This window comes from Cucumis melo, chromosome 11, assembly GCF_025177605.1.
Source record: "Cucumis melo cultivar AY chromosome 11, USDA_Cmelo_AY_1.0, whole genome shotgun sequence".
NCBI classification, from domain to species: domain Eukaryota; kingdom Viridiplantae; phylum Streptophyta; class Magnoliopsida; order Cucurbitales; family Cucurbitaceae; genus Cucumis; species Cucumis melo.
The window spans coordinates 22,498,380-22,570,468 of record NC_066867.1 but is presented as its reverse complement, the minus strand read 5'-3'; the positions used below and the strand labels follow the sequence as shown (position 1 = coordinate 22,570,468).

The 72,089-nt window shown below is 31.2% G+C and overlaps 5 protein-coding genes across 7 annotated transcripts; 4 read left to right on the top strand and 1 right to left on the bottom strand.

Annotated features, from left to right (window-relative positions):
• Window positions 1-1,194: 1,194 nt before the first annotated feature.
• On the top strand, window positions 1,195-1,554 carry LOC107991482 (uncharacterized mitochondrial protein AtMg00860-like). Its single transcript, XM_017046452.1, has one exon. The coding sequence runs from the start codon at window positions 1,195-1,197 to the stop codon at window positions 1,552-1,554; it is 360 nt and encodes a 119-aa protein (XP_016901941.1).
• An 11,670-nt stretch (window positions 1,555-13,224) lies between these two features.
• Window positions 13,225-17,508, top strand: LOC103496371 (uncharacterized). The gene is made up of 8 exons (XM_008458206.3): window positions 13,225-13,799; window positions 13,900-14,012; window positions 15,093-15,142; window positions 15,265-15,495; window positions 15,620-15,772; window positions 16,924-17,019; window positions 17,141-17,161; window positions 17,243-17,508. The coding sequence occupies exons 1-8, from the start codon at window positions 13,534-13,536 to the stop codon at window positions 17,408-17,410; spliced, it is 1,098 nt and encodes a 365-aa protein (XP_008456428.1). The 5' UTR covers window positions 13,225-13,533; the 3' UTR covers window positions 17,411-17,508.
• Window positions 17,509-27,215: 9,707 nt separating this feature from the next.
• Window positions 27,216-31,682, top strand: LOC103496372 (uncharacterized protein At1g03900). 2 transcript variants are annotated; one of them, XM_008458207.3, is made up of 9 exons: window positions 27,459-27,561; window positions 28,110-28,141; window positions 28,923-29,377; window positions 29,820-29,920; window positions 30,055-30,127; window positions 30,366-30,397; window positions 30,742-30,832; window positions 30,993-31,107; window positions 31,187-31,682. In XM_008458207.3, exons 3-9 carry the CDS (start codon window positions 29,142-29,144, stop codon window positions 31,490-31,492), a joined length of 954 nt encoding a protein of 317 aa, XP_008456429.1. In that variant the 5' UTR covers window positions 27,459-27,561; window positions 28,110-28,141; window positions 28,923-29,141; the 3' UTR covers window positions 31,493-31,682. The 2 variants fall into 2 exon arrangements, with proteins under 2 accessions (XP_008456431.1, XP_008456429.1); XM_008458209.3 differs by lacking the exon at window positions 28,923-29,377 and having other exon boundaries at window positions 27,216-27,561.
• A 6,228-nt stretch (window positions 31,683-37,910) lies between these two features.
• On the top strand, window positions 37,911-42,465 carry LOC103496373 (uncharacterized). Of its 2 annotated transcripts, none has more exons than XM_051091547.1 (5): window positions 37,911-38,096; window positions 39,843-40,036; window positions 40,211-40,934; window positions 41,741-41,904; window positions 42,012-42,465. In XM_051091547.1, exons 2-5 carry the CDS (start codon window positions 39,950-39,952, stop codon window positions 42,174-42,176), a joined length of 1,140 nt encoding a protein of 379 aa, XP_050947504.1. In that variant the 5' UTR covers window positions 37,911-38,096; window positions 39,843-39,949; the 3' UTR covers window positions 42,177-42,465. The 2 variants fall into 2 exon arrangements, with proteins under 2 accessions (XP_050947504.1, XP_008456432.3); XM_008458210.3 differs by having other exon boundaries at window positions 37,930-38,096; window positions 42,009-42,465.
• Window positions 42,466-65,611: 23,146 nt separating this feature from the next.
• LOC127143850 (uncharacterized) lies at window positions 65,612-69,146 on the bottom strand. The gene is made up of 7 exons (XM_051079108.1): window positions 68,124-69,146; window positions 67,631-67,774; window positions 67,212-67,538; window positions 66,947-67,105; window positions 66,479-66,868; window positions 66,296-66,391; window positions 65,612-66,204 (listed from the first exon to the last, which is right to left on the bottom strand). Exons 1-5 carry the CDS (start codon window positions 68,835-68,837, stop codon window positions 66,860-66,862), a joined length of 1,353 nt encoding a protein of 450 aa, XP_050935065.1. The 5' UTR covers window positions 68,838-69,146; the 3' UTR covers window positions 65,612-66,204; window positions 66,296-66,391; window positions 66,479-66,859.
• Between the last annotated feature and the right edge of the window lie 2,943 nt (window positions 69,147-72,089).

The following is a 72,089-nucleotide window of genomic DNA, read 5'->3' as shown; positions in this document are numbered from 1 at the left end:
GGTTTAGAGGGACCAGAGAGTTGAGTCCCAAACAGTTGAGCAACCCAGAGTTTCATTAGTTGTAGGAGAGGGCGCCAGTAGTGCAAGGAAAAGGGGAGTTATTGGAAGACCTAGGCAGCAGGGAAAGGTCTCTGCTATGATTTAACAAGAAGTAGAGGATGCACCAGATGTTATTACTAGTACGGTTTTTTTTATGATGTGTCGCACATGTTTTATTAGATCCAAGTGCTACACATTTCTTTATTTCTAGTATACTTCTGACTAAGCTGAATGCTAGAGCCTTTATTTGAAGGGTTAGCTATATACACTCTAATTGATGATGTTTTACTTGGCAATGAAGTGTTGCGTAATTGTGAGCTTTTAGTAAATGGTCTCAGTATGTTAGTGGATCTTTTTTCCACTAGAGTTACAGATATTGGATGTAATTTTAGGATCCTATGCTTCTATGGATTGCCATAAGAAGGAAGTGATTTTCAGAAAACCAAGTTTGGCTGAAGTTTTTTTTAGAGGTGAAAGGAAGATTGTCCCTTCAAGTTTGATTTCACCTCTGAAAGCTAAGAAGTTGCTAAGAAAGGGTTGCACAGCTTTTCTTGCACATGTAGTAAACATGCAGGAAGAGAAGTTGAAACTAGAAGATGTTCCAATAGTGAACGAATTTCTTGATGTTTTTCCAACTGATCTGCTAGGTTTGCCACTTGATAGAGAGGTGGAGTTCACTATTGAATTGTTAACAAGAACATCACCTATTTCACAAGCGTAGTATAGAATTGCACAGAGCGAGCTTAAGGAGCTGAAAGTACAATTACAAGAACTAATTGACAAGGAATACATCAGGCAAAGTGTATCACCTTGGGGAGCTCCAGTGTTATTCGTAAAGAAGAAAGATGGTACCCTTAGATTACACATTGATTATAGGCAGTTAATAGAGGTCACGATACATAGTTTCTTAGGCCTGGCAATAGTATTCTTTACCAAACATCGATGACTTATTTGACCATTTAAAGGGAGCAACAGTATTCTCTAAGATTAATTTGAGGTCAGGATACCAATCAGTTAAAGGTTAGAGAATCAGATATTCCTTCAGAACAAGGTATGGACACTGTGAGTTTTTAGTGATGTCATTCAGTTTAATGAATGCACCAGTAGCTGGACCCCATGAATAGAATTCCTCATTAATATTTAGATCAATTTGCGATGGTGTTCATCGGTGATATACTAGTTTACTCAATTGACAGAATAGCCCACGAGGAACATCTGAGGATTGTTCTGCGTGATAGACACTTGTATGCCAAGTTTAGCAAATGTGAGGTCTGGCTAAAACAGGTAGTGTTCTTAAGGCATGTAGTTTTAGCAGATGGAGTTAGTGTTGATCCACAGAAAGTGGAAGCTATTGTCAACTGGGAGAGACCAACTAGTGCGTCAGAAGTACGTACTTTCCTAGGCATGGCAGGATACTACAGATGTTTTGTTGGGGATTTCTCTCAATTAGCATTATCATTGACAGCTTTGACAATGAAGAATGATAAGTTTGAATGGTCGGATAAATGCGAATAGAGTTTCCAGGAGCTGAAGAAGAGATTAGTCACAGCACTGATCCTGACTCTTCCTGTAACAGAAAAGGAGTACGTGATTTATTGTGACACCTCAAGGCAAGGATTAGGGTGTGTGCTTATGCAGGAAGGTAAAGTAATAAGTTATGGTTCAAGGCAGTTAAAGAAGGATGAGTGTAACCACCTTACTCATGATCTTGAATTAGAAGCAGTAGTTTTAGCATTGAAAATCTAGAGAAATTATTTATTCGGTGAGAAGTGCCACAGTTTTATAGATCATAAGAGTTTAAAGTATATCTTTGATCAGAAAGAGTTGAATCTCAAGCAGAGATGATGGCTAGAACTAGAATATGATTGTACCATAGAGTACCATCCGGGTAAAGCTAATGTAGTAGTAGATGCATTAAGTAGGAAGTCGAGACTTTCGAAGTGTGCCTTATGTGGCATTTGAGCAAGCTTGCTAAGTGAGTTAAGAGGCTTCAGGGCGGTTGTGACTATAGCGAGTTCAGGGAGTCTTTTAGCTAAATTTGAAGTTTAGTCTTCTCTAGTAGCAAAGATTGTGAGATGATAGCAAGAGGATAGTAACTTGCAGACGATGCTTGAAAAGTCAAAGCAAGGCCCATATGCTAAATTTGAGTTGAGAGCAGACGTAGTTATAGTTAAGCAGGGAAGACTATGCGTTCCGAGTATTAGTGAGCTTATGGATGTTGTACTACAGGAAGCTCACAGTTCCGCTTACACTATGCATCTAGGAAGCACCAAATGTACAAAACTCTAAAAAAGACTTACTGGTGGCCTTGTTTGAAGCAAGACATAGCCAAATATGTTGTTAAATGTTTGATTTGCTAACAGGTTATACCAGTGAGACAAAGGCCAGGAGGACTTCTTAACCCTTTACCAATGCTAGAGTAGAAGTGAGAGCACATTACTATGGATTTTCTATTGGGCTACCTCGTACTTCTAGTGGACATGATGGTATATGGGTAATAGTAGAAAGACTCACCAAGACAACACACTTTATACCAATTAAAGTGATGTCTACACTAGACAGCTAGCTAAGCTATACTTCAACAGGATTGTCAGTCAATATGGAGTACCAATGTCCATAGTTTCAGATAGGGATCCCAGGTTTACTTCTAAGTTTTGGCCTAGTTTGCATAAAGCACTAGGAACGAAGTTGAAGTTTAGTACAGGCTTTCATCCCTAGATAGATAGTCAGTCAGAGAGGACCATATAGACCTTAGAAGATATGTTGAGAGCATGTGTCCTTCGGTTTTAAGCAAGTTGGGATACCCACTAATCATTTATGAAGTTCGCTTAAAACAGCAACTATCAGTCTACTATTGGCATGGCACCATTTGAGACTTTGTATGGCAGACCATGTAGAACTCATGTGCACTGGAACGAAGTGGGAAAGTGAATGTTAGTTGGTTCTGAGTTAGTACAGATCATGACAGACAGTATTACAATGATTAGAGAAAACCTGAAAATAGCTCAAAATCGACAGAAGAGCTATGCAGATAAGCGAAGAAGAGACTTGGAGTTCCAAATTGGAGATCAAGTTTTCTTGAAGTTATCTTCGTGGAAAGGTGTTTTTCGTTTTGGGAGGAAAGGAAAATTGAGTCCTAGATATATTGGTCCATATAAAATAACAGAACAAGTTGGGCCAGCAGCCTATAAACTTGGGTTGCTAGCAGAATTTGCTCGAATAAATGATGCTTTTCATGTATACATGTTGAGGAAATATATTCTAAATCTGTCACATGTGTTGCAACTGCAACCGATGGAGCTTAAAGAAGATTTGAGTTATAAGGAAGCGGTTCAAATCCTCAACAAAAAAAGAGCAAGTTTTGAGAAACAAGACGATCACACTCGTGAAAGTTCTTTGGAGACATCACGGAATAGAAGAGGCAGCCTAGGAGTCAGAAGACAAAATGAAGAGGAACTACTAGATACTCTTCACCTAAAGACTTCTAAATTTCAAGGACGTAATCCTCAGCGCGAACTAAGTTATAAACCTGAGATTCTCTTTAGATTCCTTGTTATTGTCATATAATATAGAAAATTGAATTTGAGTTGTTGAAGAAAAAAATGGCAAAGCTTTTGGTTCAAGCTGTGTTAATCAATTTGGAATTTTTTAAAAACAATGAAAAGAAAGCAAAGGAAAAAGAAAACGAAGATGGAATTGTGTATATATGTAAAAAAAAATAAAAAAGAAAGAAAAGAAAAGTTAATTTAAAATGAGAATAAAGAAAGGGGAAGAGAAGGAGATGGGAAAAAAGCTCTATGCCAACATCTCTCTATCACCAAAAAGAGATGTCTTCATCAATTTTTCACCAAACATTCAGAGAGATGTTGAGGTAGAATCTAAGGAAGAAGAAAAAGAGGAAAGAGCGTGAATTTATAAAGATGAAGAAAATCATGAAGGTATAAACAGCCATGACAAATGCTTGGTGTTCACAGACATCTTCTGCTTTTGCATCGGTTTGAACTCCTCATAAAGAATTAAAAGGTGAAGTTTGTTTTTTTGAAAAGTGCTTTCAATTTTTAACAAGTTTTATAAAGAAATCATGAGCCAATTCTGATTTTCGATTGGTGTTTTTTGAAGAGTCATTCAGGTCATAAATTTGGGTATGAATTCATGAATGCTCTGGTTTTTCAAGTTTTTCAGATTGTACAGAGGGAGTTAGAAGCTCTGTTAGGTATGGTTAAAAAGCTTATGAAATTCTTACAACTTTCATGAAAAAATCGTGAGCTAAATACTAGAAGTAAGCTTAATTTCATGAGCAAGTTAGGGGATAGCAGAAGACTCGATTTTTCTCTGTTTCGGGTCATTCTGTAGCAATCTGTTGGATATCTCATTTTCCTTCCTTCCAGTAAGTTGTAAAGAAACTAAAAACAAAGAGTTTGATGTAAAATACATTAATTTTTGTGAAGTATTGAGAAAGTTATAAATGTTTGAAGTTAAGTTGTTAAAATCTAGAAAATTATGGGAAAATAGGAGAAATACTCTTTTATGCCCAAGTTTAGAATAGTTGAACGTCATCGTTGTGTGTCATCAAAAGTTAGTATAAAAATACTAGACTATATAAGGTTTCGATGCTAAGTTTTGGTTTCTTTGACAGGCAAAGAGAACATAAGTCGAGTCTACACACCAGGGAACTAGCCTATATAAGACTGTGAGTGACAAACAGATTTATATGTATAAAGTTGAATGTCATCGTTATTATACGTTTATATTTATGGCTTGATTAAACAAATCTATATGTCTAAATTTTTCATGTGCTCTTATCTTTAAATTTATAGTTTTCAACTAAGTCACTCACTAACTTTTATAGCTTACACTTCCAAAATGCTTTTTCCACTTTCAAGGTAGAGATCAAGCTCTCGATGCCTGATAAACTGCCTTAGTTTGCTGAAGCTCCCATATCGATTGCCAGTATGTGGTTGGGGTTGTACATAGAGTATGTTTTATTATGTTTTATATGTCTTTGTACGATATAGATACTCTAAAGTTTGTGTAAGCTCTAGGAGTTGCAGTTGTGTAAACCTTTGTTGGTTAAGCTTTTAGTTAAGGTGTCTCCATCAGGTTTACTTACAAAATCAGTTATTTCAGAGCTGCAGTTCATGTATGTCTATGATTAGTCTAGGTTTCGTTGTGTTGCGTTGCATGTATAATAGTTTATATACTAGATTAGCAAGTTTATCAGGCTCAAGAGTTCAGTAGAGTCAACAAATATCGTTAAAGAAGAGCAATGTCGTTTGGCTTCACGCCGTCTTTTGGGCTAAGCTAGCAGGTAGTCTGAGAAAGGGTGTGACACATAGCTTTTGAATATGGTGCCAACTTATCTTAGCACCCCTCAAAATGGTGAAAACTCTAAAAGACAAACCACTCATGTGGTAGGTACTTGCTTCTCTACTTTATTTACCAACTATTAGAAACCCCTAAAATGGATCATTGATTCAAATGCATCTACACACATTTGTCATGACAACCTCATGTTCAATTTGCAAAGCTGAAAAATATATTTGTACTTTTGCCTACTAAAACAAGATTGACAATTGAACTTATGGGTGACATTTCCATAGCAAAAGATGGGATACTACAAGATATCCTTTACATACCGGAGTTTAAGTATAATCTGCTATCAGTAAGTACTTTTCTAAAGGATAGAAGATACTTTATTTCCTTTACTAACACTGATTGCATCATTTAAGACAAGTTGCTTTTGAAACAATTGGTGAGGTTGAATTCTTCAATGAACTTTACTTATTCAATACATACCATAAAGAAGATAAACGTCATACTACTCTGATATGTAAAGCATCCACATCTACCTAGCACAAATGAATTGGACTTCCATCAATTGCTAGACTAAGAGACCTATCACACAAACTAGAAATTTCTAACTCCTTGAATTATAAAGAAATTTGCCACATCTGTCCATTGCCTAAACAATGTTGTCTCTCTTTTTCTACTTTAAATACTACAAGAAATTATGGATCTCTTGACGCAGAAAATTGTCGGGAAATACATCAAAATGCATCGGGAAAGGATCTCCCATCGCATAAACGAGTATCAGGCGAAGTGCATTATGAGAGGGATTCCCGACGATGTATTGCATAGTGTCAGGAGTTTGCAGTACGTTATCGTTGCACTTTTACATACAACTCCCAACGTCGCTCATACGACGTCAGGAGATGTATATGATCTCCCGACGCTACAAATGCAGAATCGAGATATCCTCTATTTTTTAAAAAAATAATAATGGATGGAGGAAGTCCATTTTAAAACCTGTACAGATGCATGGAGGAGTTAAAACCTCACCTTTAGCAACAGACTAAAATATTTTAGAACCATTAATCTTAAATATAATCCAAAGAGAACATACATATTAATCATTTTAGATTTGAAAGCTTAACCATTGAAAAAAAATCACAGTTCTTGTGCCATGTAATTATCATAATTTACCAAAGATACAAACAAGTGCAACACTTAGAGAGAAATGCCTATTCTTTCCTATAGCAACTTGCTTAACTGAAATGGCATTAGAAATTAGGGAGCTAATATAAGACAATCTAAACGTTATAAATCTGTGGCCAGTCTAGTCATAAAACTACCCAAAGAATGTTTGCAAGCTATAACTAAATTCTAGAAAGCTCCCTATTGTATTCATCTTGTCACTTTCAATTCAATTGCTATTATTGCTTACCTTTCTAGAGTAAAAGAAGATACTTACTTGAAGTCCAAATTTTGGTAGTTCTGAATCTTTAACCTTTTGCCGATCTGGATAACGTGAAAATTGAAACAACATTGAAAAAAGAGAAATAAAATCGATCAATCTAGACTAGCTAATCGAAGTAAATAGATGAATTTAGAGCAAAAAATGGAAGGAACAATCAAAAGTTTTCTTTTTCATTAGGACTTACGAGAGAATAGTTAATAACTTAATACAATCATTAAAGACAAAAAAAGATTCAAAAGATTAAACAAGATTAGGTGTATAGAAAAAGATTAAAATTTCAAAAGAACAAACTTATGAACAGTGGTTTACCGACAAATATAACAAAACCATCAATAGAGACCCGTGCCAGACAAGAGAGAATGATGGGAGACAAGTGGTCCAATGCATTTGAAACAATGATAAGAGAGAACAACTTTAGCTCACACTATTACCGTCAGAAAAGTAAAAAACATATAGAGATGCATCGGGAGTTTCCTTTAAAACAGAAAAAATCCTTGCTCTGGTGATTCCAGAAAATTGATTAGGAGGAGAGGAATAGAAAATGACAAGATCGAGAATCGAACAAGTAAACCATAGAAAGTTTCTCACTTGCATAGTACCTAATATGCAAGTAAGAAACTTTTTATTACTCACCTATTCGGTTCTCGATCTTATCATTTTCTGCTTCTCTCTTCCGAATCAATTTTCTAAACCACCAGAGTTAGAGTTCTTTCTATTTCAAGCAAGCTCGCATTTCTTTGGACGCGGTTCTTAATAATGTCCAACTACCCTATTTACACATGTTGAATGCTCAAATACACAACAAGTTCGATATCAAAAATATATACAATATACATACAACAGAACATACATTTGTATGAAATAACAGAACAACCATCAATATACATTCAAAAGCATCAACATACATAGAACAGAACAATCATCAACTACAATCTCTACAATCTAAACATTTATGTCAAAACATTACCCTAAATATAAACTATAATGTCTATAATCTAAACATTTATGTTGGAACATAAATTTAAACATTTATGTTGAAACTTAAATCTAAAATCTAAAATCTAAAGGATTTAAAACTTACCAAAAATGGAAGAACGACGGCGAGGCGATGAAGGAGACGGCGGCAAGGGCAAGGCACGGAGGTAAGCGACAGACTCTTCTCCCCTCCTCCTCCTTCTTCTCCTCTTTTTCTCTTAGAAATTTTAGTTCTGTCTTTTAGAGAACTGAAACGAAATATATAAGAAAACTCACAATGTCGTTAGCTATTCATCGAGAATAGTTATATACAGTTCCGACAAATCACTAATAGCATTGGAAGTAGGTAAATTTGTCCCAATGCCATGCATAGAGCTGCGGGGATCTTACTCTGACACATAACTAATGTTCGAGTTTATCTCGGCGTCCCATGCAATCCTTCGAGACCTATAAATCTATTCCTAACGCTCCATGCATGGCATCAAGAATATGGCTCTGCCACATAATAAATGTTCGAGTTTATCCCGACGTCCCGTGCTACACATCGAAAACTATGTTTCTATTTTCAACGTCGATTAAGAATCATCAGGACTGGCTTATTTTTTTTCGTCGTATCATAAAGAATGTAGGGAAAATATGCTATTAAAATAATATTTTACCATTTCCCGCTGTATGTAACACAACATTGGGACTAGCAGTTTTTCCTGACGTTGTGTCTTTCGATGCCGATTTCTACGTCATGAACCCCCTGATTTCTTATAGTGTCAGTCACTAGTGAACTCATGTGGATTACATGGTTACTTATTGATCTCCATGTGACATCTTCAAACTCGTTTGGTAATGTTCTCGTTCCATGTTTCCTGTGTCTGTTTTTATTTTTTTAAGAAACGGAAGTGTTTTATAACATTCCTTGTTTCTCATTCTCAAACAAAGTAGAAATGTTTCTCATTTTATAAGGAATTATTGGAAACAAAAAAAATAGTTTCTTCCGTTCCGTTTCCCAATTATTTTTATTAGTTTTCTTTTCCTTTTTCTCAATTTATTTTTATTGGTTTCCTTTTCCTTTTTCTCAATTTATTTTTATAGGTTTCCTTTTCCTTTTTCTCAATTATTTTTATTGGTTTCCTTTTCCTTTTTCTCAATTAGTTTTCTATCGATTTACTTTTCCTTTTCCATTTTCCTCTCCACGTGATTTTCTTTTTATTCCTCTTATCTTCATTGTCTTCCCCAAGTAACCACCCCTTCCTCTCTCTCATCGTCTTCCTCTACACGCCATCTTCCTCTTCGCCTCTCATTGTCTTCCTCTACAAGTCAGACTCTTCCTCTTTTCCGGATCCATAGTTTTTGTCATCATCTTTGCATGGATCCGACGAAAGGAACGAGAACATTATTAAGACAAAAATATATATTGATAGCATGTTGCACAATTCACAATGACTTTCGCAATAAATCAATGATCATTGAAGATACACAAAATTTGTCAGCTAATTTAAAGAGTAATATAATTGAATTAGATGTGAGTCTACATCATCTAAGAGAAATGGCCCAAGTGAGAGATGATATTGCTAATCAAATTTGGGCAACATTTGAAGGATAGTTACAATTTTATGTTTATGCTATTAATTTTATTTGTGCACTGGTACTCTTTGTATTAAATGAATAAACTTTTAATAATTTTATTTTTTATGTTTAATAGAAGACCTATATTTTATGTTTAATGTTTAATTGAATTAGATGTAAATAAAATAACATGAATAAAATAAAAAATAAATCTTGAATAAAATAAGAAAACAAGAAACAGTTATTAAACACAATTTTTGTTTTTGTTTCTTTCTTTCAAGAAACAAGAAACATAAACAGTTATCAAACACTTTCTTGTTTTAAAAAAAGAAGAAACAGGGAACAAGAAGCAAGACCACAGGGAACGACAGTCTTCTATGATAACCGAGCTACCATTGCAATCGCTTCCAATCCAACCTTCCATGAAAGAACCAAACACATAAAAATCGACTACCACTTTGTTTGTGACAAAATTGTCGATGCATTTCCTCAAAGTCCGACCAATCAAATCCAACCTACAATTAGCACACATGTTCAAAAAAGCCTTACCTTCTCTACTCTGTCTCCGATGCTATCCAAGTTAAGAATTATAGACATCCATTATTCCAACTTGAGGGGGGTATTAGCTAAATAAGAGTTAGTTAGCTAGTTTGTTATGAAACAGTTAAAAGTGGTTTAGTCGTAAACTGCCACTCAAGCTCTCTATATGATAACGAGGCTTGATCTATGTATTTATTCCTTCAATGGAAATAAATTCCTTATTCAAACTTTGATATTCTACTTTTTTCTTTTGATGATTCACATTGGGATTAGAGTTTTTGGGTTAATTTTGCTGCTATCCAGTCGTGTGCTTCACTGAGTTGAGATTCTATTTGATATATTCTTCTTTTTTTCCCCAAAACCCAGTTGAGGTTTTTTCTTGGCTATATATGATGTTGAGTTGGGGAAGAGATGGAAACGACATATGGGTTTTCTTCTTGTTGTGTTCATGTGTGGGTTTTGAGGTTTTGAACAATGATTATGAAAGACCTTCCATGTTTAACCAGTGAAGTACCACTTTGGTTTGAATTTTGGGTGAATTTGTACTTGAGAGAGTTGGTAGTCTTGTAATTTTCAAGGCTTTTTTTTTTTTTCTTTTGAGGTGAACTCCTGTTGAGAATGTATTTTTGGTTGGCCAAGTTGTTTTCTTTCAAAACAGTCGTAGCCATACCCAATTTCATAAGCATCTTTATCTAGTTCCCGATAAGATATAGCATGCCAACTATTTTTCAGAGCCTTGTGATTGAAAAGTCAAACTAATAAACTATAAGATATGAATATTAGTCATCTGTGTCAAATAAAATGGCAAGATCAAAAGAGGATCTCTATCCAATCTTAGTTTTCCCATAGACTTTGCAAGCATTAAGAAAAGGAGGGGAAACCAAGTTGGGTTAAGCAAGTCTTTTTCTGATTTTTGTTTGTTTAATTAGCTTTGAATTTTGTTCCTTCGTTTTGCTTCACTTGTGGAAGTTATTATTTTCAGAATTTTGTTGTTGTTGGTCATTGCACTGATAATTGTGGGAGATTGTGTTTGGTTTGTGATTCTTCTAGCTTCCAAATATCAATGGCACTTTTTGTTGTGTCTTAAAAAGACATCTTTGAACTTTCCAAGTCTTTAGGGTTGCATGTAATGTTGTGTATAAAATTAACTTTTTGGTTATTTATGTTGTTGGTATTGGTGTGCTTATGGACGATCTTGTGCTGATTAAAGCAATGATTTTGACAACAACGACGATGTCATGTGTATCTTTTTCAATTTATTGTACATCAGCTTGTACAAGATATAATCTTTTAAACAATCATGTAGAACCTCTACATTTGAGAGGACATGATTATGTGATTGAGTTGTTAAGTAGAAATTATGATAGAAAATGTTTTGATTGTTTTAGGATGAAAATAGCTACATTCATAAAGCTTTGTGAAGATTTAAAATCCAAGACAAATCTAAAAGCATCTAAGTATCTCAGCATTCAAGAAAAAGTTGTGTTTTTATAAACCATATCACATAATAAAAGCAATCATATAGCAACAAAAAAGTTTCAACATTCAAGTCAAACTATTTCTCTAGCTTTTGGCTTGTTTTGAGAAAGGTTTGCAAGCTTGGATTAGAAATTATTAGCCCAATCAATATAAACACCGTACTAGTAATGATATTACCCTTTCTTAAGGTATTACTTTTGAGCTAATGTTTTGAATTATTTTTTCAGAAATATACTATTTTGAAATATATTTATGTTTATACTTATCTTTTAGGACTGTATTGGTGCTATTAATGGCACTCATGTTGACTCAATTATTCCCAAAATAAAAAATATTTTTCGTAGAAGAAAAACCACAATATGAAATATAATGTGTGTTTATTTAATATATTATTCATGTATTTCATGTCTGGTTAGGAAGGATCGATCAACAATTCTCACATACTTTTAGAATGCATTAGCATACAAAGAACAAATTTGTTGTGCCTAAAAGGGGTAAATAATTATGTGTTTTTAGTATTTTAATTCAATATTATTTGACTTTATGATTATTTATTTATTTATTTTATTTTATGCAGATTAATACTATCTTTTCAATTTAGGGTAATCAAACATGTCTTGATTTTTAGCACCATTTCGTGGGCAAAGATATGATTTATATCATCCTTGAGGTAGAGAGAAGTGTTTAACTATCGACATTTTTCACTTTAAAATGTCATTAAACGTTGTTTTGGCGTGTTGATGGGTCGATTTCCTATTCTTAATCAAATGTCTTCTTACCCGATCAACACACAAAAATATATACCAATAGCATGTTACACAATTCACAATTATATTAGATTGAATGATCGTCAAGATGATCTATTCAATGACTTTAGCAATGAATCAATAGTCGTTGAAGATGCACAAAGTTTGTCAAACAACTTGCAAAGTTGTATAATTAAATTAAATGAGTCGACAACATCTAAGACAAAGTGAGGAGATGATATTGCCGATCAAATTTGGGCAACATTCGAAGAATAGATATAATTTTGTTATTGTTTTTAGTTGTGCACTGAAACTTATTTGTATTAAATAATATAAACTTTTGATAATTAAATTTTTTATGTTTAGCGTAGGACATATTTTTTATATATCGTATTATTTGAAAAAACAAGAAGTAAGAAATAGGAAACAAAAAATAGTTATCAAACAAATTTATTTTCGTTTCTTTTTTTAAGAAAGAAGAAACATAAATAGTTATCACCCATATTTCTAATTTTTGTTCTAAAAAGAAGAAAAAACAAGGAACAAGAACGTAAGGAAACGAGCTTCTATATCTTTACAAATACCATAGGAAGTTTAAAACTCAAGGTTTAACATGAAACAACTTGAGCTATCACCTTAAGCAAAACTTCTTTCCCTCTAGTCAAGAAGTGCTTCTCTTTCTCAGAATGACCAGTTTTTCAAACTTGTTAGTGGCATATTGCAAGAATCTCTTTATAGCCTTAAACAGTTCTCAAGAGCTTTGATTTGAGCATTTTGGGAAAGTTATGTCCAAGTCCAACTACAATTTCCTTTAGAATCAAGTGAATCATAGTTGATCGTATAAACTCTGGTAGTTAATAAAATTTCTGATTTTCATTGTTTATGTGGACGATGTTAGCTGATTTTGAGGAGAAAAAAACTTTTATGTGGTTTTCAAATTAAGGACTTGAGAACATCAAATAATTTCTAAAAATGAGATTTGTAGGATTGAAGAAGGGTATCTTTGTCAATCAAAGAAAGTATGCTGTTTGACTTACTTGAAGAAATATGCTTTACTTAGTTGCAGGGTTATAAACTCTTACTAAACCTAATATAAAACTACAACTAGCCCTTACATTTTGCCAACAACCTCTTCTTTAATTTCCATTTTTCAAACATTTTTAAAATTTTCTACATTCTTCCTATCTTTTCTAAAACATTTTTATATACATTGAAATAAGTTGAGAAAATCGGTGAAGAATTGTTTTAGTACATACAAAGGCAAGCGAAGAGATAAAGCAATCTTATGAGATCCACGTGTAATCATATAATAGGATGGTTCATCTGACCAGGAGATACGGAGAGATGCGGAGATGTTAGGATGTTTTACAATTTCTTCTTCTTTCTTCCAAATTTGCGTTAAGTGAGAGTGTTGCATTCAATTAATTAGCTTCTTCAATGGCATTGTGCGGAGCGAGCCAGCAGCTGGCTTTAATATCCGGCGGCAACGGGCAACAGAGAGGAGGAAGAATAAGTAGAAGCAACAGGGGTCTGATAAAAGTTCAGGCATCGACGAGCTCTGAAGTTGGGGTGTATGAAGAGGGCCGATTGGAGCGGCCCAATTGGTCTGGACAGACCCCTTTGTCTCGCCTTGTCGGTGCTCTCATTTCCTTCAAACCCCTCTATTCAATTCTCAAGCTCGGTGCCAGACAAGTTTTGATCAGGTCTACCTCTATATGCTTATTTTTGGGAAATTGAGTTTGGTTTTGGCTGTTTGTTTTGCTTGTGAGTTGTAATGTAGTTTTTGTATGTGGGTTTGAGCAGTACAGCGGAGAAAAAGAACATTTCATGGCGAAAACTCACTTCCGATGTTTTGGAGTCCGACGTTTATAAGGAGCTCGACAGTGTTCAAAATCCCTCCATTGTCTATCCTGATTGTAAGTTTCACATAAAACCAGAAATTAGCGACATCGTTTGAGAAAATTTGAGCCCAACGAATTCACTGTCTATCTTCTTATGACAATTTTGTTCGGTCCAGTGACTAATTTAAGGAGCAGTAGTTTTTCAAGATAAAACATAGTACCTTTCTTGGGGAAGCTATATCTCCTCCACAAGATTCTACCTACTCTACTTTATGGAGTAAGCCAAACTTAGTCACTTTTAGGTGGGAGAAAAGTTTTGATTGAAAAAGCGAAGTTCCAAAGAGAAGAGACATATTTATAGACTGATTTGTGATCATTCAAATAGTTTTTTCTCTTTTTCTAGTTGGTTAGTTAAAGAAAAAGACATATCCATTTATGAAAAGCGCAACTCGTGGAAGTAAAATGATGCAGCTCTAAAACAAGAGTCACATACCATTTATTCCAGTCCTAATTTCTTCACCTGATGTATTATTGCATTAATGTGTTCTACTTATTTACTTTCCTCTAACTGTGAATTTGAGCTTTAGCTTAAGTTTTTGGTTTGATCCGTGATTTAACAAGTTGCTGATTATATAAATGATTTGTTTGATTGGTGGATCAGTTGCCTAATATTGAGCTCTGCTATAATGAATCCCCTTTGAGTTCAGTGTCATAAGATGGTCAAGTCAATACTTCCAAAACATAATTGGTTTTTGAATTAATGTAGGGTGTCCTGTCATTGTTGTATTCACCAGTACCATCTCAGCTTGTTTCTATCCAACTTCTCATGCAAACTAAGATTGATTAGTTAGAAACTCGGTCAAACAACCAAGTGGATAACAAAATGAGGAACTTACTGATAGGCATACTGTTCATAAGCTTAATTTTCAAAAATAAAAAACGAAAAGTTTAATGGTTATCAAAAAAGAGGTGTTGAAGACGTTAATCGGTGTGACCATGGGGTAACAAAACACTGTATACTTAGCATCATGGGATCTTTTCCAATCCTTTTAATTTACTATTATAGCATTGGAAGTCGTTTAATTTACTATTAGCATTGGAAGTTTTCTAAAAGCTTGTTCTGTAATTAATCAGAATATTGCTTATATCTAACAGATTACCTAAAGCCTTTCCATGCATATGACGAGGGTAATCTCTCATGGCTTGTAAGTACTCACTCCACAGAATCTAAGCAACAATTGGTCGAACTTCCATAGATGAAAGAAAATTTGAATATGATGAGTAAATACCTTCTATGTTTGTAAGTCATCTTATATGTCCCTTGTAGGCTGCAGCAGAAGTACAGCCTGCAACCATGTCGATGATTATGCGAGCTGTACCAACTGCTTCTTCAGTAGATGAAGCAAAGGAAATAGTATTTGGAAATTGGCTTCGTAGGATTGAAGAGCATCATCTGAAGTATTCAGGAAATCCTATTCTAGACATTCTTGACATTGGTTGTTCTGTAGGTTTTGGTACAAGGCAACTGGCTGATAAGTTTCCAACAGCTAAAGTAACAGTGAGTAAATTTCCTCTTCTTTTGCTTCCCTAATGAAAAAACTTCAATTCTTTGAGGCTTGTATAGGTAATTAACCTTCAGTTTTGTTTTAACTTTTTATGTCCGGCCGATTAATTTGCACTAGGGACTTGATTTGTCTCCTTACTTCCTTGCTGTGGCTCAATACATGGACAAGAAAAAAACTCCAAGAAAGAATGCAATAAGATGGTTGCATGGAAATGGAGAAGACACGGGCTTGCCTTCGAGATCTTTTGACTTACTTTCCATTTCTTATGTGGTAAGAATTCTTCTTTGATCAAACAATGTCCTAAGAAATTTAACCGTAGAAGAGAAAATATGAGGTGTTTTCCAGCTACAGTTTTGAAGTTATATAGAGTGAAGTTTCAAGTGACCTATAGTGTTTATTGTCTTGAAAAGATTAGGATCGAAAGAACTTGGTTACTTTAACACCCGTAAAAAGGATTTGGTTTGATCGGAAGAATTTAGAGGATGTCTGGAGAGTTGGAATGTAATCATAATTACTAGGAATCAAAGGAGTGTTAGAAAATGTGAGTAATAATGAGATTGTGAAGGGTGAAAAACAATGAAAAAAAAGATTGGATTGAAAACTGTCAGAAACTTAATGAATTTTAAATTACAAATTGAGTTCAGAAAACTCAATCCAAACATGAGTTATTTATTATATTACATTACAAACTCATTTCATTACGGTCCACCAAACACCTCTTAGTTGCTCTGTAACACTGGGATAAAAAGGATATCAGAGACCAAAGTGGTTGGCTAAAACCAGGATTAAACTACAAGCACGTGGTAGTTAACTCGTTTCAAGACATGCAAGTGTAGCACTTTAAAGAAAGTAAAAATGCCCCTTTGAAACTAAGACCCCATTTGATTTTTGGTTCTTAATTTTTTTCTAAAATACGATTTTGATTTATAAGTACATTTGTTTTGTTATCTGACTTTTCCAATAAACCGAGCCTGATTTTGAAAACTAAAAATAAAAAAAAATAAAAAAAAAGAATGAGAAACACAGTAAGGAATTTGGGAAATTCAAAAAATAGAAAGTAAAAACGAAATGGTTATCTAACGAATTCTAAAAAATGTAGTTTTTTTGATTAAGAATTCAATTGTTTCTTAATGCTAGGTGAAGACCATGGTAATTAAATGGTAAGAAAACAAGCCTAATTTTCATAAACAGAAAACTAAGATCAAAACTTTCGTCAAACTAGATCTATATTGTCGAGTTATGTAAAATATTACTTAGTAGTAACCCTCCAGGATTCTTGTCTATGATGTGTGTATATGAACGGATTAATTTAGTAATTTATACCTAGAAAGATCTATGAAGATAACATGCTCTAAGAAAACGGTAAAAATGTCAAGCTTCGTCATTGAATATATGATTATTTCTTATCTATGATATTTTAGCTCCATGAATGTCCCCACGTAGCGATAGTGAATATCATCAGGGAATCGTTTCGGCTTCTTCGACCCGGTGGCACGATTGTAATCACTGACCAAGCGGTAAGCTGTCTATGCATTTGTTTAACTAATTGATTACTACAGGCACATGTTTAATAATGTTAAAAATATAAAACTCGTTGCCATATAGAAAATCTAATACATTGCATTCTGCCTTGTGCAGTCCAAATCAAAGGTTGTTCAGGTATGATTTGATATACTTTCATTATTTACAAGTCTGAAAAAAGTATATGAAATCTTGATGAATTTGGATATTATGTTGCAGGAATTGTCCCCTGTACTTTTCACCTTATTAAAAAGCACAGAACCTTATTTAGATGAGTATCACCTTACTGATTTGGAAGAAAAAATGAGAGAAATTGGGTTTGTGAATGTGACATCAAGACTTACTGACCCAAGACATGTTACTATAACAGCAACAGTTCCACTTTGACGATGAGTATGAAATACTTGATTGATTTATTAACAATAATAATTCAGAAAATTTTGTATAATACAAGTTTGAATTGAATTCCTTGTGTTTGTATTTTAGTATTGGCTTCGGTCTTGGTTTGACTTTTTATCAAAGCTTCATTTTTTCGGTTTTATTAATATTTAAGTTAAATCTAACTGTATAAGCCGTAAAAGCTAATATTTGGTTTGATTCAGGGGAAATTGTTTTTAAATATTTTAGATTTGTTCCTTTCATCTCCAATTTTTCTTTTCCTTTACATTATCTTTTTTTCTTCTACATTCTTTTTTTATTTTTTTTTAATGTTTTTTAGTTGTTTAATCGTTTAAATGATCGTGTACCAAATATAAACCGACTATCCAAATTTAAACAATCAAATAGCTAAATCTAAACAATTATTTACCAAATATATTACGCATATTCGGTGCCAATTAATTATGAGGACATTTATGGTATTTTTTATTCTGAAATTGTTCTATAAACATTTCGTCACTTTGTTATATTTTTTAAAAGATGGTTGATTTAATTTAATTTGGATTAATTTTTTTAATTTTTCGATTCAATATGAACGTGCACCTCTAAAATATCAAACAATCTATAGTCTATAGTATATAGAAAAATATGGTTGAGGAGAAACTTTTTGTTTCCAATTTTGTCATTCTTATTCAATTTACTTGTTTTCTACTATTGTTTCATCGTGCATTTTATTTATTTTTATTTTGAAATTAATTATTAGTAAATGCTTGGATATTAATAATTTTAACTTATGTCATTAAAATTTCTCTAAATTTATTCACATCTCTCTATCTCCCACCTATTCATATTCCCTTCTTTCATATTAATTATTTTGTATCTCTTTCAACCTTTCAATTTTTTTTCCCTTTTCAAATCTTTGGATAGAACAAAAAGTTAAGGGTGTGAAAAAAAATCAAATCATGCTTTTTATTATCTTCTAATTTTTTTTCTTATTTTTATTTTGTTCCCTATTTTTTATATGGAAATATGTTTATGTATATTCCTCATTTATAGATAAGAATAAACAATCAACCCAATAAAAAAAGATCCAGACAAATTGATGAGGATTCAAAGATGAAAAATGTAAAAGTGGGAGGTTAAAGAGAGAACGATTAGAAATGTCATTTCCAAAAAATAACAAAGAGGCATGAGCTAGGATGCCAAAGAACTAGATTTTTCAATTTTTTATTATTATTTTATAATTAAGTATGTTTTTTATATAAATATGTAGGATATGCTTACCACTATAGTATATTATGGTTCTTATAATTGAGGGATCAAAGGAAAAAAATTGTCTTTCTCTATTTATATTATTTCAATAATATATTTTTATTTAAATTTAATTATTCATTTCAAAACAATAACTTATTATAATGCTTGGGAAATTTGTTAAATAATTATACTTCTTGAATATGGTAGAAATACATAAAATATATGGAATTAGCACAAATGTCCAAATAATAATCAAATCAATGTCAATATCCAAAATTTCAATCCAGTTGAACATTGGATATGTAATTGATATACATATGAAAAAAAAACATACTCATCAATCTAAAGTTCGATTGAATTGATTGTTTTATAGTCATACTATTAAATTCTTTATATCTTTTAGCTCATTCGATTTATACACATGTATAACAAGCTCAAGAATAAAGTTGAAAAATGTAATCCAAAAATCATAAGTAAATAAATATCATATTGTTTTTGTAATTATTTACTATCTTTTTATTTAGTCAAATAAAATGAAAATTTAACGTGGATAGCATGTGTTACCAACTAGTCTATATATAAAAGCTTGAATGGGAAGAAACTTTATTCTCTCCATTATACGCTAGAGTTTAGTTCTATGTTTCAAATCACTCTTTGGTTTTATGGTAAATTTATTTTTATTTTTATTTTTATTTTATTTTTGTAATATATATAATTATAAAAGGCACACTCTTTCCCCCTACTTTTAGAATTAATTATATTAAATTTAGTAGAATTAAAGTATGTAGGATGTTAAAAAAGAATTTGAATGCAAATAGTTTTTCATTTACATTTTAGAAATTAGTTACAAACTAAATATCTTATTAATTCTAATTAACAATACAAATTTAAAGATTTGAAAGTACAAAAGTTTTGTAACTTTTTTTTTATTATATAAATGACTTTTTTGATTTTGTTCCTACCAACGTTGTTATTGAGAATTTTAGATTCACCTAATGGATTGTGTAATGAGACAAGATTGGTATATCGATCGTTTAACAAAAATACTATATATGCTGAAATAGCAATGAGTGATCATGCAGGAAAACAAGTTTTTCTTCTACGAATACCATTAAGCTCATCAAATGACAATGGATATCCATTCAAGTTTAAGAGAAAACAATTCATCATTCATTTATGCTTTACAATGACAATTAACAAAGCACGTTTTCTCATAGACAACTTTATGTTGTACTATCTAGAGAAATTTTAATGAAGGTAACAAAAGTTTGGATCAAGGTCATAGGTGACAATAAGTTACCTTCGAATTGTACCAAAAAAAATATGGTTTATAAAGAAATTCTTTTTTGATATATGCTAGTTTTACATTTAAATTTTTATATTTTAATCTAATTATTGTAACTTCTTCCCATGTACGTACATCTAATTCTATTACTTTCTGAATTTCGTATTTTTAAATTTAGCACAGCTTAAACACATACATGCAATGTTTACTATAATTTAAAGCTACCTATTATAAGTGTCATGCATGTGTCTTTTACTAGTCTATACTATATATAAAAAGCTTCTATGTACAGAAACTTTTTTTATCTCCATTATATCAATTTTCTTAACACATTATCTAGGTTGCTACTTGGGTTTTATAGTAATTCTCTTTTTAAACTCTGTATTTGGTTTTTACAATAAAATAATAGGCTTTTAATGAATAATGAGTATTAAATATAAAATTATAGGCTTTCAATGAATAATGAGTATTAAATATCAATTATGGGTTTTGCTATTGAAATTTTCTTTTATGTTGAAAACAATAATATTTTTTTTTTAATTTTAAATTTGAGAAGTTTATATTGAGAATTATTGAATAAATTAAAATAGGGTTCTTCCTTTTCCAAGTTGGTTTCAACTTACTCTCTCTTTACGTACACATATACAAGCAATTATCTCTATGCACGTAAAAGAATAAAAAGCAGTACATAAAATCTAGGGATTAATCCATCAATTGTTGTAAAGTTTTTTAGTTTGTATCTTCTTTTATCATTTATTTTGATAAATTTTAATAGACAATTTATTATTTGAGAAATTTATTAGGTTTTCCCTTCGTACCTCAGTTGCTTTCTCGTATGGTTATTTTTGTTGAATTTACTTAGTTACAACTTTAGTTTTATTATAATTGTCATTTTCATTTCATTTTATTATATTTATAATTAATTATTGCTTTTAATTGAAAATTTGAATATTAAATATTACATCCACGTTTACTTTCTCAATATTCAACAAATAATTAATAGTTAATTGCTTTTACCTTTTTTCATAGATTTATTTTAAATAACTAATAGTTAATTGTTTTATTTCCATAAAGTAAGATTAATTTCTCTTCCATTATCTAAGACTATTAACTACTAATTATTTACAATTTTTTTACTATTTCTATGAAAATGACAATAAAAATAACCGCAACTTAATGATATTCTAAGTTGTTATTATTTATTTATTATGAATTTACATAAATGGATTCTTAAAAGTAAAAAAACGTGCAAATATATGCCTTAAAATTTTTATTTTAAGAACATGATAATATTTATTTGTTTAATAAGTAAATTATATGTAGTTAGATTTTCAAATAATACAACATTTCCATGAATGATTAATATCTAAATTAATAAAAATAATATTTAAAACAAGTGGTATAAGGTTAAAAATAAAAGATAGAAAGAAGTAGAAAGGTTAGAAGATGAAATATTGTAATTCAAGAAGTTTTGTTAGTTTGAATTTCCAAATATTAATTATATAAGTAATGATTATACTGAATAAATTCATTTTCTAATCATTACGATGTAAATATAAAAAGGATATAAATATGAAAATATTGAAATAACAGTTCCAATTTTACAAAGCTAAGTTAAAAATATAATTTTTTTCGTGTATAATTTCCACGTGCATTGCAAGCATTGTTTACTAGTTTGTTTGTTTGTTTGTTTTTTTTTTTAATTATTGGATAAATTGGAAGATCTTTGAAATGGTTCAAGATATTTAAAATAAAATTAAAAATTTCTTCAATTAGTTAACAAAATTGTATAAAATGATAATGTTGATTAGTTAATAACAGCTATAACATACTCAGAAAACTAATCTCAAATACACTCTAAAACTCTTTTCTTCAAATTAATCCATAAAATGGGTAATCCATTAAACAATTTTATTTGGTTGAAATATGCACTTAAAAAAAACCGAAATAAAAAAAGTCATTTTTATGGTTTATAATAAGATAGCTCCACTTAAAAAGAATTCTATAGCAAATTTTACGAGTTTCTTGATGTAGGTGTAAAAGGTTAATTTACTTCTCCTATCATATCAACAACTAAGCAAGGGTGACCATTCAAGCTCCAAAATTAAATCATTTCTTAATATTAAACCAAACCTAAATCTTATTAAAACGTAATGTATCACTCCATTAACTATAATAATAAGAAAATATGAACTCAACTACAATTAAGTAGATAAAAACTTAATTATTGTCTCAAAAGTTGGATTTTATGGTTGAATTTAAAAAAAAAATTGTGGGTGACAATATTCTATAATGACTATTTTCAAATATATCAAATAAATCAAAATATTTACATTTCACAGCTTATGTATGATGAATCGCAATAGCCTAAAATAAAATACTATTTGTGTCATATGTATCATGATAGACACAGTAGTAGCCTACTATGATCTATTACAAATAGATTATGATATTTTGCTATATTTATAAATATTTTCATAAGTTTTATTATTTAAAAGATTTTTTTATTCCTAAAAGGAACCACATCCATAATAATAGTTCTAAAAAATGGAAAAGAGATTCTAGCCCTATAAACTTGGTTTCAGTATTCTATTATTGATATATTTATAAATATTCTTTCTAAATTTATATATATATATATATAGAGGATAATTTTAAAAAACATTCTTATGTATAGTAAAATAAACTAAAATATTTATAATATATAATAAAATTAAAAATGTTGTTATATATATAAATATTTTGAATATGATGCTAAATAAAAGAAATATTTGTAATTTTAAATTTAAATGATATATTTACGACTATAGTATCACAAAGATCTATAGTTATCAAGTAACCATCGTTGAATCCAATCCATTGACCTTTAAGTTGGGTGCTCCAACTTCCAACCAACAGCCACCTTTTCTTGTATAGTAATCTAAATATAAATTATCCAAACTACGTCTAAATATTAGAAATATTTATCTATAATAAAAAGAATGAAAAAAAAAAAAAAAAACCTTTTCTTAAAATTTCTATTTTGTCCTTTATTCGATAAAAACTTCAATTTTTTTCGTTTTATTTTAAAAAATTAAGTTTTTCTTTTCAAGATATCTCGCAACCGTTTGTATCTTTCTTAATCATAATAGTTAAATTATTAGTCAAATTCCAAAAACAAAAACAACATTTAAAATTTTTTTTTTTTTTTAGTTTTTAAATATTGGATTGGTTTTTAAACCATTGGTAGAATATAGATAATAAAGGAAGAAATTTGGGAATAAATGTTGTATTAATATACTTAATTTTCAAAAACTAAAACTAAAAACAAAATAGCCAACTTTTAGTTTTTAAGTTTTGACTTTGATTTCAATTTAGTTGTAAAGCCCCCAAAATTAAGATAATTTTAGACTTAATTATCTTAATTTTGTTTAATTAAATTTAATTTATTGGGCATTATTTTAAATTCTTTTAATAAGAATTATTTGATTTTGTAGAAATTTGAATTAATTAAATATTTGTTTGATGAATATTTGTCGTGCTGTTTGTTGAGATTTTGATTAATTTTATGTTATAAGGGTTGAGTAAAGTTGGGAATTTGTTTGTAATGTTGAAATTGAATTAAATTAAATAATTATAGATGTTATTTAATTAAATTGTAATTGGGAAATTTTGTCGGAGATTTGGAAATATATATATATATAATTATTATGGGAAATGAAAGATAATTATATTTGTTGAAATATAATTATTTAAGGAAAAGATAATAGTATTTTGGAAAAAAGATATTTATTAAGGGAGAAAAAGAAAAATATTTATATTTTAGAAAAATATAATTATTTGTAAAAAATAATTATTTTGGAGAACGATAAATAATAATTAATAATTACATAAGATAATTAATTATTTCGAAGAAAGATAAATATTGAAGTAAAGAAGTTGATATAATTGGGTAAATAAGGAAAGAGAAGGAATTGAATTTATTTAAAAGGAAAATTGATAATTATGTATTGAAATATAATTATTTGGAAAAGAAATGTAACATCGCATAAAGAGTTTTTATTAATTATGTTAAATTATTTGGGTGTTATATTAAGGATTTGAACTAAAATTTAATTGTTGGGTTAAAGATAATTCATGTTGGAATTTATGAGTGATTTATTGGAAAATATTTGGTTGATTAAAAGAATTGAGAATTTAAGTTAATTTGAGATCTTGTAGGGAAAAAGTTGGTTTTGGTGAAATTAGATTTAATTGAGTATATATATATATATATATATATATATATATATATATATATATATATATATATATATATATATATATATATTAATAATTTAGATTTTTGGTCAAATATGATATTAATTATTTGATTTTGTATAAATAATTAATATAAAAAAGAAATTAATTATATGGCAAAATATAATTACAATTATTTGAAAAAGAAGATAATCAATGTGGAGAGATATGATTGATTTGATTGGACGAGAAAAGATGATATATTTACTTATAAGAGAGAATGATAATTTAAATAAATATATATGTTTATTATATATTTTGGTGAGAGAATAATAATAATTATAAAGAAGTTATTATTAATGATTATAAAGATTTAAGATTTTGTGCATTTATTTATTTTATATATATATATATATACTAAAAGGAAAAGGAAATAATAATAAATATTATTGTTATTATTTAGATTTATAAATAGTATGAGAATGCTTAAGTTAGAAAACAAAGGATTGATCATTTTTACATTAAACTTGGTAAACTAATGAAATTAAATTAACAAAGGAAATTTTCATAAAGTTAACCATTTTTTAAATATTTCACGTCTGTCTTTCTATCTTGATTTCTTTCTACCTTTTTTCTTTTCTTTTTTTTACGTCATTTAGATTTGAGTAACCAAATCTGATTTCTTTCTATCATCTTTCTCTTTTTATTTCTTTTTTTATTCGTTGTGTGCATCCTATTTCTTCTTTTCCTCTCTTTTTTACGTTGTTTAGATTTGGGTAGCTAAATCTGATTTTTTTTCTATCGTCTTTCTTCTTTTCTTCGCTATGTACATCGTCTTTCTTCTTTTCCTCTTCGTTTACGAGTAACCAAATCTAAAAGATCATGTATGAAGAATCTTAAAAAATCGTTTAGCCAAATATAAACGACCAAATCTAAACGATCATATAACCCAATTAATTATAACCAAATTAAACAATATAATTGAAAAAAATAAATCATTTAGATTTGGCTATCCAAATTTAAACAATAAATCTAAATGATCATGTACCAAACAATAGCCAAATCTAAACGATCTACTGCGCATTTTTGATATTTTCCATGATGGGCCTGTGGGCTTTTTCCGTTTTTAGAATTATTCTATACAGTGTAAATATTTTGCCGCTTTTGTTATATTTTTGAAAAAACTCCAATTAATAATTTGTTGATTTAACTTTGGATAGGTTTTTTAAAACTTCAATTGGCTAATTTTTTAAGGAGAATTTTTGGATGATAGCTAATGACTAATTTTATTAAGATACCGATTTTTTTTTTTTATGATTATGATCAAATTAATTGGAGAATTTTTACTGTCATCTAGGGAATACTTTGTTTGGCTAAAATCTGTAAGAGATTCTCCTACGAGATATTCGAACTAAAGTTAAGAGTTTGCATGTAATTTCTCCATTATGCATTGATGTAGCTAAGATGCATAATGTGTTGATGTCGATAATTGATATTATGTTGATGATGATGACTGATTTACATTGATAATGATGATGCATAATATATTAATCACATGATTAAGGACGTTATGATTAACATTCATGTCATGTTATGATGTTTATGATATGCTACATGCTATGAATGTGTGTTTTGTTACCTTTGTCTATTAGCATCGTACCCATGTGAGTGTCCTTCGAGATCACCACTTTTTTATGGCTGTGTGGTTCGATGGGACCATCAGTCTGTCATGATATGTTATGTACATGAGTGGTCCAACAGGATCACTTACAGCCTGATTGTCTCAAGTGTTCCTTCAGGTTCACTAGAGACCAGTTTGTTCTAGGTGTTCTTTCGGGTCATCGAAGACCAATTTTGTCCTAGGTGTTCCTTTGGGTTTATAAAAAACTAGATGTGTTCTTATGAGATCGCTAGATTGCGTGTGTTCGGGAACATGCCAGTTTATGGGTACTTCCTACTTCCTTACGGGACTCTAATAGGAAGTTAACAGACACCTAGCGGGATTGGTAGTGGGTCCATTACTAAGTATATGTTTATACTAATTATTTTTCATATTTCAGGTAGAGATAAAGGTAGAGAAAAGCTTACGAGCGACAAAAAGGGCTCGTGACATGCCATATGAAGACTCAATTTTACTTCCGCGTTTATGTATCAATGTTGTAGTATTATGTTTTTAATAAAAGTTTAGTCTTCCTCTTTTCAAGAAATTTTCGAAATTGTTATTTATTTTTAAGGTAATGACCTCTGAGTTTGGTTGTTAAATTAGTTCTTATGTCTTAATATATTATAAATTTACCTTTGTCATTTGAGTTGTATTTCAATTTTGTTCATGTAATTCAAGATTTATGGTTTTTAACCTCAATTTTTCAATATATTCTAACTTTCGACCTCGAGTGTTAATGCTTATTTACTAAGTTCATAATTTAAAAGATTGTTATTATTAAGTTTCACAACTTTGTCATCCTATTAGAAAGAAGGTTAAAATACTATTTTGAATCATATATTTTGACTTTTATTCCATCTTAATTCCTATACATCGTCAAAGTTAACTTTTTATCAAAATTGACTAAATAATAATAATAATTTTATAAAAATACATGATATGTAAATATATCAAAACCTCTAATAAAAATGTCAATAATAGTTAACAGAAGTTTTCATTTTAAAAAATTAGCGAAAAACAAATCTAAATATTAAATTTAAGATTTCTTTGAATACAAACATATATGAAATTGTTAAAAGGTCATGAATTCAATAATACTCGTCCACCTCAAAATTAATTTTCTATCGAGTTTTTTTTTATAATCAAATATTTTAAAATCAAATGGTTGTTCTAGGAGGTTGGTCGAGGTGTCGAGTATTTTAACCTAAAATAAAATAATAGAAAGAATTCCTCACCATCAGGGCCGTGAATTGATCATACGTATGTCAGCCCATGATCAACGGACGATGAAAAGTTGACTACCATGGTTTCCAAAATCTAACGGTCAAATATTATTAGAGTATACGGTTGCATGTAGTACCGAACGCAGAGAATCATGGGTTACTTCGTGTTTGGCCGATCTTTCCATCTTCTTTGAAGCAAAGAGGAGAGGAGAGGAGAGGAGAGAAGGCAACTGAAAGCGAGTTGTTTCCACATCCAATCACTCACCTCATTTTCATTCAACTTCAAAATTCCTCTATTCATTTTGATTTTCTCAAACCCATCTTTCATTTCAACGAATTTCTCTTTCCTATTTCTCTGATCTCGATTTTGATCTCACGATCTCTCCAATCTCCTTATTTCTCCATGGAGGAGCAACAGCAGAAGACGCCGAAGAATCAAGAAATCCAAGATGATCACGAAGACAATGAAGCAATTGAGCTTGTTCTCTTTCAAGTTCCGGAATGTTATGTCTATTTGGTGAGTCAAATTATGCCCTGCGCCTCTCACACAAATCCAGGTTCTTAGTTACTTCTGATGCAGAATTCTTAAGCTTCCTGTATCCTTTTTTTGTGATTACTCTAATGTGAACTCATTGTTAGCACTGTACTTGATTGTATAGTATACTCTTGGGAATTGCTGATATCATGTTTTGGCTTTTTTTTTGGTGCATTTGTCGTATCGGTATCTTCCCTTTCTTGTGCTTACGTCCTATTCCTACTTTTGGAAATCTTGCAATTGACGTATCTTTGTTATGAAGATGTTTCATATCTTGTTGGTGCGTGTAATTTTTGTTTGTGGTGCTGCGTTTCTGTATCTGCATTTTGCCTTCTTGGTGGTATGATGTTTATATGAAAAATGTAAGAAAACTAATTTACTGTATCTGCTGGGTTTTACTTCTTTATAATGTAAAAATACAACATACTTTTTTGTGTATGTATGGTGGTAATAGGTTCTGTTGGTTATTTTATGTCATCAAATTACCTGGTTTTCTAGTACTTAATTTGATTCTTTATGATTTCCTGCAGATACCGCCAAGAAAAACTGCAGCTTCCTACAGGTTTTAATTGTTCCTTGTTAAAAGAAGAATAATACTATAAATTGCAATATGTTCTAGATGTCGGACAGAAACCTTGTTGTTGACTAATATTGCCCATATATCAAATTGGTGATTTATTATCTTGGTTTTCCAATATAATGTCTCTGCTGTTAGCTTATAATTCCTAATTTAAGTTAATATTAGAGAGAACATAATGAGTAAAAGAATTTGAAAGTACATAGTTTGATCTAGAAATATCTCCCAAGACGTGCAATTTGTTCTTTGATGAGTTTTATGTGCTTTTCATACCCTCATACTAGTATAACTTTTATTGCATTGACATAATTCCTGGCCTTTTCTTTAAAATATATGCCCACTCAATAGCTGTTCATTATTATCTTCGGTACGGCCTGTCAGCACCTAACTAACACTGAATAATGGGAACACAAAGGACCACACTTTAGAACTGAAGTGACAATACACATTACACACCACAATAATAGCTTTTAGCATTCAAGAGTCACTGAACTGTTGTCTCTTACGATTATTGATTATGATCGTTCTAGTTATATTGAGTGACTAACTGATACGACTGAAATTAAAATGTTCCTTGCCTTTCAAACATGTATAATCTCCACCTCCAAAAGAAAAAAAGAATGGCAATAAAAATGAAGTTCTGTTTATTGTTTTATTTCATTTTACCAATGGAAGCTCATTTTTCTATTTTTTTTTATATGTAAAAAAAGTTATCTATTCATTACAATTCAAAATTTGACATAATTATGAATATTTTTTTTGGTAGGAAACGTAGACATTTTATTAACATAATGGCATTATCAAAGGGGGAAAAGTTCCATCTGATGGATGATGAATTTTTTTTTCAATCGGTCATGATAATAGATTTGCTTAGTTACAAAAAGGAGGGCCCAATTTACACCAACTAAGGAGACAATACAACGATAGATGTGAGAAAACCCACATCTAAATTGAGCCAAGGAATCTTCTTTTCTTTCTTCTAAGGATGCCCAGAGTCCCGAATACTTCAAAAACAAAGTCCCAAAAGGTTCTTGCCTGTTTGCACCAAGTAAATGGTTTTGGGATTCCTCATCCTTTTTATACAGAATGCAGCACTTTGGTGAGATGGATATTCGTGGAGATCCTTTTTGAAGCTTTGTCTTGTTTATTAAGACACAAATGGTTCAACTCCCAAATGAAGAACTTCACCTTTTTGAAATATGGACCTTTTCAGATGGAGAGGTAAAGATCTGTGCAGCCAGTATTTCCCCGTTGATGATAGGGATCTAGTGAGAGATTTTGAAGAAAAAAACCCCTTCTTTTCTCAAATTCCAAGACCAAAAATTCAAGGATCCATTTAGAATAACCACATGAAGAGCATCAGTAACATTAGTTGATTGAAGATCACAACACGATAGTTATCTTTTTTCTTCCTTTCTTTGGCATGTTTTGTGCGCGAGTATATATATAGATCTATATTGGTTTGTCCCTAGCTGTGAAGAACAGATACTTAGTTTGATAATATATCTTTATATCATGTTTGATGTTTTACAAATCCACCAGGCATGCTCCTTTCTAAAAAAATCCACTACATATGTTCACCATTTATGGCTTAGTTACGAAAATCCATTATATACTCGTCATTTATAGCTTTGTTTTACACTTGTCTTCTGGTTATCTTAAGGGCTGATGAATGGGATGTGAATAAATGGGCTTGGGAGGGAAAACTAAAAGTCCTTAGTAAGGGAGAAGAATGCATTATCAGACTTGAAGATAAGAGCACAGGTAAGACCATCTCTTAGTTTATTCCAACAAAAGTATTGTGTATCAGTAGTATTAAAATGGTAGGTGACTTGTGTAATTGCTGATGAGGTGTGGTTGGTGTGCTTCTAAAGACTAACTGCTTATTTTTATAATAGGTGAGTTATATGCTCGGGCGTTCTTGAGAGATGGAGAACAGCATCCAGTTGAACCTGTAATTGATAGCAGCAGGTTGATTTCATTTTGAATTGAATTCTAATCGATTTAGTTATAGCATTCTTTGTTGGCCTAACCTTGTATACTTAAATTGCAAGTTTTGTTGAGATTGCTAGTCCTAGTAGTTAACTGCTGTTGTAGTCGGCATCTAAAAGTTAGAAGTTCAGTTGTTCAGATGGATATATTTATTGGCATCTTTATCTTATTTTAACACTTATTTGAAGATGTCTGATGCAATGTTTAACTATTGCAGATATTTTGTTCTTCGCGTGGAAGAGAATATTGGTGAGATGACCATCTTTCTCACCCACATTTTCCATCTAATAACTATCTCATTATAGAACACTAGCTGGTTCGCATTTATGTGTAAATTTTAGTCTTTGGTCAATTAAGTAATTCATTCTTCCCCCTTGTCTCACATGACCTGATGTTCACTCGTTGAATCAAGCAATAACATAAAGTAATACCACAAAATGTTTCAATGAAGTAATTCCTTCGCATAAAATGCCATCTGTCTTGCATGAATGGCGCTGAAATAGCTGTAATGGGGTATTTATTTGTGAAACATGCGACCGGCTAACACTTAAGTAATCAATAAATGTGAAAGATCTATATGTATGTATATGCAGATGGTCGCCTCCGGCATGCATTTATTGGCATAGGATTTCGAGAAAGAACCGAGGCTTATGACTTCCAAGCAGCTTTGCACGATCATATGAAGTACATACCCTCTACTCTGCAATTATTTTATTCTCATCTAGTTTATCTTCTAAACATAGAATTTGCTTGGGAAGTTGAACTATAATTGTATCTTTGAATGATGATTTGTTCTACCATTAGTAAACCTAATGCACTTTTTACATCCATTTTCTGAGAAAAGATATCTCAACAAAAAGAAGAGTGCAGAAGAGATGGAACAACAGTTCCAGAATACATCCTCGGTTGATTACAGTTTGAAAGACGGCGAGACTATAGTACTTCAACTAAAAAGCAAAGTAAGCTCATTTTCAAGTCGTTGGTTGCTTCATTGTGATTTATCTCATCTTAACACTTCTTTGTTATCATCACCAACAGAAAAGCACTAGCAACATCAAGAAATCTACTGAGCTGGATCATGTGAAAGTTTCGTCATCAGAAGAAGAAGGCAACACAAAAAAAGAGTCAATTTTTTGTATCAAACCACCTCCTCCTCCTCCAGCTCCACTTTCACCTGTTGCATCCCAAAAATCTCCTAAATATCTACCACCAAATATCAATTTGGAAGAACCTTCTAAGAAAAAAGATTTAGTACCTGAAAAAGAAGACACCAATGATGCTGAAGTTCAAAGCACACTTGATATACCTGACGACGATTTTGGAGATTTCCAGACAGCTGGGTGATGATGTGGACTGTGATGTGGAACTTTGTACATTCTCGAGTACTCTAATCGATCTTCAGTTTTTAGTAGATTCTGCGCTACAAATTGTTTAGTTTTTTACAAGAGATCTTATGTACTGTTGTTAAACCTTTGTTGTGAAATTAGCTTGAAGAGTTTCCAATAAAGAGTGATACCAAAATTATATGATGTTACCATATGGTCTCAGTGGTTTAATTATAGCTGTGACGAAGCCAAGTAAAAGGGACAAAAGGGAATATGGATGGAATATCGTGGAAAATTCTCTCAAGTTTTATTTTGCTGCCTTTTATTTTCATTTCAATCCTGGATGATTGTTCAATTTAGATAATTTGTTTTATAGCTATTTTCTTCTAATATCATTTAAAATAAACTCAAATCTACATAAATTTATTCTCTAAAAATCTCACTAAAATTGAAGTGGCTTAACAATTATATTAATTATAATGTATTCTTTCTAAATTGAGAAAAATGGAGGAAGACGGTAAATGGAAAATCTAAATAAATGGAGAAAATGTAAATGAAAAATAACTTGTTGAAGACAAGGTTGGAGAGATGCAATTTCTTCAAGCTAATGCTTGCAGTTTGTATTACAGGGCCAACAATAGCTTAACAAACTAGTTTGTATTAATTTGTGTACGAGCTAGTATTCATAAGATTTTTGGTACAAATACTCATACGAATATTCACAAGAATTATTGTTCAAATACTCATACGAATATCCATGAGAATCGTGGTTCAAACACCCATAACACCAGTGGTTGTGAAAAAAATATTTTCTACACTAGTCGCTTATTTAAATAGACTCAATTACACTAATGAAAGTTGACATTTTTTCACGATTAAGATATTACACAAAAATTAGACCTATTAAAAATACGAATTGATACTCATATAAAAAAAAAAACTAGGAAGACTCACTTTTCTCTCTCATCATTTAAAAAAAGTCTACTCTTTCTTATCAACTACGACGACCATTAATTTTTTTCTTCCGTTCTCCCTCTTCTTCATCTATGGCTTCTTCCATATTTCTTGTAGGATGGGCTTCAACGTCCGCGGAAATGCTATCAGTTACTCACTCGCCACCCATTTGATCAACGTAATGGAGTTGTCTTCTTAGCTACAGTTTTTTCTACGTCTCTAATAAAAGGTTATGGGCCTAACTACTCGATATATCAAACAATTGGTATTGTTTAGTTAAAACAGTAACCTAACTTTTTAGCCTTTAATACATTTTTAGATTCATTCACATCTTTAATACGTACTTATTTAATGTTATATATTTTCATTTATTAACGCAGTTGAAATGACATAAAATTGAGGGGTCTTTTCAAAAATATAAAAAGCGATAAAATATTTACTTTTATAGAACAATTCAAAAAAAAAAAAGAAATAGAAAAAACCTAGAGGCCCACCGTATAAAATATAAAAAATGCTCCGTCAACAACGTGCGTCAATCGTTTAGATTTGGTTATTATTTGATACGCGATCGTTTAGATATGACTACAATTTGTACGCAATCGTTTAGATATGACTACAACACAATTGTTTAGATATGGCTACAATGCGATCGTTTAGATATCACTATAATTTCTGGACAATCGTTTACATATGGCTACAATTTCTACGCGACCGTTTAGATACGAATACAATTTATCTTTTCAATTTCATTGTTTAATTTTGTTACATCGTTTAGATTTTTTAGACGATCATTTACTTTTTTTACATGATTGTTTATTTTTTTTACACAATCGTTTACATTTAGCTACTCCAATCAAATGATTTTTTTTTCAAGATTTTTTATACACTATCTTTTATTTTTTTTTACAATTATTTATCTTTTTTAAACGACTGTTTACCTTTGTCTACTCCAATCTAAATAATTTTTTTTCAAGATCCTTTATACACAATCTTCTATTTTTTAGATGATTGTTTACTTTTTTACACTATCGTTTACATTTGACTACTCTAATCTAAATGATTTTTTTTCAAGATCTTTTATATATGATCGTTTACATTTTGCTACTCCAATCTAAATAATTTTTTTTTCAAGATTCTTGATACACGATCTTTTAGATTTTGCTATTTTTTTTTACATAGTCGTTTAGATTTAGTTACCCAAATGTAAACGATGTAAAAAAAAAGAAAAATAAGAAAGACGAGGAAAGAAATCGTAAAAGAAGAGAAAAAGTAGAAAGACGATGAAAAAAAGAGTAAAAGAAGAAAAACGATAGAAAGATTACACAACGTAAATAAAGAATTGAAAAATAAGAAAGATGATGGAAAGAAATCGCAGGAAAAAAAAAAAAAAAGACGAAAGACGAAATCACAAGGAAAGAAAGACGAAATTGCAGGAAAAGACGAGGAAGACGAAACAGTAGGAGGAAGACGAATCACGTGGAAGAAAAGAAGGATGGAATGACAAACCTGAAATATTTAAAAAATGGCTAATTTTATGGGCTTTGTTACATAGCCTTAAATAATTTGGTGTTTTGTTACATTTACACAAGTTTCCCTAAAATTAAATGTTAATGTCATTTCATATAATATTTTTAATTTTTAATTAGTATAAATAGAGTTTTAGTTTCCACATTTTGAATACAACTTGAATTTGAATGAAATTTCTCTTTCTAAGTTTTATGTTTTTATTTGTATTCTTGTGTTAGAATGCATGTTTAGGACTTTCGATTTAGTTTGATCAATTAGACTCTGATTTTTGAAGAGTTCGAAATCTTGAAGTTAGAAACAAGTTCTCATTTCTTCTTGATTTTTTATTAATGTTTCCGAGCCAAAGTCTGTTTAGCTTTTTTGAGCTGTTTAACTATTTATTTAATCGAGATTATTCTTATGACTGTTGTGAGATTCACCTAGAATAAGGGGAGTTCTTAAACGTATTTGAGATATCACACGTACTACATATTTTTAAAATAAGTAAATATACACGTGCATATACATAAAATGTGTTGAATATATATCAATTAATTAAAATAAGACTAAAATTATTAAAATGTGGAGTATATCTTATATAACAACTCTTATTTGAAATACAGTTGGAATAACCTTGTGTATATTTGAAATAATATTATTGTGTATATATAATAGAAATAATGCCATACATATTCTACAAATAATGTTTGAATCGTCGAATTCACTTTTTCATGAATACATAATTCGTATATATTATCATAAATGGAACCGTGATACGTCTAATTTATATATACTTCAACTTAACTATCTATAAAATTGACAAAGGCTAGAATATAGGGCGATGTTTTAAAAAATATAACAAATTGACAAAATATTTACACTATATAGAATAATTTTGAAAATGGAAAAATCTATTGGTCCACAATGAAAAATACTAAAAACATGTATACGATCGTTTAGATTTGAATGACCCTAAACAATTTATTTTTTCATTTTTTTGTACACGATTGTTTAATTTTGTTATAAGATTATTTAGATTTAACTAAACGATTTATTTTCAAGATTTTTTGGCATACGATCATTTATTTATTTAATATTACTTGTTACACGATCGTTTAGATTTGACTAAATGATTTTTTTAAGATTGTTTTGTTACATAATCGTTTAGATTTGGCTATCCCATATTCTTTGTACACCATCGTTTAGATTTGACTATTTTATACACAATCTTTCAAGTCTTTTATATTTAATACAATATCTTTAACAACCAAATAAAAGTTTGAAAAAAAATACATCTTTTATATTTGATACACGATCTTGAACTAAATAACAGTTTAAAAAAAATGAGAGGAAAAGAAGAAAGAGGATAGGAAGAAAAAAAAATTCCCACACAAAGAAGAAAAAAAGACGATAAAAGAAAATAGTAAATCTGGAATATTTTAAAAATGACTAATTTTTCAAGTTTTGTTACACGGATCATAAATATTTTATCGATTTGTTATATTTATGAAAAGTTTTCAAGAATAGCACAATATAACTATGAATGGTTACAAAATTAAGGTATATATAAAAGAAAATGACGTAAATCTAAAAAAATGAAGTCAATAACTTTACGAGATAATAGAAAGAATACTTAAAAAAAATTAATGTTTCTTTTTGCACTAATATGAAGCTAAACAACGTAAAATTCAAAAGAATTCTTAGTTGTGAAAAGGATATAAGCATTTATTGTGGATATGGTAAATCACTCTCCATTGTTTTGGAATGATAAAATATATGAAAGATATAATACCAAAATGTTAACTATGAGCACACACTATTGAAGTAACCAAACAAATAAAAAACTGGAGTAGTAAAAGAAAAAGAAAAAGTAAAAATGAAAAAGACCATACAAATAGAAGAAAAATAAAAGAATATACATTTGATTGAAGTTGAAATGAAAAATATTTGATACCCAAAAAAAGTGTTCTAATCCAGAAAACAAATCACGGTAATTAATGTTCTAATTTAATCAAGTAAAATTTGAATATAAAGTATGGTTTTTGAAGTATTAATAAAATCTAATCCTTTTAAAAAATATAACAAATCGGTAAAATATTTAATATGAAATAATTTCAAAAATGGAAAAATAGTTCTACGATCGTTTAGATTTAACTATTTTTTATACGAAAATTTAGATTTAATCATAAATTTAATAAACGATCGTTTAAATTTGGATAGTCGATCTTTTTACAGTCGTTTATATTTTTTAGATTTTATTGTAGTCAAATTTAAACGATTTTTTTTTACCAAATCTACTATTTTTTTTTAAGATTCTAACGTTATTTAGATTTGGCTATTTTTGTTATACACAATCATTCAGATTAGTTATCCAATATCCTGTTATTTTTTTTTTCACAATCTTTCATATTTAGCATACAAAATGAGAATTTGAAAAAAAAAAGAAAAATTGCAAAGACGGAAAGGAAGGACAAAAGAAAATATTTGAAAAAACTACCGAAGAAGAGAGAAAAGACGATGTAGAGAAAAAAGATTGCACAATAAAAAACAATGAAATAAAAGATTGAAATATTAAAAAAGAATGATGAGTTTTACGAGTTATTTCATTTTATTATACAACTGTGATATTTTATCTTTGATTGTATTGATGAAAAATTAATGCTATATTAAATTGATTTTTTATTATATATTTTAAATATAAAAATAGTAGAGAATTAAATATAAGAAATAGGGTATCAAAAGGCTAAAATGGTCTTAAATTTATGCAAATAAAAGATCTCCTTATAAAATATACTTAAATATTAGAATATTTGTGAAATATTGATTAGTAAATTAGAATCTTTCTTAAAATAAAAAATAAAAAAGATTGTAAATGAATAAAGGAGTACTGTTTAAATATTGGGCTTTTGAGGAACAATCTACAACGAAAAAAGGAGTTACCCTATCGAAACTTAGCTACTTAAAACAAAACTAAAGCATTTAACAAACTAACAACAAATTCACACAAAAAAAAAAAAAAAAAAAAACCAAAACAAAACAAAAACACAAAAACAGAACAACGTTAAACAAACCAATTAACATAACAACCCAAAACGACAAATAAACTAAGATGGTCGGTCATAAACAACATCATAACTATTATCCATTTGATTTGTTTATTTCTCGGAGTGAAAGTTATAAATTGATATTTAGTTCTTTTATTTTTGCTAAGCTAAGCTATATATTGGAGTAACAATTTAAACCTTTCATCTTTTGGTTTTGAAATTATAAAGTTTTAACTATTTTTTAGATAAATAATCAACTAGTAAAATATGATAGGTTGCTATTTCCAATGATTATCAAGAGTTGTATACAACAGTACAAGGGATAGTTTTTTTTCGTAACAAAGTTTGTAATAAATTAAATAAAAATAGTATTTATGAATCTTGATAAATCTCTATTTAGGAAATTGTAATTCCAAGTAATAAGAAAGTAGTTTTCTTTGATAATAATCTAAATCTACAATGAGATTCTATTTGGTTTTATACAAAATGAATGTTTTTTTTAGTTTAACTATATGTGAGTTGGAAATTTTAGATAAAGATGTCTATTTTTCGCCTAATCTCCATTTAAATGAAGAATGAAAGAGTGGAAAAAAGAAAGAAAGAAAATTGATTTTAGAAAAATTTTTCTCAAGAGATTAAACAAGGAATAATTCTTCGTGAAATTCAAGATTAGGAACGAGGGGAGACTATCCTTATCTTTTACAAGTTGGAGGAAACTAGGTTGGAATCTACATCCTTGAGGCTTGAGTTATTTACCATTATTATTATCATTATTTTGACAAAACTTAACAATTAATTAAACTATGCGGAGAAAAAAAAAAAAAAGAAGCGAGGTAGAAATGGGATTTAATTAAGTAGGTAAGTAAAGAAAGTTTGAAGAGGATAATAAGATTAAATTGATTTTGTCATATATTGACACGTGGCAAATATTAAGGGTATAGGAATTTCCTCCATCTACGCTTTCCACTTGCTTTTCCATCCGGGTATTCTTATATTGGGCCTTTCAAATCCAAATTCTGATCATCCTCAAAAATTGTAATCCCCTTTTTCTCAAGTTTTAGCCTTCTGGGTATTTCCAATTGACCCTTTTCTGCAATTACAAAGCTTTCAAGTTTCCAGGTTCGCCTTTGTTCTTCTTCATCGCCTTGTTTGTTTTTTTTCCTCTTGTTTATGAACTCCTTTGATCATCTGGGTTTTGTTTTGATTGAGTTTCCCACTTCTGTGTTTTCTCCATATTCATCTTCATTTGCTTAATCTAGCTGGTGTATGATTGTTGTTTTCACGCAAATTTTGTTAGTTTTTTAGATGATTGCTGATGATCACTGTACATACTGCTGGAGTTTCCTAGAAATTCTCTCCAAGAACTTTGTTTCTGTACCTTTTCTTTTAAGTGGGTATGCAATTTCTGGGGTTGATGAATTTGAAATTTCTAAATTTGTGTCTTTTATTAGTTAACTAGTGAGGATCAAAGTGAGTTTTTTGCACAAATACTGCAGCTATGACAAACAATCAGTTCATTGGAAAAGAGAATTAGTGAAAGGATATGACAATAATTTGTTCGTTTGTTAAGAGAGTTAACAAACAGTTATTTATTTTGGTGGTTTGAATTTGAAGCTATGTTTGAGGTAAATTATCGTGGTACTCTGTTCTATGAACTGATTGTGGAAATGATATTTCAAACTATCTATCTTGGAAAAGAGTATTAGGGAAAGGATATAACAATAGTGTGTTTATTTGTTAAGAGAGTTAAAGGGTTTTTCTTTCATCGATAGGCAATAGTTTATGCCAATATGAGGATAGCTCTTGTATGATATGGAGCGATCATTCCTTGCATTGTTTGAAACATTTCTCCTAATCTTAAGGCTTCTCAAAAGGAAAACACACAATCACATTCCTTGTTTATCAGGAGTTGTAGTTCTTTTTTTTTTTTCTAAGAAAAAAAGTTCAATCTCCATTCACAGTGGAAAGACATTTTGAATGTACAAACCAGAAAAAAATGTCCCTATGCCTTATTGCCTATTACTTTTTTTGTCTTCAAAATTGCTTCTAGAGGCTGTTTTAGGCATTTTTGAGTTTGTTGTGCCTTTCAAATTGCTATTCGAAACCCCAGGATATTATAAGGAATGATTTCACTATTAAGTAGAGAGCCAAGCAAATGATAACACAAAACAACTCAGAAAAAGATAGTTGCCTAAACATGTGTTAAGAATAGCTTGCAGATGGCCCATCAATTTTCTGTTTTTGGGTACAGACAAAAGTTCTGGCTTCGGCTTGCCTTTTAATTGGTATGATGATGGGGGTATAGATAATCTATTTTGGTGGACTACTTGATCTGTATCATGCTGCTACTTTTTCTAGATGGTATCCCTTTTACAGATTATCTGGTCTATGTATTCTATCTTAAAGCCTTTATTATGAACTTTTAGGATGGCTGACTGGTCTCTGTCTTAATAACCAAATGTGTGAGCATTGCAATAATCTTTAGAGCCAATGACTTTGTTTTTTTGACTTCGTTTTTTGTTTGTTGTTTCTGATTCTTATTTCATTAATCTGATTTGAAGTGTGTTTAAGAAATTAAAATTCCTACCTTCATATTTACTCCCTTGTCTTGGTTCTTTTCTATATATTATCATTTATCAATATCAGTACTATTATCATAATTATTGCCTATGGATTTTATTCTTGTGATCCTGGCCTTTTGGACCTACTTAATTAGCTAGTTTAGTAACGTATTGGGTCAGAATATTGGATTGGATATGATCTTTCTGTACTTGCATGACCATCTATTAGAAAATATGTTTTTGATCATGTATTATGGCCCCGCTTGCTTTGGAGGTTTTCTAAATTATATGATGCATCTTGCAGAAGAGGGAAACATCATCTTATTACTGGGTTTGGTGCTCGGGAGCTGTTACTATCATCGTATTACTCAAACTGTCAGCGGTTTCTAAGTGGTTAAATCAAATTTTGAAATGGATGTAAAAGGCATTGCTTGGGTTGGGCGTTTGTATGAAAAGTTTGAAACTATGTGCCTTGAGGTAGAAGATATTATATGTCAGGTATGCATTTTGACTCAGCTGTCTACTCCATCTCCTCCCTCTTCTCCTTTGGTTCCCTTACCCATTCAATTCACTGTTCGATTCTGCTGAATGTTTCATTTCAATTTCTTTCGTGTTTGAAGTTGTCACTCTTTCATTAACTTAAGTCTACTTTTTCTCCTGATCTTGATTCAGGATACTGTTAAATATGTTGAGAATCAGGTCGAAGTAGTTGGGGCAAGTGTCAAAAGGTTCTATTCTGATGTCATGCAAGATTTTCTTCCCCCATCTGAATTGAGTGATGAGAAGGTGGCAGTTTGTAATTCTGCTCTTGAAAATTATGAAAATGTTGTTATATGTAAGAAACCAACAATGGGAATGAAAATAGAGCGTTCGAAATTTAGTGAAGAAAAGTCAAATGAGTACTCGAAAGAAACTGCTGATGCCAAAAGAGATATTATCTGTAAGCTGCCACGTGGACATAACCATGCCAATAATCTCTACTTGGTATCTTCTCCATATTCTGCTGCTAATAGAGCCCAAATTGATGGGTATTCCAGAAAAAAGGATGATGAGAATATACATCATAAGATAGACCTTGATAGTAGGGAATCTACAACAAGAGGATGCAAGTCTCTAACTGAGACTTCTCCAACAAACCTTGAGATAAAATATGAAAATGATGCATCATCATGCTGTGCAATTTTGAATAGAAAATCTGAAGCTTCAAGCGAGCTGGCAGGTAATACAGAAACCATCATGTCAGTTAAAGACACAAGGTATAACTCAGTGATGCAAAGTTCTAACGAGACTGAAATTAGAACTGACAACATACTATCTGACACTTCATCAAATTCCATTGTGGGCACTGAGGAGACAAGACTGCTATCCTATGGTGATTCATCAGCTGAGTTAGATGGTAATATTCTAATCTGCTTTTTCATGTCATACTTTCTCTTGCTCTTGATTGGCAGCTGGAGATAATTGAAACCATTGGTGGGTCAGTTACAATGACATAACACATTCTGAAATGAGGATGTGTAGTAGTCTATCCTGGTGAGGAAATCGACATGCTTCATTTTGATCTATTCCCACCCAATTTTGATATTTCATGTGATGAGGGGAAGTTCTTGATGCTGATTGTAATGATTTTTCAGCAAAATTGCATAAAAAGGTCATGGAAGATGGTGGTAAACTCATAGACTTAGGCCAACCAGACCACCTCCATGATCAACTCACTCTAGCTTATAGTTTCAAAGTAGGTATTTATTGGTTAGGAACTACTTTTTCTTCTTTCTTCTGCCTTCTTCCTTTTTCACATTTCTTACCTCCCTTGTTAGCTATTACAAGACTAATGGTTTGGCTTGCTGATGCACTTTTGTCTCTCAAAACAAAAGGCATTCAACTCAGCATGTTACTTGAGTAGTTTCAACAATCCTAGTAGTGACTGTGGTTACTTATCTTGGATTTAATATTCTACGAGTTTCCTTAACATTCAAATGTTGCAGGGTCAGATATGTTTTTTTAGATAAAAAATAAAACAAACAAAATAAAATAAAACAACCTATAGCCAGTTACAGTAAAACCATGAAAGACTGATCATCTTTCATTAAAAATTGAAAATAATATTATTCATCTTGCTACCATCATTCTGCGAATATGATTTTGATTTTATTTTATTTAAGTGATCTGATGATCAACTCATATGAATTGTAATTTAAACAGGAAGATCAGATTCTTGGAGTCCTGATGATATTGAGCTTGAACATGGAACAGGCAACATTCAACAAGCAGATGAAACAAAACTGGATGAAGAAGCATGTGTCTTAGTTAACCGAGACGACTTACATTTTGATTTCAATGAAGAAGTTAAACAAAGACATTACAAGGTAACTCTAATCATTGTCCCCATAACATAATCCAACTCCGAGTTGCAAGTTTGTTTCAGTTCAGTTTAATACATCATTCACTTAATCAACTTCTTTTCCCCTAGAAGAAGATAGCAGGAGCATTTTCTTTCACAAAGAAGTCAAAGAGGAAGCAAGAATACAAAGAGCTTGCAATGAAACATGGTTATGGCTTTGGTAGAATCCCAAACCACCAAGATAAACAGAAATTAACAGCAGAAGACGTCTCGGAACTGGATTGGCAGCTTCTCTAAGCTTGGAATCTGTTAAATCAGATGCCACCATGGTTGTTAATAGCCTTGAATGGAGACTGTAAAAAAATAAACCGCATCATCATCCCCTCCTTGCTAAGGTGAGAAATCTTAAAAAAAAAACACAAAGATCAGAATCTCATTGTGCAAAAGCATTGTCTATCTCCTTATATAGAAGTGGCAAGAGTCAGTGGTAGTCTCTTGAGTGTATCATGGGTTAATTACATCTTATATAACCATGTTACTTTACTTGGTAGTTATGATGAATGTTTGTGTATGTATAGTCTTTCAAGATTTGAGTTTGCTTTTGCTTCTGGTTCTCCCTCAGCCTCATCAACGGTCCTAAGCTCAAAGTTGGTTGAAGTCTAGTCTGGAATCGACCCATGATTGAATAGTTCAATCCAATCCATTTATTTATTGAAGGGCTGATAAGAAGAATGACAAAATTAGAGGTTTATTTTGAATAAATGATAAATTTATTTTTAAATTGATAAAATAGTAAAATAAAAAGCTTTTAAATAAGAATTGGGGGAACAATGTCTTAAATGTCTCTGCCTAATTAACAAATGTGATTTTTAAATACGTATGTTTATTAATCCCCAAATACTCTATAATTAAATATTATTTTGTAATCACAATAGAATATTCTACTTTCTTCCAAAACAAAAAAAAAAAAAAAAAATCATCAAATCTTTGTCCGTTCTTCACTTCTCCGTTCGTCCGTTCGAGCCTTCGTCACTTCATTCATTTGAAATTCAAATCTTCGTTTGTTCGCCTTCGTCACTTCACTTTGTTTTCTTTCGCTTCCCTCCTTAGAGTTTGAAGAATCAACGTTCATCCGTTCACTTCCTTTCGTATTCTGTGTTTGCTTCCATTCAAAACATCTTCAATGGGAGTTTTTGTTGTTTGTTCAAAGGGGATTCAACGTTTTCTGCTGTTCGTATACAGACCACGACAATCGTATTTTCAATGTTTTCTGCCGTTCACCATTTCCTTCAAATGGGATGTAAACTCCTCAAATTTTTGTGAGTTCTTCAAATTTCCTTCAAAGAAAATACAGTGAGTTCCTTTTGTCTCGTACCTTCAAATCTTCAGTGAGTGAAAATAATTAACTGAAACATATTGTGCTAAAATGTTACTAAATTGGAAAGATTCAATTTTCAGCACAATTGTAGAACAATTCCATAATCAATTTGAATCATCCCTATTGTATGTAAAATTTGGATTTAAAAATAATGTTAGAAATTTGAATTAAAATCAACATGTAAAATTAGGGCAGGATATATCAAATCATATTTTTGGCACAATTTTAGGGATTCAAACTAACAATCTAAAATTAACGTGTAAATTTTGGATTAAAAAATAATGTTAGAAATTTGAATTAAAACTAACAGTTTAGGGGTGAGAAATAATGTTAGAAATAATGTCAAAATATCAAATATGTCTATTTTTTGATAAATAATTTGAAGAATAAAAATGTAAAATCGTTGAATTTGTCTTTGGAGTTATTTTAGGGATATGAGGTAAAATTTGAATTCAAATGGACGATTTTAGAGGATGAAATAAGATGTAGATTGAAATTGTTATTAAAAATTTATAATATGTATTATTCAATATAATTTTTTATAAATAATATGAAATATAAAAGATCGTGAATTACTTGGTTTAAATCCTAATAATTAGAGAATGTCTGCAACAATAGAATATTTTTTGATTTAGTTAAGATTTACAAAAGTGATTGTGTTTACAAATACACTGTATTAGTGCTCCGTTATATTTTGTTTGATTTTTTGACCTCAACATACATACTGTATTTGTATGTGAGCATTTGTCATTTGTAGAGAGGTATACTCGAGTCAAAAAAATTGGAAAAAATAATATGGCACGTGAATTTGCCATAAATCAAAATAATTTTGGGATTTGCTATTTTTCTTTTTTCTATCCAAGATTTTGCTATTTTAATGGTTTTCTCTTTATTTTAGATGGGATATGGATCACTATTTTGGTAATCTGGCTAGCTCTTGGTCCAATTCGTATCGGCACTACTTGGATCAAATCGTCATTATTGTGCATATGTACAGTCTTTTTTATATTATATTGAAAGATTTAGACAAAAGACCTAATTTGACTATAAAATTTCACAAATATCCTAAAATGAGATTTTCTTTACTTAATTAGGAATTCACATATTTTTAAGACAATTTTATCTTTATAATCAACATTAAGTATACAAGTAATTCAAAATTAAGAAGTATTTTTTTGCCTTATTTACATTATATTCATCATTATTGTCTAAAGCATAACTTTCTTAATGATTTTAATTAATGTGAAATCTTTATTATTAATAAAAAAAAGTTACCTTATATAATTGATTTTAAATTATAATCAAATAATATATCTTTGAATATGGAAATATTTCTCAAAATTCTATTTCTTAAATATTCATCGTACGCTTAATTCCTCATCTTTGTCGTCCGCTGCTTGCCATTTCAACATTCTATCTTCTCCGTTACATCGCCGCCTGCACATTATCTAATTTCTCCACCAATTTCGTTACATCCTTCGCCGAAAGTCAATTGAATTTCTTCACCAATTCCATCCAGTTTCGTTCTTTCGTTCGTTCGCTTGCACATTATCTCAATTGTTTCACCAATTGCATCCGCATGCACATTATCTCAATTTTTTTCGTCCTTTCGTTCACCTCATACATCTTGTTAGTTGTCTTCCTCAATTTGTTATATTTTTTTTGTACTCCATTAAATCATAGTATTCCTAGAACGTTTAACGTTATATTTTCAAAGTTTTGTTTTAGACATATACCACTTCATATATATAACAATGCATATATTTTTACGTACAGTCCCCAAGAAATATCAATTGTCTATTATGTGATTTAGTTTATATATATTCCTTCATATACACAGTAAAGCATATAAATTGAGATACATAGTTATTTGCGTTATGTGATTTTGTAAATATATACCCCTTTATATTTATAAAATATACATAAATTGACATACATTTATTGACGAATATTATCAGTGTGTTATGTTTTTTTTAGATATATACCCCTTCTTATTTACCATAATACTTATATTTGGACATCTAGTAGCCGTAACAGATCATATGTTTTTTTCTGTGATATAGTATATACGTACCCTACTTAATTACAACATAAAATTGTAGTGACATATATTTTTAATATGTTTTGGTAGGATGGCCAAAAGTGCAGTATAATTCGATGATTTTTCACGAATCGAACAATTACATTAGTTTTAATGTGTCTGAAATTACAGTTAATGAACATATGTGCTATAAAGAATTGTACACTAGCCTTAGATCCAAGTTAGGTAGTGATGCGAACAATATTGACATATACCTTTGCCTAGGTCCTATATAATGTGTTAAGAAAGATTTGGCTATAACGAATGATAACGATATTAAATGGGTTTACCATATAATAGCATCAAATGTTGAGCGACATATTGCTCTTATTATTCATTTTGTTGGCCCTTTATCTATTTGTTTGGGTTCATCGTTGTCGAGTTCTTTTCAAACTCAAATCCATGATGATGAGGGTCGTTTTTTTGACAACATAGATATGTCTAAGGAGATTCCAACTTTGCACTGAAAATCCACGACATGTTTTCAACCAAATCTTTGTTCAAACAGTACGTACAAAACCATTGCTCTTAGAGACAATTTGCCTAGGTCCTATATAATGTGTTAAGAAGGATTTGGCTATAACGAATGATAACGATATTAAATGAGTTTACCATATAATAGCATCAAATGTTGAGCGACATATTGCTCTTATTATTCATTATGTTGGCCTTTTATCTATTTGTTTGGGTTCATCGTTGTCGAGTTCTTTTCAAACTTAAATCCATGATGATGGGGTCGTTTTTTTGACAACATAGATATGTCTAAGGTAGATTCCAACTTTGCACTGAAAATTCACGACATGTTTTCAACCAAATTTTTGTTCAAACAATACGTACAAAACCATTGCTCTTAGAGACAATTTTCAATACGTTACTGTGAAATCAAACAAGGAACTTATGATTTTGCAATGCGTAATTGAAGATTGCAAATGGTCCATGCGTGCTTCTTATTGTATTCATGGGGATAGGACATTATGGGTTCTTACTAGGTTTGATTCTGAACATAGATGTTCAGTAGATGTTCCATTAACAGATCATAGACAAGCCACCTTTACAAAAAGACCTAATTAAGAATAAAATATCTTTAGTTGGTTTTGAATTGTCAACTCCCAAAGATATAGTTCATTACATTCGTGTTGAACATGGTTTAAGTATATCTTACCAAAAAGCATGGCGTGCACGTAAGGCTACGTTGGATGAGATTCGAGGATCTCCGAAGGACTCCTACAAGGTGATACCTAAATTTGCTTACATACTGAAACTTAACAACCCAGATATATTGGCAATATACATATTCATATATTTAATTATATTTTCGTTATTATTTTCTTACCATTTTTTCGTCATATATTTACATATTTTTTATGTTTATAGGTTATGTTGTTGAATACAAAGTTGATGCCAATGGTAGATTTCTTTACTTCTTTATAGCATTATCTGCTTCCAGTTCTAGTTGGCAATATTGTCGTTCAGTCATTTCTATTGATGGAACAAGTCTGAAGAATAAGTATGGTGGTACTCTTTTATCTACTTCAACACCTGATGCCAATGATCAGATATTTTCACTAGCCTTTTATGTTGTGGATTCTGAGAATGATTCCTCATGGACTTGGTTTTGCAACCAATTAAAGAGAGTTATAGGTGTCCTAGAATGAGGTTGTCATAGTATCTGATATGTATAAAAGTATATGTAAAGCCATAGAGGTAGTATTTTCTAACGTTCTACATTGCATGTGCCTTGTTCATTTACTTAGGAACCTGAAGTTGAAGTATAAGAGAATAGTCGATACCATATTTCATGCATATGGGAAGGCTTTTAATATTGTAAACTTTGAACATGAAATACATTTGTTGAAATCTTCTGCCCTTAGTATACGTTCAACCTCGATTCGAAATGAACGACTAAAACCAAACGAACTGAGGTTGGACGGTCAAAAAAGTAATATGGCTAGTCGGGTTTTGGTTTTAGAATTCAAAAACCGAGTTAAAGACGGTCGATTTGGTTTACATGGTCGGTCGATCTTGTAAACTGGTCGAACCAACCATTTTTTTAAAAATAATATATATATATATATATATATATATATATATATATATATATATATATATATATATATATATATAATATTTATAAGTTTAGGTTTTTTTTTCTCTCCCTCATAGATCTCACACTTCGTTGGCTAACCCAAGTTCGCACAGATCTCATCTTGTTTTCCCTCACTTGACCATCGCACTCCATTCGCCGATGATGTTGTTCGCTGGTGACTTTGTTGCACTCACAAGTCACACTCACAGATCCATAAACTCGGCCATCGCACTCCATTCATCGAGCTCAATCCGTTCGTTCATCGATCGTCGCAAGTTTGCTTGTTCGCCAGTGACTCACACTCACAAGTCACAGATCTCGGTCAGTTCTCTTTTTTTTTTTTTTTTTTTAATTATTATGTGTGTAAAAGAAAAGTATTGGAACATTGCTGTTGGTTTTGTTAATTGTGTGTTGGCTTTTTTATTCTTTCAAATTTTGGTGGACAAAAGTCAAGTATATGACTTCTTGAATTGAGTTACGAATATAATTTATGCCAATTTGTTATTTCCTTTGTCCCTTGAATTGGGCATTAGTGATTTTCTTTCAAATTTCCTTTGTCACTGTTTTAGGATGTTTTTCTTTTGGTTCAAAAAAGGTTGAAAAGAGTGTTAAGAGAAAACAAACACATACTATTCAAATTGGTCAAAAGTAGAAAAAAGGGAGAAGGCCTTCTCTTGACCACTTAATAGCTTTTCTGTTTTTGGTTTTTATTACATCTCTTTGCTTTCTTGTGTGTTGATTTGTAAAATATATGTGTATTTAAAACAAAAGTGAATCCAAAGTAAAATATATGTGTCAGTATTTCTCATCATTTAGTTTTTATAGATTTTATTCTTTTTTTAATGGAAACTTTCCTTTGGATTTCTTTTATTCTCCCCACACACTAAAATCGAATATATTTTTTTTACTCTCATTATAGTTAAATCAAATGGATTCCACGGATATGGAGTTAGAGTTTGATTACAGCTGTGAAACTTTAAAAATCGTAAGGGACGAAGATACGGATACCAAGCGCAAAACCATTGATGTTGACTCAAATGGGAGAGAAGATGTTCCAAATCCCCCAAAAATAAGGAAGAATGTCAAACAATCAATGGTTTGAGACCACTTTAAGAGGCTTAAAGGTAATCCGAATGATCCTCGTGCTAAATGTAAATATTGTGGAGTTGTTTATGCATATCATTCTAAACATACTGGTACTGGAACTATGAATCATCATTTAGAAAATTGCAAAAAGTACCCTTAACAAAGAAAGAGAGACCAAACCCAAATGACATTAGCTTTTAAACCTAAAGACAAAGTTGGGGATAATTCTTCACAACAACTTGTATGTGAGTCATTTAGTTTAGAGGGTTATCGGGAAGCTTTGATTGAAATGATAATAGTAGATGAATTATCTTTTAAGTTTATGGACGGTAAGGGGTTTAAGAAATTTGTGGATAAATTAATATGTGGAAATCATACTAGATTTGTTATTCCATCTCGATTTACTTTCGCTAGAGATGTGCTTAAGTTGTATGTTAATAAGAAGAATCGTTTGAGAGACGTGTTTGTAAAAAATAAGTATAGAGTTTCTCTCTGCATTGATTGTTGGACATTTGGACAAAATATAAATTAGATGGTCCTAACTGCCCATTTCATTGATTCTGATTGGAAATTACATAAGAGAATAATACTTAGTTTGTCCAATTGAGAATCATAAAGGTGATACTATAGCTAAAATCATTGAAAAGAATTTGAAGGATTGGGGCATTGAGAGGATAATGACTTTGACGGTTGATAATGCAAGTTCGAATGACACTGCTATTGCTTATCTTTTAAAGAGATTCAATAAAGGATTATTGTTTGGTGAGGAATTTTGCATGTCCGTTGTTATGCCCATATATTGAATCTTATAGTAACTTATGCTTTTAAGGAACATAATGATTGTATTAATAAGATTCGATATGCAATGCAATTTATAAGGTCTTCTCCTGCTCGTTTTTTGAAATTTAAAAAGTTCATTGAACTCGAAAAAATAGCTTGTAAGAGGCATGTGTGTCTTGATGTTCCCACAAGATGGAACTCCATATATATGATGATTGAAGCAGCTGTTAAGTTTGAAAAAGCTTTTGATAGATTAGAAGATGAAGATGCCTCTTATAGACATGATATGTCACCAAATAAGGAAGATTGGACAAATGTTAGGATGTTAATACGATTTTTAAAAGTATTTTATGATGTGACATAGAAGATTTCGGGCTCTTTGTACACTACTTCGAATTTGGTTTTCCATCAGATTACAGTGGTTCAGAATTGTATACGTTTTAATGTAGGTAGTTCAAATGCATTGTTAGTTGGAATGACTAATAACATGAAGGCAAAATTTGAGAAATATTGGGGGAACAATGAAAAGAATAATTTGTTGTTGTATGTTGCTATTGTGTTGGATCCTTGAAAGAAATTAAGATTTGTATTTTTTTGTTTGAATTTTTTTTTGGTGCTGAGGTTGCTGAATCCATGGGAAATGTAGTGGAACAATGTTGTAGACGTCTCTTTCATGAGTATAGTATTACTCGAGTAGGAGTAGACAAGGATGTAGTCGTACTGGTACAACTAGTACACAAACTGTTTTAGGCTTGGATGCTAATATTGATTTTGATTCAAATGAAAATTTGGGTGAAGACTTTATCTACGACACAATTGTTGAGGAATTTGAAGATGATGCTACTACCCTTTTCGAACAGGGGTCATCGGAGATTGATATCTATTTGTTGGAAGTCAATGTTAGGACCGAAGGTAATTTTGACATACTACAGTGGTGGAAGATGAACAACGATCGATTTGAGGTTCTTGGTCATATGGCTAGAGATATTTTGGCTATTCCAGTTTCTACTATAGAGTTTGAGTCGGCTTTTAGTACTGGAGGATGTGTTGTTGACTCATCATGCTGCTCATTGGTTCTTAAAATAGTGAAGGCTCTCATATGTACTCAAAATTGTCTAAATTCTAATCGAATAGATCTTTAAATTCAACAGAATTGGAAGAGACTTCAAAATTTGAAGAAGGTATTATTCAAATCTTTACATGATATCTTTTGTAGTTGTAATGCGTAACTTTGTTGAAATCTTAAATTATTTAATAAATTCTTGATATTGATTATGTAGGATTCTGGGTGGTTATGGAGAATGAAAAGGAGCTTGAAGACCTTCCAGATTTTGATAAGTGGTCAATTACCGACTAGGCGATTACTAACTAATTCTGATTCAAGACTTGTAATATTTCTATCAACTAGACTATCATAGTGTTTATGTTTGATACTTTGGTTGTATTTATGACTCTTAATAGTAATGCGGTGAAGTGAATTGAACTTGGATGTATTTGTAACTCTTAATTGTATTATTTATTTCATTTTGGTAATATGTTTACATTCTTATTTTTATGTTGTTTATTTTATTGATTTGTGTAAGAATTATGAACTAAGTATTGAAATATAGAACTAGATTTTATTTTTTAAATAATATATGATTTTAAACAATATAGAATATATATCGAGACTTTTCTATTGAAACTAAAAAGAGAAATAAAACATAATAATGCAATTCTTATTTTTTAAAATCGTTTATCAAAGAAAGCAAGAAATATAAAATGGAAAAAAGGAAGAAGAAGGAGGAAAAAAAACCAACAAAACCAACCGACCACCTAACTGTCAGATCGGCCAATTTTGTAGGAAACAGCGGCTGAAGCTGATTTTCCAACTCCGTGTCGACTTGTGGTCGGTTCAGGACGATTTGGTAGAAAAACCGACCTTGACTGCCCGTTGCTCACCCTTAGTGAGGAGCTTGAATCCATTGGTTTTGCTAAGTGGTCTCGTGCATACTCACCACGTAGAATATATAATGTCATGACCACTAATATATCTGAAAGTTTGAATTCTGCCAAGCTGAAGGCTAGGGAGTTACCAATATGTTCAATGCTTGAGATTTTGCGAATAATGTTGCAAAGATGGTTTTTGAACGAAGAAATGAAGTTGATTATCAAGTGACAAATTTTACCAAAACAATTGAAGGTATATTAAGGGAACAGATTGAATGTAGTCGATCAATGAAGGTATGCTCAATTTATATACTTACGTATTCTTCGTATACATCACCATATTTCATATATACATTATATAATTTTTTTATGTATTTGCAATGTAGGTTAAATCGGTTAATAACACGAAATACTAGGTCATAGATGAAACCTCCCAATATGTGGTTTACTTACCTATGAAGGTTTGTAGTTGTAGGATGTGGGATATATTAGAAATACCTTATGCGCATGCATGTGCTGTTTTCACCATAAAACATTTATCAATTAAGTGATATGTCTCACCTCTTTACTTGAACAACCTTTTGAGTTCAATATATAGAGACATAATAAATCCCTTAGGAGATCATCGACAATGGCAAATACCTGATGATATTATGTCCATTGTCATCCTTCCACCTAATGTAAAACATATAGTTCGTCGACCGAAGAAGATTAGAATTTCTTAAAAAAAATGGAGTTCAAGAGACGCGTTAAATGTGACCGTTGTGGACATGTTGGTCATAACTGGAAGAGATGCAAGTTTTCATTATTGAACTAGATTAATCGTGATTTATTATGTTTTATACTTATAATTTAATTTTTTATATTGTATTGTTGTTAAAATTTTAATGTCCATTATAAAGTTGTCCTCAAATTCGATCAAATTTTCATATGTTTAGAATTATGTTTATATTATTTTCCTTAGTTATCTATTGTTATAAACGTCATATTATTGAAAATATACACTGCAACATTTTTCATTTTTTGAACAACATGATCTTCTTTCCATTTTAATATATACCCAATTGTAATGTTTATTGTGGGTTATATACACAATATTATTACATATATAGGAAAAATTTTCATACAAAACATTCTAATTGTATTCTTTATTTATCCACTAATTTCCTGAATATTTCATATCTACCAATTATATATACATTATTTTCCTTAGTTTTCTAGTTCAAAGTTTGCAACTATCATATACATAATATTATTGCAAATATACTTGACATAAACATTTTATCACATTTTCCATTTCAATATATATTAAATTTTAATGTATAATATCCTGATACATCATATTATTAAATATATACCATATTATATCCATTGTAACCTTTTCATCCTAGTCAACAAGTTTCTCGTCAGATTCCTTTTATCTTCCATAACCTGATAAATGTTGCTACCTCCCAAACATACATTTCATACATTACAACCATATTCCTTTAGATAAATAAAACATTCAATTTTATAACATCTTTTGAACAAAGTACCTTTTTGTATCTATTACCAAATACAATATACAATTTATAAAAGTAAACAAATTATAAATTTCAAAGTTGTTCCTTCAAATCCAAATAACATAATCTAAATTAGAATCTTAAAAGTTGTTCCTTCATTTTTCTAGCTGTTAGCAAACATAATGTACTACAGGTCTTGTTAGAGCAATTTAAAAGTTGGTGCTTCAAATCTTTCACTATTCAACTCTATTTTTTCCTTCTTTGGCTTGACCGATCCAAATTTTGTTATGAAGAGAGATATCAATATCTTAGAAGGTAAATTTCCTCTTCTCATGCTTCTCCTCACAGCTCTTGTTCATAAGCAATATCTCTACCTCGAGCCTGTTATGCCAGTCAATACTTAGAAATGTACATTTTCAATATTACGACATACATATGATCAACATTTCAAATATACATACAATAATTGTAGCACTCCTAACAGCTACAGGTCTTTGAGGATGTCTTTTTTTTCCATTTTTTTCTTCTACATAAAGCACATTTAGCATAATTTATAATAGTTTCACACATATAAATTAAAAAATAATAACTATATTTACTAAATTACTTACCTTCACTTTATTGCTTCATTTTCAATTTTGTCTTCTTCATTAAGTAGAACAGTACTATATACTACATCATCAAACAAATCATTTTGTTCTCCCTAATCATTTTCATAATTATTATGTAATATACACAGTTATAAATTAAATAATACAGCTATATATCTGTGTAATATACATCTTGTCCTTCATTTTCTTTTTCATTGTTTCCATCCTGATCATCTGTAACGACCCAACTTTTTATACTAAGCTGAGGTCATTACTAAAAAGAAACAATGACAAGAGACACTTTTTTGAAAGGAGCAAAACTACATTTTCATTAAAAACGGAATACTGAAACACTGAAACATAGACGCGGAAGCAAAACTAAGTCCCCATATGACATGTCATGGATCCTTCTCTGTCGCTCACCAGCTTTCCTCTACCTTTACCTGAAATATTAAACATAGAAAGAGTGAGTATAAACATATACTCAGTAAGGGACCTACTACTAGTCCCGCTAGGTGTCTGTTAACTTTCCATTAGAGTCCTGAAAAGAAGTACCCCTGAACTGGCACGTCCCCGAACACATGCAATCTGTGATCCCGTAGGAACAAGCTGGTGTTTGGTGAACCCAAGGGAACACCTAAGACGATCGAGCTGTGAGTAGTCCCGTCGGATCACTCACATCATGTCTATGTCAATGTCAATGTCAGGCTGGTAATCCCGTCGGAATATGCAGTCATAAGCGTGAGCGATCCCGTCGGATCTCTCCATCATGTCTGTGTCAAAAGAGTGGTGATCCCGAAGGACACCCATGCAGGTATAACTCTAATAGACAAAGTTAACAGAACACCCTATCCATAGCATGTAGCATAACATAACATCATAACATGACATGATTATTAATCTTAACGTCCTTAATCATGTGATTAATATATCATGCATCAACAGTCATCATCATCAACATACATATAATGACAGTCATCATCAATAGCATCAAGTTATGCATTTTAGCTACCATCAATGCATAATCATAATTACATGCAGTCTCTTAAATTTAGTTCGAATGTCTAGTAGGAGAATCTCTTACCTGGAGATTTTAGCCAAACAAAGGTACTCCCTAGCTGACAGGAAAAATTCTCTAATTAACTTGATCCTAATCATAAAAGGAAAACTCAGTATCTTAATTAATGAAATTAGCAATTGGGTAACATCCAAAAATCCTCCCAAATTGACTTTCTAAAACAAATTGGGGTTGAAATCAATTCAACCTTGGTTGAAAAAAATCCAAGATTTAAATCTAAAAAAGTTTAGCCAATTGAACCTTTAAAGAAACCCCAAATAAATCCGAAATTAAATTAACAAAATATTAATTTAATTTCATTAACTTACCATGGTTACTCAAATGGAGATAAAAAATTTCTCTTATCCTTGATGGAAAATTCATCACTTTAAATTCTCAAGCTCCCAAAGAGACCAATCTTACTTACAACTGGTGAGGCGGCGACATCAAAGGGTTATCTTAGAGAAGAAGATGAAGAACCTTTTTCTTTTTCCTTTACTTTCTAACTTAAGCATTCCAATGCTATTTATAGATCCAAATAATAACAATAATATTTATTATTATTATTTCCTTTTCCTTTTAGGATATGTAGAAAAATATACATATATCTTTATTCCCATTATTTTTCCTAAATAAATGCCTTAAATGCACAAAATCTTAGACATTTATAACCATTAGTAATATTATTATTATTTTTCTCTCACCAAAATCTACAATAAACATATATATTTATTTAAACCATTATTCTCTCTTATAAATAAGTATATATCTTTTTTTTCCAATCAAATCACCCATCTCTCTTCTCATGGATTATCTTCTTTTCCAAACAAATATAATTATATTCCATAATATAATTAACTTCACTTTTCCAAAATATTAATTAAATATATATATCCATATATATATACTCAATTAAATCCAATTCCACCAAAACTAACTTTTCCCTCCAAAACTCAAATTAACTTAAATCTTCAATTATTTTAATCAATCAAATATTTTCCAATAAATCACTTATAATTTCCAACCTGAATTATCTTAACCCAACCATAACAACTCCACTCCATAATCAAGATTTATCTTTCTGCAGAATAATTAATTATTATTTATCTTTCTTCAAAAATAATTAATTATCTTCCACAATAATTAATTATTATTTATCTTTCTCCAAAATAATTAATTATCTTCCATAATAATTAATTATTATTTACCTTTCTCCAAAAATAATTAATTATCTTCCACAATAATTAATTATTATTTATCTTTCTCCAAAATAATTATCCTTCTACAAATAATTATATTTCCCCAAAATATAATTATTTTACTTTTTCTCTCTTAATAAATATCTTTTCTCCAAAATACAATTATCTTTTCCTTAAATAATTATACTTCAACAAATATAATTATCTTTTCCTTTAACATAATAATTATATATATATATATATATATATCCACATTACATATAATTATTAAATCTCCAACAAACTTTCTACCCCTGAATTTAATTAAATAACATCCATAATTATTTAATTAAATTCAAACTCAACAACACTAAAAATCCACAACTTTACTTAATTTTCTTAACTTACCATTTAATAAAAAACACAACAAACACCACATGTCAAAACATCTAATTAATTAAATATTAATCCAAGAAATATTTAATTAATTTTAATTCCCACAAAAATAAATAATTCTCATTAAATGGATTCAAAATAACGCCCAATAAATTAAATCTAATTAAACAAAATTAAGATAACTAACTCCAAAATTATCTTAATTTTTGGGGCGTTACATCATCATTAAATTTAGTATGCAAAATATACAGATATATATGTGTAATGTACAAATTAATCCATAAATCATAATATATAGAGATCAATACAGAATCTACCTGCTGATCATTTTTTCCTTCACTTTCATTTCCAGATTTCTCATCATGTTCTCTGTTATCTCTCCTTACCTTTTCCTTACCATTATTTTTATCACCTTCACCTCCATCATTCTCATTATTCTCATCCCTTTGTATGGTTTCATTTGGTTCCACTATTGCCCTTTTCTTCTCTTTCGACCTCTAGAATCAGTTTGACAAATTTCATGTTCAAAACTTGATTGTTGGCCATCATTAGTTCTTGCTTCCTCATTGGATTGCTTAGATTGTCGTGAGAATTCTCCGTTCTCAAATCCTTCATTACTTTCCTCCCTACTTTGTGTTTCATAGAACGTACTTCGTTCCATGAAATCATCCTCATGAAACATGGCTTTGTATTGGAACTGTTTCAGAAATGACATTCAGATATGAGTTTATATTATATGTATATACATATATAATATTAACGGTAGGTATAAAATATACAGTTCGCATCAAACCTATTCAAGGTCGAAGACCCTTTCTGCAAGTCCGCATCAAACGACGGACTTGCTGGAGACGAAAAATGAAAACCCTAATATGAACAATGGTTGACGACGAAGGTTTTCGGAATACGAACAATGAGAGAATGATGATAGTTTTGCCCGGACGGAGTGCGCTTTTCTTACGTGCAATGATTTCCCCCTTTTCACACTATTAACGTCTTGCTTTCCTTCCGTTTTCATTTTTTTTCTATTTCGTTTACATAAAATAAGTATGGGTATTGTAGCAAATTGGTCCAGTCTTTTTGTGAAATAAAATAGCCCATTTAGGACTTTTATGAAATATATGAAGAAAATAGGTCCATTGTGCGTATAATATCATAGAACAAATTAGGTCATTTGAATTAAAACCCCTTATATTTGTATGTATTAAAAAAGTGAAAATTTTAAAATTCATTTTCAAAATATATTTAGATATATTGTAGTAATAAAAATTTAAGGCAAATTGCCAAAAATTGGTTAAAAAAAGAGCTTTAAATGAATTTTGGGACAAGTTTTCAAAAGAAAGACTTTTAGGACAATTTTGGTGTGAATGGACAAAAATGCCCTTCCTTTCCTTTCCCTCTTCCATGTTTGCTTTCCCTTCTCTCCACGATCGATTCCTTCTCTTTTCTTTCACGTAGAACACCTGAACCTACTCCGGCCATTGTCTCTTGCCCATCGTCACTTGCCCATCGTCATTTGCCCTTCGTCGCTTACCCTTCGTCGCTTGCCCTTCGTCGGTCGTTGTCCAGTGCATTTCGTCGCTCCTATTCAAACCATTCAATCAACTTTGAGCGTTTTCTCTTATTTGGGTGAGTTTCATGTCTAACCGATTTTCAATTTATCTGCTGTAAGTAAATGTTTGGTTGGGGTATTTGGTGCTATTTTCATCCGTAATTGTCTGGTTTTTGGAATTGGACTTATTTGCCGTAAATTAGTTTAGTCAAAGTTTGGTTTTAGGTTCTTAGAAAGTTCAATGGGTAGTGAAAAATGAATTGAACTAGAGGATGAGGATTTAGTTGGATCAAATAGAGGAGGAGTAAGCAATAGGAATAGAAGGAATGAAGGTTTTTTTTTATCTCGCACGTATTTTTTTTTATCTCGCACCTATCTCACACGTATCTCGCACGTTCCAAACTTTCACTATTTATTTCAAAATCAACTTGGTACACCTCCTAATCCATTTAGAGCTATTCTTTGCATGTTTAGTAACTCTCTTAGGCCCTCATGCTTTATCTCGCACGTATCTCGCACGTTCCAAACTTTCACTATTTATTTCAAAATCAAATTGGTACACCTCCTAATCCATGTAGATCTATTCTTTGCATGTTTAGTAACTCTCTTAGGCCCGCACACATCTTGCAGTTATTTTTTTTATTTCTTTACATCTTGCATGCATCTTGTAGGTTCTTAAGTTCAAATCAATTTTTGAAGATACAAAACTACTTAAGGTAGTTTAAGGATGGCACATGTTCGGATTTTAGTGCGTCACGGTGGTGCATGGGATGAGGGATGAAGAAAATATGAAGGAGGAGTGTTAAAAGGCATTGTTGTCCCTAAAGAAATAACGCACAAAGATTTACAATCTAAACTATATGACCTTGCAGAAGTTGACCCTACAAAGTTCGACATAAAGATAAGATGTATATATGAGATCAAAGGGGAAAAGGAAGCTCCTCCATTTGAGTTAAGCAATGACCGTGATTTGAAGTTTTATATTCTTAGTGAAAATCCATTGGAGGTCCCCCTATACCTATCATTTGAGCCTACAAGCAATCGAAGCATGAAAGTGTTAAACAAAGATTACAATTCAGTATCTGGGAGCAACCAAGTTCAAAATTTAAACCCTCATCCTCCAATTGGAATGGATACATTAGATGATAATGAAGTTGATATTGGTGAAGTTCAGGTTGGCTTGTGTGATAACATGATAGGGACCAATTCGGCTATATGGGAATCATATGAGTCATATCATTCAAAAGATGATACTTTTACATGGGAGTCAGTTGAGATGTACAATGAATTGTTTGACATCCCAGAACAAAGAGATGCTCCTACAAAAGATTGCAAAGGAAAAGGTAAAGTTGACTACAGCTTCTCTAGTCGGAAGTTGAAGACAAAAGGAAGTGGCTGGTCGGAAGAAAGCTCTACAAGTGAAGAGTTGGATGTAGGACAAATCTTTTTTTGCAAGAGAGATTTGTCAATGAGATTAAGTGTGTTGGCAATGAAAAACAATTTTCAGTTTGTAGTAAAAAAGTCTACAAAAGAGGTTCTTTTCGTTAGATGCATCGACAACAAGTGTGGTTGGAGATTGCGAGCAGTTAGACTGAAGGATTCAAATATATTCAAGATTAAAAAGTATGTGAAAGTTCATTCATGTTCTCTTAAGTTTTTGAATCGTGACCATAGGCAAGCAAAATCTTGGGTTGTTGGAGAATTAATAAAGTCCAAATTCAAGGGACCCGGTCACATATACAAACACGTGATATCATAGAAGACATGAGGCAAGACTATGGCATAAATATGAGTTATGAGAAAGCATGGCGTGCCAGAGAAAATGCATATGAACGAGTGCGAGGGTCTCCTGAAGAGTCATATAATCTTTTGCGTAGATATGGTGAAGCACTCAAATTTACAAATCCAGGTACAATATTTCACATGGAACTCGAAGATGATCGTTTCTTTAAATATCTTTTTATAGCTGTTGGTGCATGTGTTAGAGGATTCTTAAATTGCATTAGACCGGTCATAGTCATGGATGGAACATTTCTTAAGAACAAATATCGGGGTCAGTTGATAGTGGCCGTTTTTTTAGATGGTAACAGTCAGATCTATCCTCTAGCCTTTGGAGTAGTTGATAGAGAAACAGATGACTCAATACAGTGGTTCTTAGAAAAATTGAAACGTGCAATAGGGGAGGTGCCTAATCTAGGCTTTGTGACAGATCGGAAAGCATGCTTCGCCAAGGGTATTTCATCAGTTTTCCCCTCTGCATTCCATGGCCTTTGTGTCCAACATTTGAGTCAAAATTTGCATGATAAATATAAGAATGACACGGTTGCTACTTTGTTTTATAATGCATCGAGAACATATCGTGAATCAACGTTTGTAGAAGCGTGGAGACATCTTCTTGCATTTCCTAATGGTTCAGGAAAATATTTAAATGATGTTGGAATAACACGATGGTCTCGTGTTCACTGCCCAGGAAGACGGTATAACATGATGACAACAAATATAGCAGAGTCCATGAATTCTATACTGAAAGAACCTAGAGATTTGCCTATTGCTTCATTCCTTGAAAATGTTCGAGCTTTGTTACAACGTTGGTTTTGGGAGCGTCGAGAAGAAGACATTAAAGTGACGTCTATATTGACCAAATGGACAGAGTTAGTTATTCAAAAGAAACAAGAAGGAGCTTTGACAATGAAGGTCAACCCAATTGATTGTTACCAATTTCATGTCAAAGATTTAGATAAGGAGGAGGTCGTAAATCTTTAGACTAAAGAATGCACTTGCAAGGAGTTTCAAGCTGAGCAACTACCATGCTCACATGCCATTGCTGCAGCACGAGATCATAATATAAATGTTTATAGTTTATGTGCTAATTATTACACTAATGAATGTTTGTTGGCTGCATATGCGGAGGCCGTCTACCCAGTTGGGAATCAGTCAGATTGGAAGACAAGCGAAGGCTACGTACATATGACTGTTTTACCTCCAAAAGTAGTCAAAAGAGTTGGTCGACCGAAGAAAAAGAGGATTCCAAGTGTTGGTGAAGCTCCGAAATTGCGTAAGTGTGGTCGGTGTAAACAAATAGGTCACAACAGATTAACGTGTACCAATCCAATTTCATATACCGACAAGTCGAGCATACAAGATTAGAAATTTCTCTACCAATGTACTAAGTATTATACTAATTAATGAATGTTTGTTCATGATGTGTTTTCTTAATGATTTGTCCCAACATTCTTACTTTCTGTGCTTCCAGATGGATGAAGAAGACGAAAATAACAATTGACTTATTCATTTAAGAACACAAAATCTGGTTTTAGGATCGTTTAAAAATAACTAAACGTTCGTTTAAAAATATCTAAATGATCGTTTAAAAATAACTAAACGATCGGTTACAACAACCAAATGATCGTTTGAAAACAACTAAACGATAGGTTAAAAAAAACTAAACGATCGATTAAAAACAAGCAAAACATCGTGTAAAAACAACCAAACGATCGTTTGAAAACAACTAAATGATCAGTTAAACAAAACTAAACGATTGGTCAAACAAAACTAAACGATCGTTTAAAACAACCAATCGATCGTTTGAAATTAACTAAACGATCGATTATAAACAACTAAACGATCGTTTACAAAAACTAAACGATCTTTTAAAACAACGAAACACACCTGCGAATTGTTTACAACCGCGATTCAACATTTCAAAAAAAGTACGCGAATTTACAATATTGCCCCTTTGGTAAAAACAACTGATATATACGTTCCGCCTTTTTCGTTCGTTTTTCGTCACTACGCAATACACAAGGGCACTGATCACTCACCTTCGTTTTCTCTCAGTCCATTGTTCTCTCAGACCATTTTTGTCTCAGTTCATGTTTTTCGTCAACATCAAAAGGTATTTTCCCGAACTTTTCCTACTATAACGTTACACTTTTCCTTTCTTTATATTTCAAACGTTTCGACTTCTGTCTTCAAAAACTATCATTGCGTTCTTAAATTATTATTGTGAAGCGTTTAGGGTTTCGGATTCGACTTCTGTCTTCAATATAGTTCTCCAGATTGTTAAATTTATTACTTTTCGATTAACTATCATTTCAGGATGGCTGTACCTAGCGACAAGTATTTTCCTGCCACTGTGTCATGTCAAGTGCACAAGATCGGCAGTCTTATTAAGGATAAACTGACCAAGGACCAGCTGCAAATGTTCGAAAAAATAATTTTTGGTCCATTGCTGAATGTGAACATGGTCTTCAACGGCCAGTTAATCCATCATTTCTTGCTGAGGCAGATACCTGAAGACGGTAACGCAGATGGAATCTGTTTCTCAGTTTTAGGGAAGAACGTCTGTTTTACCCAAAATGAATTCAACATCATAACTGAATTGTGGCCAACAAACAATCCATTGGAGAAAGATTGCAGCGCCTACAAAGTCTTCTATTCGGATCAGAAAATAAGAAACTAATAACATGCTTGGAAATTGAGGAAATTTTCAAGAATTTTGAGTTTACAAATGATGACGATGCTGTGAAGGTCGCCTTGGCCGTCTTTATAGAAACTGTGATGGTCGGGAAGGATAAGAAAACACAGTTTGACATGGATATTTTGGGAAGAGTTGATGATGAAGAAGCATTTAAAAGCTTCGATTGGTCAACTTTCTTCTACACTCGTCTGCTCAACAGTTTAAAGACAAGTCTCCAAGGAAAAAAAGAAGCAAACGAGCTGAAGAAGACACGAAGTTCCAAAGCAGTGTCATACTACAACATCAAAGGCTACATGCTTGCTTTTCAGGTGATTTTTATTTGTTCATACACTTTAAGTAAATGCCAATTGAATATCAAAGTTTAACATATTTGTTTAAATGTTGTAGGTGTGGGCTTATGAAGTACTCTCAACTGCAAATGAGCACCTGGCCACAAGAAATAGTAAGGGATTAATCCCTAGGATATTGAGATGGAATTGTACGCAAGCTCCATCTTACAAAATGCTGCAGAAGAACATATTCAACAACAAAAATGTAAGTAAAACTTGTCAGTCATCGTTTAATATAATTACACGATCGTTTAATACAATTACATTGCAAACTGTTGTTCAACCTAAACTGAAGATGTCAACCCAAGAGAAGGCTTTCATGGAGAGTCAAATTCGAGGGGATGATAACATGCAAATGGAGGACGATGAATCCATTGGAGCAATGAACAACAAATCATTTGAGCAATCAGACTCATCTCCACAAAGAGAACAACTGTCACCCCAAAGAGAACAAAGTCAAACAGTGGCTGACGAGTCTGAAATGCATCCAATCACCAAGAAGAAACATTTCAGATCAAAGAAGTCCAATGACAAAGAAGAACAAAGTCATTCAAAATCCTACAAGAAACTGAAGAAGGAAATAAAAGAAGTTCGTAAGGATTTATCCACACCGACTTCTATAGTCTGTAGGATGGATGACACAATCACAAAGCAGTCATTGGAGCTGTATGAAATGAAGCAGATACTGGAGAGATTGGTCCAGGTAAAATTTATTTTCATAATACATTAGTTACACGATCGTATAACTTTGATAGACGATCGTTTATCAAAGTTACTCGATCGTTTAACTTTGATAGACGATCGTTAATCAAAGTTACGCGATCGTTTACTTTTATATACACGATGGTTTAACAATACATTATTTTTTTTAATTTTATGTTCGTTTTTATTTGTTTATTAGAATCAAACTGAAAATCAAGGGAATGATCATACTGATCAGAATGACAATGAGTATGTTGTTCACAACAACCTACTAAAGAACAACATACTGAACATCAAGAGGAAACCCAAAGGTTAACATTTCATTCATTGTTTACTAGTTTATAAATACCTAACAATTGTATTTTTTTTCTTATTCTCATGTTTTTTCTCATTTTGTTTAGGGAACATCAAGAGGAATGTGGTAGTGATATAAGTATAGACGGTAGGGATGCAGACTTGCTAATGACTATAAGAGATATATCGGATAGTCTAAGTCATCAAATTCAGAAAGAAACAGATCTGCCACAAATGATTACTACCCTTCCATTTGTGAGCCAACCTCTTGCACTTTGTGAATTGGCTCCATTGGATCAAATTGTACAAATTGTTAATGAAGAATCTCAACTGGTATGTATACACAACAAATTTGTAGTCGTTTGAATGAATAGTTTGTTACTTGTTTAATACGATTACATTGCAGGAAACAACAAAAAAAAGGGTTGAGATTAAAAAAAATGATGAAGCAGTTACTTTGGTTGAAAAAGAACCAGTAACTGTGCCTGATAAAGATGAACAAGAAAAACCAATAAAGAGAAGAAAGCTATGTAAAATAGCAAATAAAGAGGTGCAAGATGAAGATGAACAAGGTAATCCACCCACAACATCTGCTCAGATCATATCAGAACCTACAACACCTGTCCCAGATGTGGAAATCAGAGAAGTAGATACATATAATCCGATGTGGAAAGTGGATCCAAAATTATGGAAGGAATACTTACAATGGAAAAGATCAAGAAAAACAACCCATGACCAAAGGAAAGTAGTCTCCACAACCAGAAAGAAAGACTTTTTTAGATAGCTTGAAGAAAACACGTGGGTACATGGAAACGTAAGTACTCTTCCCAAACGATCGCTTATATTAACTAAATGATCGCTTCTATTAACTAAACGATCGCTTCTATTAACTAAACGATCGTTAAGTTAATATTACACGATCGCTTACTAAGTAAACGATCACATGTACATTTCTTAAGCGATCGCTTACTAAGTAAACGATCACATGTACATTTCTTAAGCGATCGCTTATACTCTCCTTTCATTCACTAAACGATCGTTTATTTTTTCTTTGTAAACATTGGATTTGCTATTATCCCACTTGCAGAATAAAATGTTGCATCTCAAGCACCATTGCAAGCGTTCTTTTAGAATATTACATTCCTCGTTTCTAGTAAGTTGTTATTCTTTAATTTTTTTTTTGTATAGAAGTTAAACTGCATCATTATATTATGACTAAATTTTTTGACTTGTTCTTGAAGCTTGGAATCAATAAACCAGACTGCATTGTTTGGAACCATATTTTCGATACTCATCTGGTGACACCAGATAATACGAAAGCTGAATGGACAGACCCAACAGCACACCTAACTATATGGACAGAAAAAAATGTGGAATACTATTTCAACACTGCTGTTGGTGATTACAACCACATACCAGGGTGGGGAGATGTCAACTACGTGATTACCTGCATCAACATAAAAGAACACTGGTTGGCTATTGCAGCTGATATGAGAAAATGCAGGATCTACGTGTTCGACTCAATGCCAAATTATGTTGAGCAGAAACTTGTTGATGAAGCTCTTCAAATGCCTGCACGATGCATCCCCTCACTCGCGATTGCAATTGGAGTCAACCTCCATTTAGATCATTTCACATATGGCCCTTGGCCAATACGCAGATCGAAGGCCACATTACAGAAAGGGCGTTCATTGGATTGTGGAATTTTCTGTGCTAAATTTGTTGAATGCCTTGTAACTGCTAGTGACCTTGGTTGTCTAACTGTGCCAAACATGAAACTGTTTAGACAATAATATGTGCTGGAACTTTGGGCCAATAAATACTTTTGCTAAATAAAAAAATATATATTCGTTCTTGTACTTTTGAGTTAATATTTGTATTCGTTTATATAATTTTTTTATGTAATTTTTATAGAGAGAATAACATATTATAATTTTAAACTTTGTTATAAAATAAATACTTTGTGATATTTTCAATTAAACGCGGCCAAAATTGAGAAAGAATATTTGAGTTAATATTTCTATTCGTTTAGATACATATCACAAAATATTCGTGTAGAGAAATACTCATCGCGCACATACGTATAAACGATCTTCTTAATAAACGATGTCTAAACGATCTTCTTAATAAACGTCAAAATATTAAGCGATCGTTTAGTAAAGTCTAAACGATCGTTCGGTAAAGTCTAAACGATCTTCTTAAAATCATAAAAAAAAATTAAGCGATCGTTTAGCTACAAGTAGTTTTGCAACATAGAGAATAATCGATACTACTAATTGAAATGTCAATTGATACTAATTGAAATGCAACATAGACAATAATCGAACAGCCAATTGATACTTGTGATTTATGTAAATATTTCAATACATAGGAGTGTTGGTCCATAATTGAAATGCTAATTGTTTTCTAAAGTAGGACATGTTTTCTTGACATAATGTATCTAAACCAACACCAACAGCTATGTACTCAAAATACTTAATTGTGAATACGCCACAATTACTATTATTTCGTTGAAGTGGAATTGAGTCAACAATGACAACTGGCCAAGGTTCCTTGTATGTCGATGATCTACCTCTCCTATCAAAGAAGCCAGTACTATCTAACAACTTTGGCACCAACTGTCGAATGGGCAGTAATATGTTTGTCATCTCTTCGGCAGTTGTAAGTGACGGAAGCGAATCCCATACCTTCACTTGACAACTTACCAAATCCAAGCATAATAGAACTCAATGGTTGCCACGGACATTGAATGGAGAGTAAACGTAATCAACACTTGCCCAAGGATCTTGGAAGTCCTCTTTTGACCCGACAACATAGTCAACCAACCTATACTCTTCGTCCCAGTCAAACGGGCGATTCTCTTTAATACATTCTTTGTATAGGGGCCACTTCGAAACTAAAATGTGCTGCAAAGAAAAACATACAAACGCAAATATCAGACAGAAAGACAAATATCAAACGCAAATACATACATAAAGTAACGCGACGATTCCAAACCATAAAGATTGTGTCTGCAGTTGTGAAGTTCTGAGAAGAAGGTATCCCGACTGCCTTAATCTTCAAGCGAATGAAAAGAAAAAGTGCATCCAAATGCTAATAGAAACAAAAGTAAGCAGTAAATGTATAGAACCATAACAATGAAAAAATTATAATTGCATAAATGATAAGATAATCCCATACCTCATCTGCCAACCACCGGCGACACATAAACAAGTCTCTGAAAAAAGCCTTCGATTTTTTCCCATGAAAGGTTTCACGCAGCTCATCGTCTGTACGCTTGACTGTAATCCAAGCTCGAAGTCTATCTAAATGGACGTCAAGTATTTTGTGCATAGGATCATAAACAATTGGTTCATACTGAGAGGTGCTGGTGGTTGATGTCACAGACCGTTTAGGTAGAGTTGTGAATGGGGTTGATAGGTAAACACTTGCACGCTTCCTACGGGCGGACCGAACGTGTGGTCGTTGAGTGAGAAATGGTTCTATCTCTGTGACGTCCTCATCGTCAACGACATCTATTGGCTCCTCTAAACCAGTATCAACCTTCTTCTCCAACACATCTTAGTGGCCCTATAGAAGCTCATAATGCATTAGTGTGGATAATGATAGAAATTAAACATCAATATTAGCAAGAACATGGAACCAAACCTTCTTTTTAACTTCAATGTGTTCATCCTCCTTTGGCATCCTCAACCAATTAGGGGTACCGCCTGTGTCAACATCTTCGGTCTTAGCATTATCCACTTCTTTACTTTCTAATGTATGATCTACTAAGCCTTCGGACACCTTGTGGTCCCCTTCGTCACCCTATGGAACCTCAAAATGAATTAGCGAGAACATGCAACTTAACGTATGAGTAATTACCAAATATGAAATAACTAACGTCAATACACTTAACAGTTTCATTCCTAACCTTTCTTTGAAGTCCAATGTGCTTCAATATGGTTGACATCATGCCCTTCAATTCGTCAATATCTGATTTTATACTATTAAGTTGCCCTTCAACAACCGCTACTCGATCTTGGAGATTCCGAATAGCCTTTTTCATCTTAATCTTGGACTTCTGTTTCTTACTCTTTTTGAAGTCATCTTCATCATTAACAACTTCTCTTACTCTTTTTGAACCACCATTCTTCGACTGAATAATGGTAGATGAGCGGAAGTTTTCAAAAAGTTCACCTGAAGCAATTTTCAACTGCTCCTCTTCAGGTGTCATCTCAATGACCGCCTTAATTATAAACTGCAAATAGAAAAAGGAAAATGTATTTAGGACAAAGAATTAAGCACAAAATCATGATATCCTTAAGTAAGTTACTATTGCTTGCTACTTACTATTGGCGAGTCAAACACCTGGCTTATAGTTTGGGACTTTGGTGATTGTTGGCACACCCACCTCAGCATTCGTGGTATGGCATGATCGTTTACTTTATCTACACCACATCCAATGATGGTTGGTATAGACTCATATGCCCAAACCTATTCGACATTTGACAAACAAGTTTAGGAAGTGCCACAAGATATATATAGATATATAAACAAGTGGTTTCACAATCGTTTGAAAACAACTATACGATCGTTTAACATAACTAAACGATCGTTAAAAAAACAACTATACGATCGTTTAACATAACTAAACGATCGTTAAAACAACAACTAAACGATTGTTTAAAACAACTAAACGATCGTTTAAAACAACTAAACGATCGTTTAAATAACTAAACTATCGTTTAAATAACTAAACGATCGTTTAAATAACTAAACTATCGTTTAAAATAACTAAACGATCGTTTAAAAGTTTTGAAGTAAGAAGTAAGAAGTCACATACCTGTAATGCATGCGGAAATCCATTGATAGTATATTTTTTTGTCTGTGTTGATTTCTTCTTTCCCTTGGCATATTGCTTGTCCAAGGCTCCTTTCAAGGCACTTAGCGTGCCTACAAAAACAATCCGACCCCAATCATAATTATTAAATGTATTCCAATCATCAGCAATCTTGAAAAAACCAATGTCCACTTTGGTTCGCCTATCTTTTCCCAACAAAGATATCTCTATAAAGTAGACTAAAGCTAATTTCACAATATCATCGTCATCACCCTCGTATTCCAAAAATATATCCTCTAAGTCGCTAACATAAACACACTCCTTGTCTTTGAAAAACTTCTCCAACAGTCGACTATTCCCAACAAACTGAATATAGTCCTCTTTAGGACCCCATAGTCCAGTTATGATGTTAAACTCTCTCCTACCGAAAGTACAAACAACGCCCCCTAGTAAGAAACTTATAGAATCCTTTCCTTCATCTTCCACCTCCCTTAACAGTAAGTAGTGGATGAGTGGCCCATTAAAGACAATATTTAGGTCCAAAAAGTGCCCAAACTTTGTTTTCCTAAATAAGGCTAATTGATCGGGTTTGAGTTTGGCCTTAATATTATGTGTTGTCTTTTCCAAATGAGACAAACAACTTACTAGGGAATAAAAATGATGGGAAGGATTAATCTTGTACAAGGGTCCGTCGGTCGATGTCGAAGTCGATGTCATGATTGAAGCCTGAAGAAAAAGGAACAAATTCCTGCAAATATATTGAAAATGGGTTACAGATAAAACTCACTGAAATAAGAGAACACGCTCAAAGTTGATTCTTAGGTTCGGAAAGGAGAAGCGACGAAATGCACTAGAGGACCGACGACAGACGAACAGTCGGAGTATCTTCGAAGAGCAGAGCGGGAAATTTCAAAAGCCAACGAAAGGAGATGTTTTTTTTTTTTTTACTTCAGGTGTTCTATCCGAAAGAGAAGGGAAAGCGAACGTGGGTAGGCGAAAAATCAATAGAGAGCGATAGAAATTTAATGAAGGGCATTTTTGTCCATTCACACCCAAATTCATTCACACCCAAATTGTCCTAAAAGTCTTTCTTTTGAAAACTTGTCCCAAAATTCATTTAAAGCTCTTTTTTTAACCTATTTTTGGCAATTTCCCAAAAGTTAATAAATTTAATAAATATTATATTAAAGAATATATAATATATTGGTATTTGACCGAAGTCCAAGTGAAGGTCCAAGCACATAAATTATTTGGCAATGGGGTATCTATTGAAGGTGAGGGTAGTAAGATTAAAGTTCAAATATTGGCTTGGTCTCTTTGGGGTGAAAATTCCATTGCTAGGATTGAGTTGGGTATTAGGATGATTGCTCCTATGTTAGAGCAAACATGGATAAATACCTATTTAGAATGACTTTTCAACAAATGACATGTCCTAAACGAAAATGAAAAGAGAAAGCAACTTTTTATGAACAATCATGTGGTGTGTTACAACTTACATATTATATTTTAAGTCAAGAGAAGGCGGCTGATGTAAAAGAAAAGAAAAAGAAAAAACTGTTCAAGTTGTTGGGTGCCATCATTGAACTTTGGAACAGAACAACACGCACTAAAAAAAAGAAGAAAAAAAAGTTGAATTTTCTTTTTACAAAGAAGAAAATTATAATTATAGACAAGTTTATAAATGTTTTATTAACTTTTAAGCATTTTCTTTCTTTATGTTTCTCTCCCCTACGATTCCATGTAAAGCACATTCCCTTCCCTTGCAAGGAATAAGATTCAAAAATGTATGCAAAATTCTTTTTTTTTTTTTTTTTTTTGGTGTTTTTCAAAATATTTTTACCAAATAAAATAGATTTTATTTTTACTCTCAAAAAATAGTTGGATTTCTAATTGTTGGCCGCAAATATATATATATATATATATATATATATATTGATTTTTTCTAAGCTATCTTTTCCTTTTTTGTCCTCACTTTGTTATACGACAAGATTTAAAAGAAATGGATCTTATCGACTTAATAAGTTCTTCAGCTTCGTCTTATCACAATCGAGGAAGTTTATTTTCATCTCTTCTAAATATAATTTTGGATGTAGTTTGTTTGAAATAGAATGTCATTTTCCTATCAAACTTGGTTAAATAAATGCAAAACTTATTTTCTATATAACTTCTTACAATAAAAATAATTGTTATCCAATTATATCTCATGAACTATTATTATTAAGAGATGAGATTTATACTTCTAAAAAAACATACTCTTGATTCATTTCTAATTCATATCTAAAGTAAATTTGATTCTTTTTATGATATTATCAATAAATTAATTAATGATCTAATAAAAATATTTCAATTAATTAAAGTATTTTAAAAATAAACCATGTACTAAAAAATTAGGAAACATTTACTAGTCGATATTGATCCTTCTGCATATACTTAAACATGCATGTTTATTATTCTATATATTCAATTTCTAGACATTTAACTCACAAATATTTAATATTTGATACTCATCCAATAACAAACAAAATCAAATGAAATTTTGCAAGAATGAGAAAGGTAATTATCTTAAAATGAAATGTGTATTAGTTTGTTCAAAATAATATATTATAACTTATAGTTTGGTGATTCAATATTAATAATTGAAGATATGATAGTTTTATTTTGAAAAAGAAAAAAAGGATGAACACTTGAGAAAGCAAATGATATATTTTGAAAGCTAAATGATGGGTAATAAAACACAAAAACATAGAATTTCTTCCCCAAAACAAATGTATGTATGCTACATAACATATCCCTTTGCTAATTTAGAAAGCAAGTTTCACTGCAATGAATGCCAATGGGCCATACTTATGGTGGGCATCCTATGGCCCACTTGGCCCAACTTTCCAATACCCAATCTTAAATGACACTACTTTTTGTTTTTTTGTTTTTTTGTTTTTTTGTTTTTTTTTAGTTTTTCATTCAATTTGTGTTAATTAATTTCACTTTTAAGATTGAATATTCTTCTTCCCCACCAGTGACCAAACAAAGGAAGTTTGTGGATAAGAGTTGCAAGTGCTATGTGTTTGTTATGGTGGGATCCTCCCATTTGCACACATTTCCACCCAATTCCAATTCCCCCATTACTTCTATTCTAATTTCCAATTCTAAAATTAGCCTACCTTAATCAATCATTTACCTTTGGTTTGGATGCATCATCTTTCATCTTACATTTTCATTCTCAATATCTCTACCTTTGTTATACTTTACAAAATAAATAATAAATAATAAAAATATATTAAAGGTTTAGTTTACTTTTTTTTTTTTAATTAAACTTATAAATATCACCTTAAATTTTGATTTTAACTCTTGATTTTTTAAAATCACACTAAATTTTAAAAACTAGAAAAAAATAGTTTTAAAAAACTAGAAAACCTCTAAGAGTCAAAATGAAAATTATGGATAAAAGAATTTTTTAGTAAACAAACATAAAATTTAACGAGTAAATAGTTACCAAATTAGATTTAACTTTTGAAAATAGTGTTTGGTTTTAATATTTATATTTTAAGATATCCAAATGTTGTTTCTATACTTTTCAAATAGCTCAAAATTCAATCTCAATTGTTTGTTCATTGGTAAAAATTTATCTATTACCATTCTCGAGTTCACGTATTAGAATGAAAATTATTATTATTATTATTATCAAGCTAATTACGAGAGAATAAATTTAAGAATTTATAAAAAATACACCAGTAAAAAGTAAAATTAAACTTGATAGTATATAACTAAAATCAAAAGAGGTAAAGATAAATAGTATTCATCTAAAATAATAATTATGTTTAAAGAAAATGAAAAATTAGTTAGGATTAAAGATAAATTGTTATGGATAGAAAAAAATAAAACTGTTTATAAAATAGGTAAATGAAGTGGTTGGATGAATTTTGGTGTACATAATTTCAAATTTTTGTTATATTTAAAAATGGGGGAAAGTTG

Excerpts from the sequence above, each read along its gene's own strand:
- LOC107991482 (XM_017046452.1), top strand. The coding sequence starts at position 1,195 with ATGGTGTTCATCGGTGATATACTAGTTTACTCAATTGACAGAATAGCC.
- LOC103496371 (XM_008458206.3), top strand. The coding sequence starts at position 13,534 with ATGGCATTGTGCGGAGCGAGCCAGCAGCTGGCTTTAATATCCGGCGGC. Across the intron at positions 13,800-13,899 it reads GCCAGACAAGTTTTGATCAG|TACAGCGGAGAAAAAGAACA; the intron begins GTCTACCTCTAT and ends GGGTTTGAGCAG. Across the intron at positions 14,013-15,092 it reads CTCCATTGTCTATCCTGATT|ATTACCTAAAGCCTTTCCAT; the intron begins GTAAGTTTCACA and ends TATATCTAACAG.
- LOC103496372 (XM_008458207.3), top strand. The coding sequence starts at position 29,142 with ATGCCCAGAGTCCCGAATACTTCAAAAACAAAGTCCCAAAAGGTTCTT. Across the intron at positions 30,128-30,365 it reads CCTGTAATTGATAGCAGCAG|ATATTTTGTTCTTCGCGTGG; the intron begins GTTGATTTCATT and ends TAACTATTGCAG. Across the intron at positions 30,833-30,992 it reads GCTTTGCACGATCATATGAA|ATATCTCAACAAAAAGAAGA; the intron begins GTACATACCCTC and ends TTCTGAGAAAAG.
- LOC103496373 (XM_008458210.3), top strand. The coding sequence starts at position 39,950 with ATGGATGTAAAAGGCATTGCTTGGGTTGGGCGTTTGTATGAAAAGTTT. Across the intron at positions 40,935-41,740 it reads TTCATCAGCTGAGTTAGATG|GAAGATCAGATTCTTGGAGT; the intron begins GTAATATTCTAA and ends TAATTTAAACAG. Across the intron at positions 41,905-42,008 it reads TTAAACAAAGACATTACAAG|AAGAAGATAGCAGGAGCATT; the intron begins GTAACTCTAATC and ends CTTTTCCCCTAG.
- LOC127143850 (XM_051079108.1), bottom strand. The coding sequence starts at position 68,837 with ATGACATCGACTTCGACATCGACCGACGGACCCTTGTACAAGATTAAT. Across the intron at positions 67,539-67,630 it reads AGGTGTTTGACTCGCCAATA|TTTATAATTAAGGCGGTCAT; the intron begins GTAAGTAGCAAG and ends TTCTATTTGCAG. Across the intron at positions 67,106-67,211 it reads ACATTGGACTTCAAAGAAAG|GGTGACGAAGGGGACCACAA; the intron begins GTTAGGAATGAA and ends GAGGTTCCATAG.